The sequence below is a fragment of the Sarcophilus harrisii genome, chromosome 3, assembly GCF_902635505.1.
Source record: "Sarcophilus harrisii chromosome 3, mSarHar1.11, whole genome shotgun sequence".
Taxonomy (NCBI): domain Eukaryota; kingdom Metazoa; phylum Chordata; class Mammalia; order Dasyuromorphia; family Dasyuridae; genus Sarcophilus; species Sarcophilus harrisii.
Genome location: NC_045428.1, coordinates 527715971 through 527788059, shown reverse-complemented (window position 1 = coordinate 527788059; position 72089 = coordinate 527715971). Strand labels below are relative to the sequence as shown.

Below are 72089 nucleotides of genomic sequence, written 5' to 3'. Positions count from 1 at the left end.
CTAGGTCCTGAATTTAGCTTTAAACAAACCTGGTTTTAAACAACAGGCCTGGATTTTCAGCCATGCAGGAGTAGGTCCAAACAATGCAATAATATTCTTTCTACAAAGGCATAATTAGAAATGGGTGATTGGAGCTTGACCAAAGGACTTTAAAGGCTACAAAAATTTTGAATGGCAATTTTTAGAGACTGTGAAATTTCTAAATTTCCATTTCCATTTTGATATTTCTTTACTTCTTTAACAGTCCAGAATCTAGCCAGGAAAAAATGACTAGTTAAAAATAGAAAACTACCAGATGATAAAATTTCCACACTCCTCCCTGCATACCAGGTGAGTTTTTTATTGGGTGACTTTCCTAGTAGTACTTTTATGATATTTATTGGTCTTTCCTAGAGATACTATTGTTCTGAAACTCCTGTCTCCTTGACCCATAGAGTACTATCTCTGTACTTCTACATCACCATGATCTAGCTAATTTGACATATATTTATTATAGTTTTTCTTAGATTGAAAAATTAACTTTGACCCTGGAAAGCTATTATCACAACTCAAACAAAAGCTGGTGAGGGTCTAAACCAAAATGGTACACATGTGAGAAGAGAATCAGTAAGAGATGTGATTTGGGGAAATCCAGGAATACAGAGTTACAGTAGTACCCTCAAAAACAAGAAATGGAAAAATATGAGTAATGTATTTTCTGAGATAACTATAGAGCAATCAGAACAAATACACATGATGTTACCCTTTGTTACCCTTTCTAAGGATCTAACTACATCTTGTACGTATAGCAGGAGTTGTTTTGTTTTGTTTTTTTTCCTTCAACAGACTGGGGTGTTTTTGCACAAGAAGCATGCCTCTGACAAAAGAAATCCTTTAATACTCCAAGTCTGTCATAATTCTCTCCCAATTTTAGCATGACAGATATGAAAAAGGAGCCAAAACTGTACCTTCTGTGTATGAAAAATAATGTTTTCTGCTCATTGCCAGAACGAGAGTAGAGGATACCTAATTTACTTTTCTTCAATCCAAAGTGTGATAATTTCAACGAAAAAAGTATAGGTTTGGAGGTTAATTCTCCTGGTCTAGAAAGGGTGTATTTGACAATTAACCCCTTTGCTTTAGCAAGAACATGGATTTTGTTAGTACAGTGGCTATGTTTACTGATGGCACATGGTTCCTTATGCCCTTCTCTCTTTTAACCCTGAACTTTTTCTTTTTATGGTTAATAGATTAGCTTATAGTATAGTTCATTATACCTCTTCCTATAATTTACATAATACCCCAGACAATATAATTTAAACATATTAGATGTGGGGTGGGAAGGTCTATCATTCTCCAATTGATTATAATGTAATTGCTTTGTTTTTTATTAAAGCTTTTTATTTTCAAAACATATGCATAGATAATTTTCAACATTCACCCTTGCAAAACCTTGTTCCAATATTTTCCCTCCCTTTCCCCCACCCCCTCTCCTAGTAATCCATGTACAATTTTTCTATACATACTTCTACAATTATTAAACTGTACAAGAAAATTCAGATCAAAAAGGAAAAAAAATGAGAAAGAAAACAAAATTTAAGCAAAGAACAACAACAAAAAAAGAATGAAAATATTATGTTGTGATCCACACTCAGTCCCTACAGCCCTCTATATGGGTTCATATGACTTTCTTCATCACAAGAACTTTGGAACTGACCTGAATAATCTCATTGTTGAGAGGACCATGTCCATCAGAATTGATCATTGCAAAATCTTGCTGTTGCCATGTACAATGATCTCCTGGGTCTGGCCATTTACTTCAGTAAGTTTTTCCAGGCCTTTCTGAAATCATCCTGCTGATAGTTTTTTATAAAACAGTAATGTTCCATAACATTCATGTACCATAACTTATTTAGCCATTCTTCAATTGATGGGCATCCACTCAATTTCCAGGTCCTTTCCAATTAAAAAAGAGCTTCCCCAAACATTTTTGCATATGTGAGTCCTTTCCCCTCCTTTATGATCTCTTTGGGATACAGGCCCAGGAGAGACACTGCTGTTTCAAAGGGTATGAGCACTTTTATAATCCTTTGGGCATATTTCCAAATGGTTCTCCAGAATGGTTGAATCAGTTCACAACTCCACCAACAATGTATTAGTGTCTTAGTGTCTCAGTTTCCCCACATTACCGCCAACATTTCTCATGATCTTTTCCTGTCATCTTAGCCAAATCATTGTGATTTATTGTGCACCAAAGGTGGAAGTAGCCTTAGTACTCCCTCTCAGTAGAGTCCCATAGCTTAGCTTCAAAGGCTAAAGTTAAACCTACTCATTTTGGCTTCAAAGTCATTTAGATACTAAATACTGAAAAAGTGCCCACTGTGCATAAGACCGGTTGGCTGTTGTCCTTCATTCTCAAAGGGGACCAAAATGACATCACTATGTTAAAAGTCCAGTTACAATGAGTCCAACTGTGGCTACTCAGACCAATATGAGCTCAGAATGCTCTGCCACAGATTGTACATAAATAGTCCCTATGAACAATTGGGATAGCTTCTCTAACTTAGCATACCTCATATTTCCTTCAATTCTGCTTTGTTCATAGAGCATAGCAGCTTCTCTGATGAGGGTACACCATAGTGAGCGGTCCTAGGTCAGTGTCTCCCATGTCAAACAATTGATTCTAAAGTTCTTAAGAGATACTTTGAAAGAGTTGTATTACTTTTTCTGACTACCTTGTGAGTGCTTCCCCTGTGTGAGTTCTTCCTAAAACATATTTTTAGCAGGCATGCATTTGACATCTAAACAATGTGGCCAATCCAATGAAACTGTGCCCTTCACAGTAGGGTTGGAATTCTTGGCGTTTTAGTTTGAGAAAGGACTTCAGTGGCTGGTATTTTATCCTGCCAGGTGATCTTCAGAATCTTCCTAAGAAAATTCAAGTGTAAGAGATTCAGTTTCCTGGCATGATATTGCCTAGATTTCACAGGCAAGCAATAATGAGGTCAGCAGAACAGTTCTGAAGACTTTCAATATAGTAGTCAGTCTAATAATTCTCCTCTCCTACACTTTCCTTCAGAGCCTTCCAAACACTGAGCTAGAGCTCTGTCAATGTGTGTGTCAATCTCACTATCAATGAGATCATGTCTGGAAAGTATACCCTCAAGGTAAGTGATCTTATTCACAGTATTCAAAACTTTACCAATTACTGTAGCTGATAGTTCCATACATGGATGGGTGGTGGGGTTCTGGCTGATGGAGGATCTGTGTTTTCTTGGTGTTAATTGTTAGGTCAAAATTAGCACAAACAGCAAAACATCCAACCATACCTTGTTACATTTCTGCTTTGGAGGCTACATTGGGAAGAAAAAAAAAAAAAAAAGTAAAAATCATTCCCTACTTTCAAGGTGCTTATAATGCATAGGGAAGACAACATACAAAGAATCATGTACAAATCAGCTATATTGTTGTTCAATCATTTTAGTTGTGTCCAACTCTTCCTGAACCCATTTGGGTTTTTTGTTTTGTTTTGTTTTAGCAAAGATGCTAAGGAGGTTAGACATTTTTTTCTCCAGCTCATTTTACAGATAGGGAAACTGAAGCAAACAGGATTAGATTACTTTTCCAGAGTCGCAAATCTTTTCAAGTGCCTAAGGCTAGATGCATCTTCCTGACTCCATACTTGACATTCTATCCATTGTGCTACCTAATTGCCCATAAACCAGCTATAGGCAAGATTGGAAATAATTAAAATAAAATCACTTCTCTATTAATTATTCCATGACTGCCTCCAAACTGGAAAAAAATAATAATCTTCTTAAAGAGACATAGAAGAAAGGCACTCAAAAAAGAAAAATAATTTCAAAATTCAAAAAATTAACTCTCTAACTCTCTCAAGTCTAAGTCTACTTAGTTACTCCATATTCTACCAAACCTAGCTTCCTAGAAGCAACTTAACATTCAGAGTTTAAGCAGAGGTTACAAGGAATTTCTGAGCTCAAAACAGACTGAGATTTCTGTTAGACTTCTGTACTTGGAAACAGAAAAAAGGTCAAAAAAAGAAACTTAAATAAAAGCCACCTCTTGCTTAAAAAAAAAAAAAAAAGAGGAAAGGAAAATGATAGTAACACTAAAAATAAAAAAACAGAACATAAAAATTAATTAAATATTTTAAATTATGCACAAAAGAGAGTCAAATAAGATACAAACAAGAAGTGTAGTGTCAGTACTAGCAGCTTAAATTTGGTGAATACTTAAAAATAAATTATTTACAGCATATTTATGGTTTCATTTGAAAGAGAAGCAGAAGTGATATTATATATATACATAATCTATTTTATAATTAAAATCTTATATCCAATAATTTAATTATGCATATATTTCTTGGTTGTGTATGAGTGCACTGTTTTGTCCATATATGTTATGTGTAGCTGTATAAGTCTATCTAGATGTACCTCATAGGGAGGCAAGAATACATAGCTCTAATATTTCTTCCCCCTGCCTTCTCCAAAGGATATTATTTTTATCTCTATCAGGAAGAGTAATATGAGCTTTGGGCCAGAAGTTGGCCTTCTGTTTTCCTGAGAAAGAGGGAAGAACTGGGCAAAAAGCCTATCTGTTCCCTTAAATATTGTTGGTCTGTGAACAATAATTTTTAGATTCAAACATTACCCCTGATCACTACCCCTCAATAGGAAAGTAGTAACCCACGGTAAATTTATGCAAGACTTGACTCCCTTCCCATCAGATGCTGGTTCCACAAAGAGCAAAGACAGCAAATAGCAGATGAACCCACACATATCAGTTTTCTTTTTTGTCATATTAACTAATCTGATAGTAATAAGGTAGTATATTTTTATATTCTTTTAATGTCCATTTCTCTAATTAATAATGATTTAGAATATTTTTCAGATTGCTTTAGTCTCTTCATCTGAAAACTTCCTGTCATATCTTTTGACCATTTATCATTCAAGGAATAACCAGAAAAACAATTATAGCATCTCAATGAATATAAAATGATATTATTTTCACTTTTTATTGTTGTTTTTTTTCTTTTCTCGAGGCTTTTATTCTTTTTTTTTCACAATGTGATTTATGTGGAAACTTGTTTGACACTTCACATGTATAATCTATGTCAGTTGCTTGCTGTCTTGAGAGAGACAGAAAGAAAAATTTGAAAGTCAAAACCTAATAAAAATGAAAGTTGAAAACTCTCTTCACATGTAATCAAAAAAAAATGAAATACTTTAAAGTGAAAAAAAGAATTTTTTGAACATGATATAACTTTTCTCAGGAACATCTGAATATGACATAGAAGATGTCCCTTTGAAGATATTTCAAAAGAGTATTCTGAGACTCTGAAAATATGGTCAGGCACTTTACCATTGTCTCTCCACTCAGTCAAAAAGTAGAGGGTCTGATAAAGGGCACTTGGGAAAATTCTTACTTGGGCCATTACATAGTATTACTGACTCCTTTATGGCCATCCCTGTACAATATGAAGGAACTATGTAAACCTCCCAGAGTATGCATGATAAGGTGAGAAGGAAAAGCAGGAAGATATTAAGAGCACTTCCATCATGAGTATCATTGAATTTGGCCTAATGAGTAATCAAAATATGAAAATGCCACCCATCACTATTAGCTTGACCTCCAGACTTTCCAACAGGAGTCTTTAGTGATCCAACACACTGGAATGTTTGTACAATGGTTTTCATATATTTTTATTTAATATGCAATTAAAAGTTCATAGTTACAAAAATTATCTGCCAAATCTGATGTCTGTCACTATATAATGTTTGCTTCTCATTAGGGAGAGCAAAGATGTTGACAATATTCGAGTCAAAACAGAGCACGATGCTAAAAAGAAGGAAAACAAATCCAGTTGACATACTCCTAGATACATAAAAGTATTTTTAGATTGACATCAACTAAAATATCAGTAAGGCAATTTTTAACTTCATAAAAAGATCAGATAAGGAGTAATGGGAATTCCTGAAGAAGCATGCTAATAGCAAAAAATGAGAGAATGATATGATAGCATCTAGATTAATGAAGATGGCACTACTTCCCATATGCAATGGGAAATGATTTTAGTTCCCTATACATACATGCATGTCTATCTCAAAGATGTATGACAACTCAATATATGAAGAATTGAATAACAGGCCTAAGTGACTATTAGTATATTTATTGAATATATCATTCTTTTAAATTTGTAAATTAAACTTTGGAAGGTTGAGGAAAGGATGTGAACAGATAATGGCACATTTGGAGCATTTGGGGGCTTTTAAATTGGTATTGTTTCATTTTGTTGAATTCTTTTTTCTTGCATTTTCAAGTCATGAGGTCCATATTCTATATATAACTACATATAGTGGCCATCTATGTAAAGTAATATGAACTTAAATTGTGAGAATGTACAAATAGCATAAGTAGATCTCATAGACTGCAGCCCAAACTCCTATTTCTATATGGAGCATTATAAACTTAGGAATTCAGCTACAGAAGGAGTCTGAGAATCTTGCTTCCTCAGCCTCCCTTTATTTTCTTTTTCATTCTTTAAACCAACTGTAACTTTCAAAAATCATAACCAGTATTTTGGGAATGGTTGCAAGAGATGGTACTTTATCACCCCACAAAAATAAAAGTTGGAAAGTCCAAAGCAAAGTTTAAAAATGGGAAAAGATTATTATACACAACATAATCTATTTGAAGAGCAAAGAGTTCTCCCAAGGATAAAAAGGGAGTGCTAGGAGATACCATTCATGTGAATTGCTTTCTCTATGGACCTGTATCCTAGCTATCATAAAACCTAAACTACACTAAAGACTGTTACAGGCTTAGTAAATCATGTCCCCAACTGCAAATGCTTGAGAAGCTCTCTCATTAGCCATATTCTTATATATGGGAGGTTAAGATCCTGACTTTCTATAGTATAAAAGTCTGTGCTTTAAAAAAAGTTATGATGAAGTCAAGTTTTCCTCATTCGGCATGGGAATAAAAAAGCACATGAATTTTTGAACCTTAGCTGAAGTCAGGAACTGGTAGTAGCCACATAAGACAAAGAAAGATGAAGTCACTTGTCTAAGATCACAAAAGAAGCATGTGGCAGGGCCATTTTTCAGAGTCAGCTTTTTTTATTTAAATCTGGATCTTTCTATGTCTGTATAACAAAAAGAAGCTCCCCAAAACTCGATGGAATGGTTAGGCAGGAAAATAACATGATAAGAGTATGACTAGTGAATTTACAATGGGGGATGGAAGGCCAACAACAAGTTGCCTTTGCTTCTAATGCCACCAGTTGATCCTCTATTGATCTCATGAATCTCATATCAAGTGTACTCCTAGTTCATACAGCATGTTCAAGCCTTGGATGAAGAATATAGAGCAGTGAAACTTTATTGGAATGAAATTTTGAGTTCAATTGCTTGATGCATTTCAAAAGCTCAGGAGATAGAATCTATGTGTTACCTAGTTTACAAAAAAGAAAGAAAAGGATATATTATGCTTTATTAACATTCCCAACGAAGACAACCCTTCCTTGACCCACCCCACTGCTACACATATGTTCTAAGAATCTAGTAGAATCCGATATAGTGGTGAATGTATGTTATAAATATAATTGCTATATTTTTCAATTCAAAAGTTGTTGCAAGGTCTTAAAGTGTTTTTCTTTTTAAAGTGTGTCTCTCAAACTAAGAAAATTATATAGTCTTGGACTTTATGACTAGAAGCATTATGTCCTAATGTGATACATAATTCATCTATTATGTCTATTCTAGGTATGTAAATATAGATGTGCATAATACAGATAGATTTTCTCTAAACTGTGATTCTCTACCTTTTGTGTTTCTTGGTAATTTGGAGCTAAAAAAATGTTTTTCACAGCAACTGACATCTCATTCAGTTACTATTTGCCAAAATATTGGCACCTCTGTAATTTTGGTGGTTTACAATGAAAACAGAATGAAACACATAAAATCATATTGTCCCAGAAAATCCAGGATCACTCTAATGATGATATATAAAAGAGTGAGGTTTAAATGGGAGAAATAATTTTAATGCTCTGACTATATTGTTATCATGCCCTGCCTTTTTCTAAATCCATTTTCTTTGACCTAAGCTGTAGCTTTTTACCAATCAGTCAGATTCCAGTGAAATACTTGAAGTGATGTTTGTCTATCTAGGATAATTTTTAACTTTTGAGAGTATTGTAGATCCCTTTGACAGTCTGGAAAAGTCTATATAACCCTTCCCATAGTTCTAAGTGCATAGATTAAAATCAAAAGGATTACAAAGGAAATAATTAAATATTATATTGAAGTACAAGTGTCAAATTATTTTTTAAAAAATTAGAAATTCATAGATTCCAGATTTAGATCTACTACACTAGAACCAAGCATAGTCTATCTAGCACATACTGGACCCTCAAAAACTGTTGGATTAATGAATGAATCCTTCCTCCTTTCAAACTTCCCTATTATTATAGAAAGCACTATTATCTTTCTCATCTATCAGGCTCCCAGCTTAGGTTTATCTTCTACTCTATACCCAAACCCAATTTGTTACTAAGGCTTATGAAATTTACCTTACCACTTTTTCTACTCTGACACTGTTACCACCATCTGATACAGGCTCAAATATACCCATATCTGGATTATTACAGTAGCCTGCTCATTTGTCTTCCTGACACAAAATTCTCTTCACCCATATCCATGCTCCACTCAGATGTTAAAATGATAATCTTAAAATGAAATACCTATCATTCATTCCTACCTCCAACCTCCAATAAACCACAGGGGCTCTCTATTACCCCAAATATAAAATATCAAATATAAAATGTTGTTTGATATTGAAAGCCCTTCATAATCTCTCCCCTTTTCCCTCAGGTTTCCAGTCTTGTTATTTACTATGTTTCTTCCCCTAGAGTGTACTCCTCCATTCAGTGTCAGTAGCTTTTTTACTGTTCCTCTCACAAGACATTCCATTTTCTGACGGAACATTTTTACTCATTTCCCTCAGGTCCAGAATGTACGCCCTCCTCAAATCCATATCCTGACTTTCTTGGCTTCCCTGTAGATCAAGCTAAAATCACATTTTTTTTTCCCCAGAAGCGTTTTCTATTTTCTTGAATTCTGTTGCTTTTTATGAAATTATTATTTCCTATTTATCTTGTGTGTTGTTTATACATAGTTACATGCATGTGAGTTCCCCCAATCAAATTGTGAGTTCTTGGAGATCAGCCACTATCTTTTGACTTTCATTATATCCCAACTTTCAGAGAGTGCCTGGAACATAGTAGGCTTTTGATAAATGTTTACTGACTGACTGAATGACTATTGTACATTAAAATGTTACTAATTTGAATGTCACTTTTTCTAAGTAGAATAAAAGAAAATATTGCTGAAGAGAAATTTAAGTAGAGAATTTAAGAAATTTAAGAGAAATTTACTAATTCTAGCAAATACCAGGTAACTATAAAAAGAACTAATTCTCGAAACATCTTTAAAATTAAAAATAAGTTTTCTGTGAGTCTTACCTTAATGAAGTTCTTGTCTTAAATCACCATTTTCTGCCTTTCCAAAACAGATATCTTTTCTCTCACTTGGAGCACTAAGTTTTTCATTGTTTATCTGAAGAGGAGAGTTGTTTTAATTTTTCTCTCTTAACCCCACAAATTTTGCTCTTAGTATGAGCTTGAGCACTTTGAATTGTGCAGTAGTGGACTGCAACTAAAAGATAAATACCAAGAAGCCATGGGCTTTTGGGACTTCATCACTGAACTTCAAAACATTAACAAACAGTTTTCTGCACACTGGTTCTCCAAGGAAATCATGCTAAGCATCTCCTGTCCCTCTAAAGAATGTATATTTCAAATAAAATTTATGCTTAGTTTAATATGATAACTTGATGATTACAGAGGTTATAATGATAGATAGATAGATGATGCAAAGATAGACATAAAATAGGTAGATAGGATAGATACAAAGGTAGATAGATATCTATAAATAGATAGCCAGATAGATAGATAGAAGAATGATGGAAAGATAGAAAAAATAAGATAGGTATATGAATAGATGGATAGATGATAGATATTAGATAAATAGATGACAGACAGATATTCAGAGATGCAGAATATATTAAGACCTTACTTTGTGCCTAGTGCTATAGGAGCTGGAAATCCAAATGCAAAGAAGCAAGTGAGACCCTTTCTCTCTAGGAGCTTTCATTCCAATGAGGAAAAAAGGCAACACACAAAGGAAGGTTGGGATGAGGAAAGGTGAATTAAGAGAAAGAAAAAACTACTTTCACTGGTGCATAGTAGACAAGGCAGCAAGCAAAAAAGAGAAAAAGTCTGCACTTTGGAGTGAGGACTGGAGTATATCATTGATGGAGCATCTCCTGAAATAAGAACCTACATTTTCATTGAGGAAAGACAGCACAAAAAATGGGAAGCAACTAAGTATTGTGGACGTGGTCAATGGCCTTAAGTAATGTAACTTATGAAAATATGTTCTCCCCATAAACTAACATCTAATACTAAGAAAATGAAATTTTAAGTATTGTTCTTTACTTCCCTCTTAAGTGGCAACAAGGTGAATAAGAATGATTCTATGTTTAAGGGACCCTCTATCATTATGGGGCAACTAGGTGACATTATAGGTAGATTGTCAAGCCTAGAGTTAGGAAGACTTATTTTCTTGAGTTCAAATCTGATCTCAGACACTTACTAGATTTATGATCCTCTACAAATCATTTAACCCTGTTTTCCTCAATTTCTTTATCTATAAAAGGAACTGGAGACAAGAAAATGGGAAACCACTCTGGTATCTCTGCCAGGAAAAGTCCAAATGGGGTCACAGTCAGGCAGGAAATGACTAAAGGTAAAGGGCAACAACAATATATCTTACAGAGTTCTTGTCAATTCAAGAATTCTGATAACACTTCTCAGAGAAAAATATATTTACCAGAGGAACAAAGTAGCAGCACCTGAGACTTCATGGTTTGCATGTATAATCCACTTCCATTTTGCCAAAGAATATAACTGATCATCTCTGTACTCTACACAAATCCAAAGAGCTAAAACACACAATCTGCACCCTAAGAAACTGAAACTGCTACCAGTCTGAGTGTTCCTCTTGGTGCACTGGTAATTTTTTTTCTGTCTCATTAATTTTTAACTCCTAGTCTTAAAGACATCATGATGGATGATATTTCCTTGGTTGTCATGGAACTCAAGCTAGCAATTTCCCAAAATAATATGGCATGGTATAGAGTTATCCAGGAAGTTTTCTGGAGGTCTAACTATATGAAAGTGTATATATCAAAGACCAGGGTGCTTCCAAGACTGACTTTTAAAGATTCCTCTATACAAAGATGAGACTGATGTTCAAAATGAAGCAGTCTAGAAACAGATATGATCTGATTGTGGTGTTCTCTTCTTTAAAATATGATGGTTCTCTGGGAGCAGGTTTCTTGGGGAGATTTTCTGGAGGCAGCCTTAGTTTCAGGTCAGAGTAACAATCACTTTAAATACAGACAGCTGATAAAATCCAAACGTTTATTTTCTCCAAGAGCTCTTGCAGCTTGTCCTTTGCCTCTGCTTTCTTCAGCCTCCAGCCAGCACAAAGGTGGAAGATGGAATGAGTCTGACTTCACCTCCAAGAGTGGGTTTGTGGGCTTCCTCCCAGAGTGCTCCTTGGCCCTAAGAGCTTCTTGTTTATATGAGCTCTCTAAAGGTGTGAACACAAGCATTGTTTCTATAAATTCCACTTAGTACCTTGTTTCAAGTTCTGGCCCATAACATTTCCTTGTAAGATCAGATCAATCATACTGAACCATGCTAAATTAGATAATTATTGTCTCCATCAACTCTAAAGAGTTAACACTTTGTAAGGATTCCAACATCTGATTATGTGAAAGTTCACTTAAGAGTGGAGCAGAGACCTACTGGGAGACAGCCACCATAAAAAGGTCCCAACCATCAACTTGAGGACCAATCTTTTGATCAATTCAGTTGACTTATCTGATGCCCAAACCAATGAGCACCATGTACATTTAACTTTGACTAAATAGTATGAACCAAAACTTCTTATAAAAATAACATATTTGCATGCATGGCCTTTTAAGATTTGTAATTTGTTTTTAATAATTACTTCATCCAGGTCCTCACAAGAAACTTGTGGATAGCTGTTTTTACTCTCTCTCTCTCTCGCTCTCTCTCTCTCTCTCTCTTTTTTTTTTTTTTTTTTACAAAGAATAAAGTGAAGCTACCTGATGATAACAAAAAACCAGCAACAGAAAAACACTGAGAAAAAGAATGCACCTTGGAATATTTAAAAGACGTTAGTTCAGAGGTGGTAGAAATCACTGTAGCATATGATTAATAAGACCTTGTTTATAAAGAAGCTGAGAATTTGTAGCTGAACCTAGAAAGTTGGGGAAATTCAGGATATCTATAAATAAAGCTAAGGCCTTGCTACCTGGTCCTTCCAGTAATCCAACAAAATAATTTCAGAGAGAAGTTTAAGAGTGGCACTTCTAATGCATGTTTTTTTTTTCCCTCCTAGAATATACTTTCCTGAAGCAACATAGATTGCACTACAGAAAATAATAGCTCTAAAATCAACATTTTTGCAATTATAGCACCAAAAGCCATGACTTGTCCCAGGCAAAGGAACAAATGGAAATTAACAATGGATTGTTAAAATTTAGTAAACTGGGACTTCTGGGGGTGGAGCCAAGATGGCAGAGACAAAACACATTTTTCTCTAACCTTCTTTACAACCCTCACAATAATTATGAAATCCAGCCTCTGAATTAGTTCTGGATGGCCAGAACCCACAAATATCAGGAGTACAACAAATTATCAGCAGAAGATAATTTCAAAGATCACCAAAAAAGGTCTGTTTCAATTGGAAATGGGAGGGAGGCAGCCAGGACAACCAGTACAAATGCCAGTGCAGATAACTCAGTGTCTGGGGGCATAGAATTTGTTGGAGGAAACAGCCCAGAAAAGATTTCTTTCAATCAGAAATGGGAGAGAGGCAGGAAGCAAGCACAAACAGCTGGCCACAAATGCCAGTGCAGACAGAACAGGGCCCCAGGGCAGAACAGTCTCAGTGTGGCCAGTGCAGAGAGTTTGCCAGAGAAAGCAGACTAGGGAAGGTCTGCTTCAGTAGGATACAGCAGAGAGATAGTGAGGCCTGGGGAAGCTGCTCACAAATGACAGCTCAGACAGCTCAGAGTCTAAGAGCTGTGCAGCCTAAGGGTGCTTGAGCAGACTCTGGCAACAAACACCAGGGCAAGTAGAAAGCCCTGGGGCATTGCTAATGTCCATATGGCAGAGTCAGCAACAGGAGTGAATTGGCGCTGACTCAGCACAGCTGTGTTTGCTTGGAAAAACTCTCCCACCTTAAAGGCAGATCTTAACTTAACTTTTTAAAAAAATGAGTAAAAAAATAAAGAGGGCTCTAACAATTGACAGCTTTTATGGCAAAAGTGAAGAACAGATTTCAAACCCTGAGAAGACTAAAGATAGATTGTCTCCAGATGAAGCTCCAAGGGGCAAAATAAATTGGTCCCCATCACACAAGGCTCTCCTAGAAGAATTTATAAAGAATCTTAAAAGAGAGCTAGAGGAAAAATGGGGAAAGGAAATGGAAGCCTTGTAAGAGAGTCTGGAAAAGGCAACACAAAATAGACATGGTGACATGGAAAAAGCATATAACTCATTAAAAGATAGATTTGTACTGGGAAAAGAAAACAACTCCAAGAAAAACAGAATTTGTGAAATGAAAAAAGAAAAATAATTCTTTAAAAAACAGAATTTGTGAAATGGAAAAAAAAATTCATAGAACAAAACAACTCATTCAAAAATTCAATTGGACAAATACAAAAAGAAGTAAAATAAAAAAGTAAATGAAGAAAACACACTAAAATTCAGAATTGAATCAATGTAAATGAATGACTCTATAAGGCAACAAGAATCAGTCAAGCAAAACAATGAAAAAATAGGAAAAAATGTAAAATACTTAATGCGGAAAACAACCTACCTAGAAAATAGATACAGGAGAGACAATCTAAGGATTATTGGACTCCCTGAAATACATGATGAAAAGAAAAAAGAGCCTAGACACTATTTTTCAGGAAATTATCAAAGAGAACTGCCCAGATGTTATAGAAACAGAGGGTAAAATAGAAATTGAAAGAATTAATTGATCACTTACTGAAAGAGATCCCAAAAACTCAAAACTCAAAGAAATATTGTGACTAAATTCCAGAACTATCACACTAAGGAAAAAATACTACAAGCAGCTAGGGAAAAAAAATTCAAATACAGAAGAATCACAATAAGGATTACTGAGGATCTAGTAACTTCGATATTAAAGGATTGAAGGGCCTGGAATCTGATATTCCAAAAGGCAAAGTAACTTATAAGCAGCCAAGAAAAAACTACCCTGCATTTTCTTCCAGGGAAAAAGATGGACATTCAATAAAATAGGTAAATGCCCTATATTTCTGACAAAAAAAACCCCAAAAAACAAAACAAAAAAAAAAAAAAATAGAGCTAAACAAAAAGTATGATCTCCAAATATAGGACTCAAGAGAAGCATACAAAGATAAAAAAACTCTTGAGAACTTTATTTCTGTTATGGGTATACATAAAGAGTACATATATAATTTGATTTGCTGTTATAATATAAAAAAGAGGATCTAGAAGTAGAAAGGAAATTAGACAAGTAAAAGGGAAAAGCGGAGGTAAAAAGAGGGAAACTACATCTCACGAAGAGGCAAAGGAAACATTATATCTGAGGGAAAGAAGGGAGGGGGGTGATCATAGTGTGAATCTTACTCTCATCAGAATTGGCTCAAAGAGAAAATATTAAATATATTTGGTTCAGACTGGCTAGAATGACAGGGAAATATAATGCGGAATGTTGGAGGGGGTGTGGGAAAACAGGGACACTAATACATTGTTGGTGGAACTGTAAATACATCCAGCCATTCTGAAGAGCAATTTTGAACTATGCTCAAAAAGTTATCAAACTGTGCATACCCTTTGATCCAGCAGTGTTATTACTGGGCTTATATCCCAAAGAGATCATAAAGAAAGGAAAGGGACCTGTATGTGCACGAATGTTTGAGGCAGCCCTCAGAAGATTCTATTTCTAAATCTAATTCCTATTATCTAATTTCTAAATCTGGGTATAGCTATGTGACCCTTAGGAAGTAATTTAAGTTGTTAATTTAAGTTGTTAATTTGTCTTTTTTTCCATATAAGTGGTAGACTAGATATGTAGTAGTCAACTAGATCTCTAGGTTCTCTTCTAGTTCTATGATATTTTCTATAGGCAAATATTAGAAAAGGACTATTTTCTCAATGATTTAACATTATACATGCAAATAGTGAAAGAATTTGCCAGATCATTTTTAAGGAACAGCTTGGGGTATATAGAGATTACAGAATCACAGTTTATAATTAGAATTTTAACGCAGGATTTCTTAAATAAAAGCCCAGTTTTTTATCTATTAAGCAACATTACCTCTCAGACAATAGGAATAAAGGATTCACTGGTTTCTCTAGGTTGCATCTGCTGCTCTGTTTTTATTGTTGTTATGTCTCACTCTTCATAATCCCATTTGGCATTTTCTTGGTAAAAATATGGGAATAGTTTGACATTTTCTTCTCCACCTCATTTTACAGATGAGGAAATTGAGACAAAAGGGATTAAGTGACTTGTCCAGAAACATTCAATTAATATTTATGGCCAGATTTAAATTCACAAAAAATGTGTTTTCTAGGCCTGCACTCTATCCACTCCCCCATTTCCTCTTTTTGGGTTCAACTTTGCAAAACAAGATGTCACTCCCAAGATAAATTCATCACTTCTAATATCAATTCAATGTTGCTAATTTAAGTCTTTATTGTCAAGAGTCTAAGGACTCTTGTGCCCTCTGATTCCAGAACCGGAGTAGAAGGGTGAAGTACCAAACATCACCTAATATCTCTTTAAAGGTATAGTGTAGAAATATATATTTTCGCTCAGTTCACACTTCTCTGTCTGGCTTTATTACTCCAGAAACAAATTGCTCCCTCCACTCTTTACCTGTCAACTTTGGTGTATAGTCTCCTCCTCCTTCTCTTCTCCAATTAGACTTTTAGTTCCTTAAGGGCAGGTACTATCTTTATAATTTTATCCCCAGGACTTAGCATTGTAACTGGCATGTACTAGTGATGGGTCCCCAGTATTTCCTGCCCAAGAAAAAAAGGGAGATGATAGGTCAGAGCCCAGCATCTACTCAACCTGCATATCTAGGTAGGTAATGTGGAGCAATAAAATCTGTTGTTCCTTGTCTCCTGTAAAAACTCCATCCTGACTTATTTGTCTTTGTGTAAAGCTACACCTGGACTTCTTACCTTTCTCTTTCCCTAAATAACAATACTTTCTAAAAGACATCCTAGCTCTTTGATTATCAGTCTTTTACATTTTTCAAACTTATAGGCTGTTAATTTGCTAGCTGAAACCCCAAATATCAGCATATAAAACTCTCCCAAACTTGCTAGACTCTCTTAAACATATAAAACTCTCCCAAATTGCTAGACTCTCTTAAAGACTAGTGTGTTATCTAAGGCTTTAATAATCTTTTAACTATGTAAGAATCTCTCTTAATTCTTTTGAACTATGAATTATAACTCTTGCACACTTCAGTAACTACTTAGTTCATGTTTACTGGATTATATTGGTTTAAAAAACACCCAGATGAAGAATCATCTAATATCAATATACCAATATATGAACCTTCTTTGCAATTTTTAGCTCCCTTCAGCATTAAGTGGTTAGGATCACATAAGTGCGGCCTGAACTCAGACCTTCTTGACAAGAAGGCTTCTTCTACCACCCCAGATTGCCTTCACAATATACAATATTAAAAAATATAATTATAAATGAGACAAAAGCTTCGAGATAGTGTTATAAGGATGCACAATACAGAGTTGAACAATTTACAAGTATTTACTGTTGTAATGACAAAGGTCACTTTTAATGGGGTGACCAGTTCCTCCATTTGTCCTATTTCGTATTCTGCCTTAAGGTTATGACCGTCCCCTCTTAATGGTTGAGATAAAAGTGTTATAGACATTCTTTAATGTCATTAGAATACCAGTAACCTCCATCTATGAGGCTATCCCCACCTAGGTCTCTACATTATGTCATTGTTCTTGTTATACCATAAAAGGCTTGCTGTCCCAATACTTGGGGCTAGACTCTTTGAGATGATACTCTAGTCTAGCCCTGGGATCCATTGGTCCCAGTATTTCTCTCCATTTAATAAATTATTGAATTGGTCTCTAATCTCTGTCTTGCTCAGTTTCTTTTGACATTACATTTGGAGGCTCCCCAGCGAGATAATTAGAAAATGAGCAGGATAAGAGATGAGACTTTGGGGGTCTCTGCCTTGGGCCGGGGTGACTATGAATCTGAACTCTTGGCCTGGAGAGGTTGGGCCTCCTGGATTTCTTTCCAGAGCCTCTGGGAAAGAGAGCAGTTTCCAGCCACAATAGCCTGATGGTAGACAACCCCATTTCGGCCACAGGAGAGTTTGTCTGGGTACCTTTTGGGGTACCATGTAGTTTTGTTTGTTTGGTTTGGTTGATGAATAACCGGATTCACCGGGTTGCACGGTTGTAAGGTTGTCACTTTTGGGGTGCCCTTTTCTTGGGGTACCGGTTGGTTTGGTTGATTAGTGAATTACTGGACGTGGGTGTCACTTGGGGTGCCCTTTTTGGGGGTGCCATTTGCTTGGTTGATGAGTGGCCTACTGGACACAGGAGGTCGCTACTGAAGTGTGATGGAATTTTGGACAAGGTAAAAGACTTTTTCTTTCCTTATCTTGTAGTGGACACTGCAGTCATCAAGACTGCAGTCGTTGTTTGGAGCTCTTGGGAGCTCTGGCACAATTCTTTAGGAATTGCTGCGGCTCTATCTCTAAAAAGAGATACCAGGGAGGCTGCAAAGGTTGGAAAAACTAAGTTTTTACTTGTCTGCAATCTAGACACTCCACTGCCTCAAAACTCTTTTCCTGGAGCAGATGCTTTGCTTGAGGAAACTCTTTCTGTCCAACTCTTTTCCAGAGACAAAGGCCCATCCTTCGCATTTCTAAGAGAGGTCCTCCCACTTCTTTCATCGAGTGGGAAGTATATACTTTTGAAAATGGGACTCAGCTTCCCTGTTTGGGTCATCCTGTGTTAGTTAGAGTAATGCCGGCCCCTCCGGCTTTTGCATGCTCAGGGGGCTATCTACAAAGACTGGGGGTTTTAAAAGCGCCATTTGGTTTGGTTTTAATGTTAGTGTCCTACTGAATGTTATAATTGTGCAGTCTAAGTGTGATCAGCGTTCTGTATGTCTTGTATGTTATTAGACAGTCTAGTTGTGCTCTGTGTTCTATGGGATTTTTTTGTGAAATTGTTTGTAATTTTGTTTTGGTAACTTAAGAGCTCTGTTAAATTTAAGAACAATGATCAAATTTGGGAATTGGTTATTTCAATACTAAACTCCAGCTGGTGAAAACATTTAATTAGGAATTTAAAGGTGATTCTAAATTTGGGAAATGAATTGGTTATCCTTAAGTATAGGATCTTAAAGGAACAATAGCTTGTTAAAGAAGTTCTGTTAACTTGCCTGAAAGAGGTCATGTGCCTCTAATTTTACCTAAAGTATGTAACAAGGACTTTTCTGAAAGCCTCATCCCTGGCCAAGCTGGGTTTAGAAGTCCATTGGGAATAATGGCCACATGGGGCCAGAAGGAGAGAAAGAAACTATGTTGTTTTATTATTTGAAATGAGATAGAAATGGATTATATGCTTTAAATCCAGCTCTGCTGGACATGTAGGTTTTACGGGATTCCCCCACCCATCCACTGATTTCTGCTACTTTAAATGTTGGGTGGGGTAGGGATCTTTTGTAAAGATTTAAACTCCCCTCCCACTGCTACTACTTCAGCTATAGGAGCCATTTAGTTAGCCTGGAGTGATTTCCCTCCCCACCCTTGTGGAATTGGGGGAAGGGTAGTCACATGGAATTCTATTCTCCCCCCTTCCTCTAAACTCTTCCAGACATTTTAAAAGCAGCAAACTGATAAGGTTATGGTAAATATCTGTTACTAAAGGTAAAATATCTTGAGTTTGTAGTCAATATGCACTGAATTTTTTCCCTCCTGTAACTGATTTCTATAATGGTCAATAAGAAATTGTTAATTCAATTATGTCATACCTTGCTGTTTCCAATCTGGTTATGTACAATCACTATATCCTAAATACTTGAACAAATAAGTATTTAGTCTGGCCATCTATTGGTTACCAGATATTGTGTCTGGACATTCAAGTTTGTTTTTTTAAGGTTTTTAACTAATGAGAGGCCACATCTTGTAGCAGTACTTGTGGGCCAGTCTTTCTATCTCAGACTGTTCTAACTTTTCTTTGTTAGATTTGTTTTTATTTCTAGATTTGGTCAAATTGCAGATATATTGACTTGCTTCTGGGACCTAGATCAAACCTTTGTTTGTCAGCTCCCACACTACAGACCCATCCCCTTGTGGACTGAGCATCATCCCTGTTCAGCTTGAAGAAGCAAATGACAGCCATTGCCTGCGCCCACTTTTCCTGATGTAATTTGGACTGATGGGGGGAAGTGGGAAAGTGATTGACTTGTTAGAATTTTCACTGTATTACTGTGTGTTTAAGATTTGGAATGGAAATTGTTAAACTTGTGTAACTATTGCTATTATGTTTGAGGGACTTTTAGTCTGTTATGTATATGCATATGTGTATGATTTGTATGTGGGATGGTCATTTGATAATTCCTTTCCAAAAAAAAAAAAAAAAAAAGGGAGGAGAAGAAATAGGAACTTGGGAAAACTGGTACCTTTCTAGTTCAGATTTAATTGGAAGTTGGGAAAACTGGTATCTTGCTAATTCCGATTTAATTGGAAGTCCTTTACTCCTTGCTTAAATTTACTAGACTACGATTTGCTGGTTGTGCTTTAACTTGGAAATCCCTTATTCTGTTGAAATTGCCCTGGCAGACTCAGTTTTTGGGATTATTTTTTAGAAACAACCAGAAATTGGATACCTGTCTTGGAACTGGCAGTCTCTCTGAGCTGTTTCCCCACTCCTGTTACCCCAGATCCTTAATTAGTAGTTCAGCGTACTTAAAAGGACCTTGTTGATACCGACGCCTCTAAAAGTTTGGGGTTGCCTGTCTTGGTCTAACTGCATAATCTGCTCAGAAATCTGTATTCTAGTAGCAGCCCAGTTTATTCCTCTGGGTGGGACAGGTGGGGCTACTCCAAGCCTCACCCTTCTCTCCTGGAGCCAGCTGCCCCTCTGAATGGGCAACACAACTGCCTTGAGCCTGCAGCTCTCTGTAAGCAGAGGCCGAGTCATGCACAAATGACCACAGCTGTCCATATGCTCCCCAACTGCAGAGGATCTGACAATTGATTGTCAGAAATACTTGAAATAAGGAACTTTGTGTATAGCTGATTAATTCTGGGGTTGTCAGGGAGAGATTTGCCCTTGCATTGGTCTAGCTTTATTTTGATTTACTTCACATAGGGTTGCTCAAATTATAGTGCTAAGGCCTTCTAGAGGAAGGTAATTCAAAGATTTGAATAGTTCCAAGAGAAAAAGGAGGGAATGTAATGACAAAGGTCACTTTTAATGGGGTGACCAGTTCCTCCATTTGTCCTATTTCGTATTCTGCCTTAAGGTTATGACCGTCCCCTCTTAATGGTTGAGATAAAGGTGTTATAGACATTCTTTAATGTCATTAGAATATCAGTAACCTCCATCTATGAGGCTATCCCCACTTAGGTCTCTGCATTATGTCATTGTTCTTGCTATACCATAAAAGGCTTGCTGTCCCAATACTTGGGGCTAGACTCTTTGAGATGATACTCTAGTCTAGCCCTGGGATCCATTGGTCCCAGTATTTCTCTCCATTTAATAAATTATTGAATTGGTCTCTAATCTCTGTCTTGCTCAGTTTCTTTTGACATTACACTGTGCAGCAGTGAAGATAACGCTTGAAGTTAGTCAGAGAACTTGAGTACGAAATCTATCTACTCTGATGTATTTGAAAATGTGAAGTTATATGCCCATCAATTAGAGAATGGTTGGGTAAATTGTATGAATGTTATGGAATATTATTGTTCTGTAAGAAATGACCAGCAGGATGAATACAGAGAGGCTTGGAGACACTTACATGAACTGATGTTTAGCGAAATGAGCAGAACCAGGAGACCATTATATACCTCAACAACGATACTGTATGAGGATGTATTCTGATGGAAGTGGATATTTTGAACAAAGAGAAGATCTAACTCAGTTTCAATTGATGAAGGATGGACAGAAGCAGCTACACCCAAAGAAAAAACACTGGGAAATGAATGTAAACTGTTTGCATTTTTGTTTTTCTTCCCAGGTTATTTTTACCTTCTGAATCCAATTTTCTCTGTGCAACAAGAAAACTGTTTGGTTATGCACACATACATTGTATCTAGGGTATACTGTGACATATTTAACATATATAGGACTGCTTGCCATCTAGGGGAGGGGTGGAGGGAAAAGTCGGAACAGAAGTGAGTGCAAGGGATAATGTTGTAAAAAAAATTCTGTCAATAAAAAGTTATTATAATAAAAAATTAATTAAAAAAAAAAAAGAAAATGTGAAGTTATGAGAGAGGGGGTCTGACTCCTAAAGTGCTGTCTAGTTCTATATGATCTTCTCTAAACTCAGTCCATTTCTTGGTGGTGGATATCTCCACGGTGGAAACAACCGAAAAGGTCTTTGCTCTTCTTTTTATCCCAAGTTTGGGGGCTGAAGAAGAAACGACCAGAACACACTGTACAAGGGTCGGTGACAGCCGCGGCAGCGATCAGGGGGCCCTGGCAAAGTCCCGGGACAGGAAAACAACCAGGTCAGCCTGGAGGTGACACAATTAGTTTGGGGTTGATGAAAAGATTCGGCAGATTCTCCACAAGCCTATAACTCTGCCTAAGCTTTCAAGTCCGATGACTCCAAGAAGCGCGCGACTTCCTGCTCCTCCTAGCGAACCTTCCCTTCCAGCACATGGTTCTTCCTTCCTGGGAGGAGCCAAATTCGGGCCCAGAGGATTCCCGCAGCCCGCAAGCGAAATGCCTAACCTAAAACAGCCGCAGCGTATTTGACTTTCGGCTTATTTCGACCGGTGCAGACACAAACCAGGGCCCACAAGGAAGAGGGCTGATATTTCCCGACTGGTGTCTGGCTCGGGGAGACAAAGCAGCTGGATATTTTGGATTCGCTTATCAGGCAGCTTTGAAGTCAGCTTCCAAGAGGAAAGCCCCGGGTCTTCAGGTGACAGCGGAGGGAGACGTGTACCCTGTAGTAGTGAGCAAAAGAGCGCCGGCTTTGGGTGCGGGGGCTGTGGAAAACTGAACAATCTAAGCGGGAGGAGTGATCCGAGCATCGCCGTGAGCTTCCCCGAGTCCAACCACGGCCTCACTATGTGAGTAACGTGAGGAGATAACCTGCCCCGCCCCCCTCTAAGAGCCCTGGAACCTTCGCGGTACCCCCCCTTCCGAACTCCCCTCCCCCACCGCTCTCCTCTAACTAGCTGTCTGATCTCTTTGCTCTGCAGGTCCAAAGTTTCCTTTAAGATCACGCTGACCTCGGACCCGAGGCTGCCGTACAAAGTGTGAGTGACGTAGCCGCTGAGTTGGGGGCGGGGCGACCCTTCTCTTTATATACCCATCCCCCTCTCCCCTGCAGTTTATGGTGGGGCAGAGTAGGGGTGGGACAAGCTGTGTGACCCTCTTCCTCCCTCAAAGTATATCCTGATGCCGACGGGGATCTTAGCTCCCAGAGAGGAAGGGTCAGTATGTAAATAGTCCAGCTCTCCTCATTATAACGGAAAGAAAATTAAGCCCTAGGGAGGTTAAGTCTGGTTTACCAACAAGCATTTATGAAGCACCTACTGTGTTCCAGACACTGGGAGTGCATTGACAACCCGAAGGGGAGTATTTCATGAGCCGGCACCGTTTCCATTGATGCCAAGAAATCTCCTCAGCACCTCCAAGTAACTTCCTCAAAGGTTTCAGACTGAGCTTTAAAGCGTGGTTTTTGCCACGGCTGATGGATTGTTTCTTTGCATTGATAGAAAGAAACTTTCCACTTAGGATGCCTAACCCCAAGGAGACCCCAGCTCTAAGCCATGTGCTAGGCTCTGGGTATACAAAGGTTGTTGTTTGACCTTCTTTCTTGAAAAGGACCACGAGAGTGATGTCCGGACTTGCAAGTGAATTAGGCAGGGTTTTCTTACTCTCTCCTCCAGTCATTCCAGTGCCCCTGTCCAGTGACTAAACTTTCAGTGGCTGGCCCTGGAGATACAAAGACAAAAGAATTAAAAACCATTGTTTGTCCTTAAGGTGTTTACATTTTCCCCGTATCACACCATCCCTGTCACTTGGGGACTAATCTTTAGCCTTAGCTTTTTTTGTCCTTTACCTCATAAAGCTAATCTGGTGTCAAGCTCTGTTTCATCTATCTCAGGAATATAGATCAAATCATGATACTCCTCTCTGTCCTAGGGTAGTACCTCATTTCTTGTCTGGAGAGTTGCAAATGTTAATATCAGATTTTGGACTACTTTTTATTTTTTTTAAATATATCCTAAGCATCTATCACTGTGCCTTGCACATAGTAAAGTACTTAATAATGCTTTTTGAATTGATTTGGTTTCATCTTCCCGAGTAATCTTCATGATGAACTATGGTCTTGTCATTCTAGTTCCCATTTGCCTAATGAAATAAAGCAACTCCTTTTACCCTCAATCAAAGCTTTCAGGTGCCACCATAGTCTAATTCGTTTCTAGTCTATTTTATGCTTCTGCCTTTCATTTAATCCACACTGCAGACAAATTAAACCAACTATTTTTCTTGACCTATGTAGTCTAAATCTAATTCGTTTCTAGGCTATTTTATGCTTCTGCCTTTCATTTAATCCACCCTGCAGACAAATTAAGCCACCTATTTTTCTTGACCTATGTAGTCTAAATCTAATTCATTTCTAGTCTATTTTATGCTTCCGCCTTTTATTTAATCCGCTTTGGAGACAAATTAAGCCACCTATTTTTCTTGACCTATGTTATCCTATATCCCATCTTTGCCAGTCTTCATATATTGAAGTTTCTCCAAGGCCAAAATTATATTCTCCATGTAACATTTTCTGAGGCTGCAAATGAAAGAAATCTTTTCCTCTTTAAGTTTCTTATGGCACTATACCACGCTCTCTTTTGTTCCTATCAAATTCTTCTTTTCTTTATACATAATTTGTACTGCTTAGAATATTTACCTCCATTTGACTGCAGCCTCTTTGAAATGAGGGATTGTGCTCTTTTTCATCTTTGCATTCCCATCACCTGGTATGATTCCTACAATATAGAAAATACTTAATAAATATTTGTTGAATTTAAAGGTCCTCCTCCTTAAATGGAACCAAAGGATAACATTTTAAGCAATGTTATGTTCACCTAAAATATTTTGTTTTGTTGGGCCACTTAGTATGGTTTCATGGGGGGAAAACACCACTTAGTTTTTAATCAAAAAATCCAGTTTGTGTGGACATTGACTAGTTCTGAAACCTTGAACAAATCACAAGCTTTTGTTTTCTAATTATATATATTTCATTGAAACCAAGATAGATATTTAACAAATGTCAGGTTGAACAGTATATTGTAGGGTTCTAAAATGTGAGTTTCTGAAATCAACCATTTTTTATATTGTATTTTATTTAGAATACTTTATTATTGATTGCATAAAACATATGCTACATGTCAGATTTGGAAATAATGCTGTCAACCATCAATAAAGAAGAAATTCTAGGGCAGCCATATGGCACAGTGGATAGAGCACCAACCCTGAATTCAGGAGGGCCTGAGTTCAAATCTGCTCTCAGACACTTAACACTTCCTAGCTGTGTAATCCTGGACAAGTCACTTAACCCCATTTGCCTCAGCAAAAAAAGAAGAAGGAATCCTGTCAGTCTATCTGTATATTCTCATCTGGTCCACTTGAATTTTTGAGCTGCCTGGCAGAAGTTTTTCATTATCAAACAAAACAAAGAAATTGTTTTTAGTATATTATTTGTTCTACTTTCAATAAGTTGAGGAGCTTCAATGCTTTTGTATGATGTTTGAGTACTATGCTTTCTATATAAATTAAGTTGAAACTTTGTATACCTTGTATATACTTTGTATATGTTTGTATACAAATAGGAAGCATAACTTCAGATTTTTCACAATGAGATGCCTTAATTTAAGACCAAAGGTAATATTGATTTAGACTGTAAACTATATTAGACTGTAAAATTATTTTTATCTGTTATTATTGGCTCGCTCTTATCTCTCCTATCACTCATATGCTTTCTGCCATTACCTCCTTCTTCACTATCTCAAATATTAAGATAACTTTATTCCTTGCTAAGATTAATCCCTTTATTTGTTTATGTGATTCTATTTCTCCCTGTCTCCTCCAATTGCTCCTTTTGTTTCTACTTGATATCATTTAAAATTTTTTTTTAAACACGTATCATAAAACATTTCCATATTATCAATGTTGGAGGGGGAAAAAAGCAAGAAAAATTAAAATAGTGAAAAAATATGCTTCTGTCTGCATTTATAGTTTATTAGTTCTCTCTCATTGGAGGTGGATACTATTTTCCTTCATGAATCCATAATTGTCTTGGATCATTTTATTAATCAGAGTATCTAAATCTTTCTCAGTTGATTGTCATTATCTTACTGCTGTTACTGTGTACAAAGATTTCCTACTTCTGCTCACTTCACTCTGCATCAATTTATATAATATTTACCATGTTTTTCAAATCATACCCCTCTTCATTTCTTACTGCATAGTAGTATTCCATCATAATCATATACTATAACTTGTTCAGCCATTGTCCAATTAATGGGCATTCTCTCAATTTCCAGTTCTTTGCCATAACAAAAAATAGCTACAGTAATGTTTTCTACATCTAAGTCCTTTTCCTTTTTCTTTGATCTCTCCGGTATAGACCTAATAGTGATATTGCTGAGTCAATAGATATGCAGTGTCATAGTCCTTTGGACATGATTCCAAATTTTTCTCCATGGTGGTACAAACATTTCAACAACCATAGTGAAAACAGTCCATTAATCATATATCAGTCCTTGTTTTTCCAAATCTCACATAACATTTGTCATTTTTTTTCCCCTTTCATGTTAGCCCATCTGATTGGTATGAGGTGGTACCTTAAGAGTTTTTCAATTTGAATTTCTCTAATTATTAGTGATTTAGAGCATTTTTTCAAAAGACTTGAGAATTTTGATTTCTTCTTCTGAAAACATCCTTTGACCATAAAGTCATTTGGGGAATGGGTCTCATTTTTATAAATTTGAATAAGATCCCTAACTATTTGAAGAATGAGACATTGATCAGAGAAATACCGTTATAAAATGTATTTTCCCTAGTTTCCTACTTTCCATCCACTTGACAACATTGATTTTGTTTGTGCAATAATTTTTAATTTTTTGTAATCAAAATTATCTATTTTAGCACCCATGATTTCCCTGATTTCTTTGATCATAAACTCTTATCCATAGATCTGCAGATAAAATTATGTCTACTCTTCTAATTTGCCTATGATAACCCTCCTTGCATTTAAATCATGTACTCATTGTTACCTTATCTTGGTAAACATTGTGAGATGTTGGTCTGTGCCTTATTTCTGCTACTGTGCTCTCCAGTTTTCTAGTAGTTTTTACTGAATTGTGAATTCTTGACCCAAAAGTTTGGACTTTCAGGTTTATCAAAAACTACATTACTTTAGTAATTTAGTTTTGTATATTATGTGCCTATTCTATTAATCAATCACATTGTTTTGATAATTACTGCTTTGTAATATAGTTTGAAGTCTAATACTGCTAGACTGGCTTTCTTCACTTTTTTTCCCCATTGATTCTTTTGATATTTTTGAATTTTTTTTCATTTCAGATGATTTTTTTCCCCTAGCTTTATAAAATAATTCTTTGGCAGTTTGATTGGTATTGCAAATTAATTTGAGTAGAATTGTCATTTCTATTTATCCGTGAGCAATTAATATTTCTCTAATTGCTTAGATCTGTCCATGCAAAAAGTGTTATGTTTTTATGTTTATGCAATTCATGTAGTCTATTTTTGCAGATAGACTGAAAACTATTTTATATTGTCTACAGTTATTTAAAATGTGATTTCTTTGTCTTTCTACTACGTTTTGTTGATAATATGTTGATAATAAAATGCTGATGATTTATGTAAGTTTATTTCATACCCTAAAACTTTGCTAAAGTTAATTGTTTCATTGAGTTTTCAGTGTATTCTCTAGGATTCTCTACACCATCAATATCTTTTTTTTTTTTCTTAATGGTACAACTAGCATTTTTAGTATAGTATTGAATGATGATAATGGACATCCTTGCTTCACCCTTGACCTTATTGGGAAGACTTCTACTTTATCTCCATTAACAGATGAAGTTAGCTGTTGGGTTTTGATAGATACTACTTATCAATTTAAGAAAAGCTCCATTTATTCCCATGCTTTCTGGTATTTTAAGTAGGAATAGATTTTGGCTTAGTTTCCTATGTAATTGAGAAATAAGATCTTTAGAAGAGAAAAATGCAAAAAAAAATTCAAAAAATTGTCAAAAGCTTTTTCTGCATCTCTTAATATAATAATGCATGATTTTTATTGTTTTTCTAGCTAGTTTATTTTTACTTTCTCCTCATTTACTGGCTTATTCTTTACTTCCTACAAATATGCCCATTTCTTTCCCATCATGGAAAAACCCTTATTTGATCCTTCCATCTCTGGTAATAGTTATCCTGTGTCTCTTCTGCCTGTTGTGGCAAAACTTCTTGAAAAGGCCATCTACAATAGGTGCCTCCACTTTTTCTTATCTCCTTCTTAACCATTTACAGTGTGACTTCCAATCTTATTTACTTTTACTGAAACTACTTATACTAAACTTATATACTAAAGTTATAAACATATTGTAACTTGTATTTGTACTAAAACTGCTTTCCTACAAATTACCACAGATCTCTTAATTGCCAAATCTAATAGTCTTTTTCTTTATCTTTATTGTCCTTGAACTCTGCAGCCATTGACACTGTTGATCACCCTCTCTTCCTTGATACTCTTTTCTCTGTAGCTTTTCAGGACACCACTGTCCGATTCTTCTTTGACCTATCTGACCATTCTTTCTCAATTTCCTTTGTTGGATCCTTCCCCAGATCGCACTCACTAACAGAACCTCAGGGTTCTGTCCTATGTTCTCTTTTCTTCTGTACTACTTCACTTGGAGACCTTCTATAAACTTAATTTCTATCTCTATTCTGATGAGTCTCGAATCTGTCCATCAAGCTCCAATCCCTGCTGATGTCCAATTTTACATCTCTAACCATCTTTAAGACATTTTAAACTCAATATCCAGTAGATATATTAAATAAGTTCAAACAAACTCATTATCTTTCTCCTAAGTCCTTTCTACTCATCCTACTTTTTTATTACTCTAGTGGGCAGCATCTTGCTCCCAGTAATTCAGATTTGAAAGTCATTAATTCCTTTCTATCTCTTACCTGTACTATCAATTTTGCCTCAGTATCTCTCAAATAAATCACCTTTCCTCTTTTGATAGTCATTAGTTTGGGATAGGCTCTCATCACTTCTTTCATATACTACTGCAATAACCTGCTGGTTGGCTTATCTGCCTCAAATCTCTTTCCCATTCTAGTGAATATTCCATTCAGCCACTACAGTGATTTTGCTAAAGTACAGTTATAATCTGGTAACTTCCCACTCTAAGCTCCTTTGATTCTATTTTGCTTCTAGGATCAAATACAAATTGTTCTGCTTGATATTCAAAGCCCTTCATAATAATTTAACTACTTTCTATTTTCCCAGTCTTTTTATACTTCATATTTTCCTCTATCTACTTACTTCAGAGATGAATATTTCATCTGAAATCGGTGGCATTTTATAATAAAACATATCATTTTTAGAAAATATCATTATAATAAGTATTAATTCATTTTAAATTTGTTTATACCTTTTGTTACTATCAGTGTCCCAAATACTCTCTCATACTTTGATTTCCATGATACAGATAGTTCAGAGATTGGTAAACTATTGCTTAAAGGTCAAATTTGACTTGTTGCTTGCTTATGTATGACTTTGCAAGTGAAGATTTTTTTTTTAATACAGTTTTATTGGAATGCAGCTGTGTTCATTCTCTTACATATTTTCTATGGCTATTTTCATGCTAAAAAGACAGAGTTGAATAGCTTGGTATATAATTGGTAATAACTGATAAAAACATCTTTTTATTCCCCCAAATGTCTATAAACAATCAGAGGAATAAAGAAATAATAACGGATTAATTAGTAAGGACCAGTTTTAAAATAAGACTTGTAAATTTATTAGAAAACTACTTGTATCAATCTTTGTGGATCTACCTAGACTACTGCTCAGTATAACCTAGATTTTTAGTTAAGGGTCACCAAGCAATAGATACAGGTGATAGAGTTTCCTAGCCATGCAGGACTAGGTTCAACAATGAGATAAAGTTTTCTCATTATTTCCATAACTGAACAAAGTTTTTGCACAAGACAGAAATTGGATTAGACCCTTAATTGAACAGAAAGGGAACTGAACTAGCTCTAGAATTGAGGTGGAGTTGTGAACGAATCCAACCATTCTGGAGAGCAGTCTGGAATTATGCCCAAAAAGTTATTAAACTGTGCATACCCTTTGATCCAGCAGTGTTTCTACTAGGCTTATACCCCAAAGAGATACTAAAGAAGGGAAAGGGACCTGTATGTGCCAAAATGTTTATGGCAGCCCTGTTTGTAGTAGCTAGATATTGGAAAATGAATGGATGCCCGTAAATTGGAAAATGGCTGAATAAATTGTGGTATATGAATGTTATGGAATATTATTGTTCTGTAAGAAATAACCAGTAGGATGAATACAAAGAGGCTTGGAGAGACTTACATGAACTGATGCTAAGTGAAATGAGCAGAACCAGGAGATCATTATATACCTCAACAACTATACTGTATGAGGATGTATTCTGATGGAAGTAGATTTCTTTGACAAAGAGAAGATCTAACTCAGTTTCAACTGATCAAGGATGGAAGCAGCTACACCCAAAGAAAGAACACTAAGAAATGAATGTAAACTGCTTGCATTTTTGTTTTTCTTCCCAGGTTATTTTTACCTTCTAAATCCAATTCTTCCTGTGCAACAAGAGAACTGTTCGGTTCTGCACACATATATTGTATCTAGGGTATACTGTGACATATTTAACATATATAGGATCTCTTGCCATCTGGGGGAGGGGGTGGAGGGAGGGAAGGGAAAAATCGGAACAGAATTGAGTGCAAGGGATAATGTTGTAAAAAATTACCCTGGCATGGGTTCTGTCAATAAAAAGTTATAATTGTTTAAAAAAAAAAAAAAAGACAGAAACAACAACAAAAAATGGAGTCACAAGATTGAGTCACTGTAGTAACTCCATAATTATCATAGCAATTGCAACAGAGCCTAGATGTGGGTTTCTCAACTGTCACTATTGCTTGGGGACTGCTACCTCTTTATGTTTTTCCCCCGAGTCCTGTATTTGAAAATCATATTTTCCATTCAACTCTGGTCTTTATCACTAATGTTTGAAAATCCTCTATTTCATTGAATATTCACCTTTTCCTCTGAAGGATTATACTCAGTTTTATTGGATAAGTAATTCTTGGTTGTAATCCTAGCTCTATGGCTCTCTAAAATATAACATTTCAAGCCCTCCAGTTTTTTTTTTTTTTTAATAGCTTTTTATTTACAAGTTATATGCATGGGTAATTTGATAGCATTGACAATTGCCAAACCTTTTGTTCCAATTTTTCCCCTCCTTCCCCCCACACCCTGTTAAATATATTAAAGTATAAATTAAATGCAAAATAAGTATACATGACCAAACTGTTATTTTGCTGTACAAAAAGAATCAGACTCTGTGTAGGAAATCCAAAATGCTGGCAGGCAAAAATATAGGTATTGGGAATTCAATGTAATGGTTCTTAATCATCCCCCAGAGTTCTTTCGCTGGTGTGGTTGGTTCACTTCATTACTGTTCCATTGGAACTGATTTGGTTCATCTCATTGCTGAAGATGGCCAGGTCCATCAGAATTGATCATCATATAGTATTGTTGTTGAAGTATATATAATGATCTCCTGGTCCTGCTTGTTTCATTCAGCATCAGTTTGTATAAGTCTCTCCAGCCTTTCTGAAATCATCCTGTTGGTCATTTCTTACTGAACAATAATATTACATAATATTCATATACCACAATTTATTCAGCCATTCTCCAATTGATGGGTATCTACTCAATTTCCAGTTTCTGGCCACTACGAAGAGGGCTGCCCCAAACATTCTTGCACATACAGGCCCCTTTCCCTTCTTTAAGCTCTCTTTGAGATGTAAGCCCAGTAGAGACACTGCTGGATCAAAGCGTATACACAGTTTGATAACTTTTTGAGCATAGTTCCAAATTGCTCTCCAGAATGGCTAGATGCATCCATTCATTTTCCAGCTTCTAGCCACTACAAACAGGGCTGCCACAAACATTTGTACACATACAGGTCCCTTTCCCTTCTTTACGATCTCTTTGGGGTATAAGCATAGTAGAAACACTGCTGGATCAAAGGGTATGCACAGTTTGATAACTTTTTGAGCATAGTTCCAAATTGCTCTCCAGAATGGTTGGATGTATTCACAATTCCACCAGCAATGTATTAGTGTCCCTGTTTTCCCACATCCCCTCCAACATTCCGCATTATCTTTCCCTGTCATTCTAGCCAATCTGACAGGTGTGTAGTAGTATCTCAGAATTGTCTTAATTTGCATTTCTCTGATTAATAATGACTTGGATCATCTTTTCATATGGCTAGAAATAGTTTCAATTTCTTCATCTGAGAATTGTCTGTTCATATCCTTTGATCATTTATCAATGGAGAATGCAAGCCCTCCAGTTCTGTAACATAGAAGCTACTGAATCTTGTGTTATTCTGATTTTGCCTGCACCATACTTGAATTCTTCCAAGTATCCAGAAAAAAAAAACCAATTCAAGTACAACTTTTTATTTACAGGACATATGTGTGGGTAATTTTTCAGTATTGACCCTTGCAAAACCTTCTGTTCCAGCTTTTCCCCCTCTTTCCCCCAGCCCCTTCCCTAGATGGCAGGTAGTCCAATACATGTTAAATATGTTAAAGTATATGTTAAATTACAATATATATATATATATATATATTGCATACTGCATATGTATGCATATTGCATATTGCATACATATATATGCATATATATGCATAAATATGTATGTGTATATATATATATATATACACATACATATTTATGCAGTTATCTTACTGCACAAGAAAAATTGGATTTAGAAAGAAGGAGTGGAAATGCTGTGTTGTGGGTCACACTTATTTCCCATAGTTCTTAAATTGAGTGTAGCTGGTTCTCTTCATTACTGAACAACTGGAACTGATTTGGATCATCTCATTCTTGAAGAGAGCCACGTCCATCAGGATTGATCATCTCATAGTATTGTTGTTGAGTGTACAATGATCTCCTGTTTCTGCTCATTTCGCTTATCATCAGTTCATATAAGTCTCTCCAAGCCTCTCTGAAATCATCCTGCTGGTCATGCTTACAGAACAATAATATTCCATAATATTCATATACCAAAATTTTTTCACCCATTTTCCAATTGATGGGGATCCATTAAATATCCAGTTTCTAGCCACTACAAAAAGGGCTGCCACAAACATTTCTGCACATATGAGTCCCTTTCCCTTCTTTAAGATCTCTTTGGGATATAAGCCCAGTAGTAACAGTACTAGATAAAAGGGTATGCACAATTTGATAAGTTTTTGAGAATAGTTCCAAATTGCTCTCCAGAATGGTTGGATGCATTCACAATTTCACCAACAATGTATCAATGTCCCAGTTTTCCCACATCCTCTCCAGCATTTAGCATTATCTTTTCCTGTCATCCTAGTCACTCTGAGAGGTGTGGTGTGTAGTAGTATCTCAGAGTTGTCTTAGTTTGCATTTTTTCTGATCAATAATGATTTGGAGTACCTTTTCATGTGACTAGAAATAGTTTCATTTTCTTCATCTGAAACTTAACTGTTCATATCCTTTGACCATTTATCAATTGGAGAATAGTTTGATTTCTTATAAATTTGAGTCAATTCTCTATATATTTTGGAAAAGAGCCCTTTATCGGAACCTTTCTAAAATGTTTTCCCATTTTATTATTTCCCTAATAATCTTGTCTGCATTAGTTTTGTTTGTACAAAAGCTTTTTAACTTGATTTATAATCAAAATTTTTTATTTTGTAATCAGTAATGATCTCTAGTAACAAATTTGGTCACAAATTTTTTCCTCCTCCATGGGTTTGAGAGGTAAACTATCCTGTGTTCTTTTAATTTATTTATAATCTCATTTTTTATGCCTACATCATGAAACCATTTTGACCTTATATTGGTGTACAGTGTTAAGTGTGAGTCAATGCCTAGTTTCTGCCATACTAATTTCCAATTTTCTCAGCAGTTTTTGTCAAACAGTGAATTCTTACCCCAAAAGCTGGGGTCTTTGGGTTTGTCAAATACTAGCTTGTTATAGTTATTCAGTATTCTGTCCTGTGAATCTAACCTATTCCATTGATCAACTGATCTATTTCTTAGCCAGTAACAAATGGTTTTGGTGACTGCTGCGTAATAATATAGTTTTAGATCTGGTACAGCTAGGCTACCTTCATTTGATTTTTTTTTTTTTTTTGGCATTAGTTCCCTTGAAAGTCTTGACCTTTTGTTCTTCCAGATGCATTTTATTGTTATTTTTTCTAGGTCATTAAAGTAGTTTTTTGGCAGTTTGATTGGTATAGCACTAAATAAATAGATTAGTTTAGGTAGTATTGTCATCTGTATTATATTAGCTCAACCTATCCAGGAGCACGTAATATTTTTCCAATTGTTTAGATCTGACTTTATTTGTGTGAAAAGTGTTTTGTAGTTTTGCTCCTGTAGTTCCTGATTTTCCTTTGACAGATAGATTCTCAAATATTTTATAGTATTGGTAGTTATTTTAAATGGAATTTCTTTTTGTATCTCTTGCTATTGGATTTTGTTAGTGATGTATAAAAATGCTGATGGATTTATGTGGATTTATTTTTTATCCTGCAACTTTGTTAAAAGTGTGGATTATTTCTGATAGCTTTTTATTAGAATCTCTGGGGTTCTCTAAGTATACCATCATATCATCTGCAAAGAGTGCTAATTCTGATTCCTTTAATCTCTTTTTCATCAATTATTGTTAAGCTAGCATTTCTAATACAATATTGAATGGTAATGGTAATAGAGGACAACCTTGTTTCATTCCTGATCTTATTGGGATGGTTGCAGTTTATCCCCATTACATATGATGCTTACTGATGGTTTTAAATAGATGCTACTGTCATTTCTAACTTTTAAGGAATTATTTTCTTCAGTGAGCTTTTGTTCCTTCTTTCTCATTTGTCCAGTTTTGGTTTTTAAGGTATTCTCCTCCCTAGCTTTATATTTCCTTTTGCTCCAACCTCAGTTCTTTCCCTAATTTTGCCTCTATTTGTTTTTCAAAATCTCTTTTGAGCTCTTCCATGACCTGAGCCCAATTCTTATTTTTTCTTAGAAGCTTTGAATGTAGGATCTTTGACTTTGTTATCATCTTCTGAATATGCTCAACCATTTGATCCTCCTTGTCACCGTTATAACTTTCTATGGTCACAAACAATTTTTTTTTTTGTTTTTCTACTCATTTTCTTATCCTATTACTTAGCTTTTAACTCTTTCTTAAAGTAGGGTTTTATTTCCAAGGTGGAGAGTGCAGTGTCCCAAGTTTCAGGGGTTTTCTGCAACTGTTTTCAGAGCTCCTTCTAGGGACCTGACTACAAGCCATCTTTTCTGCCCCAGCACTGTTAGAAGTGTCCCTGCTCTACTCTAGTTGTAAGATCTAGTATACTAAAGCAATAGAATCCTGCTTTGCTGACTGTGGCTAGAGCTGCACTGCCTGCACTCTCAACTCCCACCCTGTAGCCACAGGCTTTCTCCACTAATCTTCCAAATCTTCCCTCCTGACCCCAGGTGGAGGGGTCCAGAAGCCTCCAGGACTGCTTCATTCCAGGTCAGCTTCATTGACACTGGGGCCTGGCAGGAATGGAGCCAGGACTGTGCTATCACAGCCTACTCTGGGATTGTCTGTTGGGCTACCCCCCAGATTCTACAGATCTTTTCTGCTGACCTTCCAAGGCTTCCTTTGTGTCTCTGGGATGATAGATCTGGAAGCCACCAATATTGCTGATGGTTTGGAGGTCAGGACTGGGGCAGGGGCTGTGCTGGTATGCCCTGGCCTGCCCCAGGACTGCTGGACTCCCAACCTGTTGTCACAGAGCTTTTTTGCTGACCCTCCAAATTGTTGTCAGTTGGAAAATTTTCCACTCCGTCTACTTGGGTGTTGTGACACTCTGAAATTGGGTTAGAGTCAGTATTTAAAGGAATTTGGAGGAGAGGTTGGACTAGTTCCTGTCTTTACTCCACCATCTTGGCTCTGCATCCAGTTATACTTAATTACAAATGTTGTTGGTTTTGTTGTTTATCAAGAAAAGATTGTGGGAATTTGTTTTCTCTCTGGTTAAGTATGAACATATCCTTGATTTTGCCCCTTGGTTTATAATACCAAAAATATTTACTATCTGGCCTTTTGCAAAAAAGTCTGCTGACCCTTGACCTGGATTATTGTATGATAATAATATATTGTATAATATATTGCATATTTTGTAAACTTCCTAATTGATTTCCTTGTTGAATAGTCTGCCCTATCTATTCTCTTCTTCACCTAGCTGTCAAAATAATCTTCCTAAGACACAGGTCTTCCAATTCCAATAGGAATTGGACATGTGACATAGATTAAAAACCATCAGTGACTGTTGGTAGAACTGTGAACTGGTCCTATCATTCTAGAGACTATTTTGGAGATTACTTTTGGAATATGCTAAAAATGTGACTAAAATATTTCTCCACCCAGAGACTCCATAGATAGTCATATACACTAAGAAACTCAGTGACAGAGAAAAATGTTCATTTTCACCAACATATTTACCACTTTACTTTTTGCAAAACTAGAGAAAAAATAGATAGATGTATATTCACTAGGACATGGTTAAATATGTTGTGGTATATGAATGGAATGGAATAGTGCATGGTATAAGAAATTCTCTGAATACAAAGAAGCATGGTAAGGCATATGCTAAGGTGAAGTAAGCAGAACCAGGAAAACTCTGTATTCAGTGACTGCAATATTGTAAATGGAAAGAATAAAAACAAGGCTGAAAATGAATACAATAAAGCTATAATGTCCAAGTCTGATCATTATCAATATGAGAAAACATTCCAATCTTTTTCTAATAGACCGTTTTTAACATTCATTTTTACATGATTGAGTTCCAAATTTTTCTCCCAATTTTCCTTCCCTCCTTTCTTCCTAAAATGGTATGCAATTAGATATGCTATACATGTGCTGTCATAGGACATATTTGCATATTAGTCACAGTTCTGAAAGCAGAAACAGATCAAAGGGGAAAAAAAAAAACATGAAACAGAATATGAAGTAAGTGAAAAAAGTATGCTTCTATCTACATTTCTTTATTTGGATATGCATAGCATTTTTATTCATGAAGCCATTGTACTTGACTTGGATCATTGTGTTGCTGAGATTATAATTGATCATCTCACAAGGTTTCTAATACTTTCTACAATGTATTTTTGTTTGGCTCATTTCAATTTGCATCAATGCAAGTTTTTCTAGGTTTTTCTGAAATCTGCCAGTTCATCATTTTTAAATCGCACAGTAGTATTCCACAGCTTTTTAAGCATTCCCTAACTGATGAGCATCCCTTTGTTTTCCAATAGTTTGCCACCAAGAAAAGGGTTGTTATAAATAATTTTTGCACATATAGGTCTTTTTCCCTTTTTTATTATTTCTTAGCATATAGACACAGTAGTAGCATTGCTAGATCAAAGGGTATGCACAGTTCCGTTTCCCTTTGGGCATTATTCCAAAATGTTCTCTAGATTGGTTGGATCGGTTCACAACTTCACCAATAGTGCATGTGTCCCAGTTTCTCCATATCCTCTCCAACTTCCATTATTTTTGTTTTTTGAAGCCAAAGTCTTAATTTGTATTTCTCTAATCAAAAAATTATTTAGAACATTTTTTCATGTGATTATAGATGGCATTAATTCTTTTATTTGACAACTGTCTGTTTATATCCTTTGATCACTTAACAATTTATATCTAAAACATATACCCACTTTGACCTTATCTTAGTATACAGTGGAAAATGTTAGTCAATGCCCAATTGTTGCCATACCACTTTCCAGTTTTCCCAGCATTTTTTGGCAAACAGTGAATTCTTATCCCAACTGGAGTGTTTGGGTTTACCAAACACTAGATTACTAAAGTAATGCTATTGTCTGGTGTATCTAACTTATTTCAATGATTCACTACTCTATTCTTTAGGCAGTACTAATTAGTTTTGATGATTAGATCTGGTACAGCTAAGCCTACATTCTTTTGCACTTTTTTTTTCATTACTCCTCTTAATATTCTTGATCTTTGTCTTTCAGGTGAATTTTGTTATTATTTTTCCTAGCTTTATAAAATAATTTTTTTTTTGGCAATTTGATTTGTATGGTACTGAATAAGTAAATTAATTTAAGTAGAATTGTCGTTTTTATAATATAATAAAATACTAATAATAAATACTACTAATAAAATATACTAAAATAAGCTCAGCCTACCCATGAGCAATTGATATTTTCCCAATTATTTAGATTTCACTTTATTTGTGTGAAGAGTGTTTTGGAATTATTTTCTTGGCAGGTAGACTCCCAAATATTTTATATTGTCTAGAGTTAATTTAAATGGAATTTATCTTTCTATCTCTTGATGCTGGGTTTTGTTAGTAGCATATAAATATGCTGGTGATTTATGTAGGTTTATTTTATATCTTGCAACTTTCCTCAAATTGTTAATTATTTCAAGTATTTTTTTAGTTAATTCTTTAAGTATACCATTATATCATCTGCAAAGTGATAGTTTTATTTTTTTATTGCCTATTCTAATTCTTTATATTTCTTTTTCTTATTTTATTGTTAAAGCTAACTTTTCTAGTACTATATTGAATAATAGTGATAATAAGTGGCATCCTTATTTCGCCCCTGATCTTATTGGGAAGGTTTTAAGCTTTTCCCTATTACATATGATGTTTGCTGATAGTTTTAGAAAGACACTGCTTGACCTTTACAAGTGCTTTGCTTCTGTGTAGCACCTTCTGCTCTTCCTTCTGTCAGCCTCCCTGCTCCTTAATGTCTTCCCCTCCTACTTCCCTATTGGGTAAGATAGATTTCTATATTCAACTGATTATGTATGTTATTCCCTCTTTGCCCACCTTCCCATCTTCCCCTCTATTGTAACAGATGTTTTGCACCTCTTCATGTGACTTAATTTACCCATCCTACATTCCTTTTGTACCTAGTTTACTCCTCTTTCTTTTCCCTTAATTTTTTTTTGTTAGTTGGTTGATTGGTTAGTTGGTTAGTTGGTTTTTTATGTTATTCCCTCAAATTCACTTAATATCCATACCTTCTATGTATATTTCTTCTGGCTGAATTATTAGTGCTACAGTTTTAAAAAATTATAAGATCATCTTCCCATGTAAGGATATAAATAGTTCATCTCCATTAAATCTATGTTTTCTTTACCCTTTTACCCTTTTCTTAGATTTTTCTTGGATGTTGATATTAAGATTATTTTTTTTTATTGTTGTTCTTTTGTTAATTCTAGCTTTCTCTTTATGAAACCCTGAAATCCTCCTGTTTTCACTGAATGACCTTTTTCTTTTTTTTTTTTTATTTTGCTTAATTTTATTAGCTAGTTGACTCCTTATTATAGTTCCAGCTCCTTTTCTTTCCAAAATATCATGTTCCTTGACCTCCAGGCCTTTAATGTTACAGCTGCTAAGTCCTGTGTAATCCTGATTGTGGCTTCCCAACTTTTGAATTGTTTCTTTCTGTTCACCTGAAGTATTTTTTTCCTTGATCTCATAACTCTGTAATTTGGATATAATGTTCCTTGGAGTTTTTATTTGGGATCTCTTTCCTGAGGTGATCAGTGGGTTCTCTCATTGCTTATTTTGCCCCCTGATTCTAGGATATTGGATGAGTTTTCCTTGATAATTTTTTGAAAGATTATCATGGTTTTCGGGTACTTCAGCAATTCTTGATATAGTCTCTCCTGGAACAATTTTCTAAGTCAGTTGTTCTTCCAGTGAGATAGTTTGTATTTTCTTCTATTTTTTTTTTCATTCTTTTTTAATTTACTTGATTGATTCTTGTTGTATCACATAATCATTAGCTTCCATTTACTGGATTCTAACTTTTAAGGAGCTGTTTTTCAGTTAGCTGAGACTAGCTCAAGAGCCTCACCGAGGATAAAGTATGACTCGGGACAAGCAGATACTTTGGCAATGAAGTTCATTTATTGATCTGAGACCAAGGTTTATATGCTCTTTAGGCCATAACACCAGATATTTTTAATTTACTTAGTGCCCTTTCCATTGTTACATTCTAGCTAGACATTATCATTAAACAGTAACTAGCAATAACAATCTGTTTAGCGCAACAGTCATAAATTATTAGTTTGTGATGCCTTCCTCTTGTTAAACATGCATTTATCACCAAGTTTATCTTAAATTTATATCAAACTTTTTCCTGATACCTATATGTTCACACAGGTGACTTCCAGATTTACTACATCTTTGTGCTAGCAGCATTTCTTTGATCTAATAGTTCAACATGTCCTATCCTCAGCCTTGGGTATGGAAGAGTGGTGAGCCTGCTGCAAACAATCCACAGCTGCACAGAGAGTATATTAACCCCCGCATAGCCTTTTAGAAAATCTGCTTGTTGCTAGCACTCCACAGTTTAGCTTTTGTACTCCTTTTCCATTTGCCTAGTTGCATTTTTTAAGGAGTTATTTTCTTCAGTGGATTTTTGCATCTCCTTTTCCATTTGTCCAGTTATATTTTTTCAGCAGCTGTTTTCTTTTTCAGGCTGTTGATTTATTTTTCATTATTCTCATGCATCATTCTCATTTCTTTCCCCATAAAATTTCTTCCATAAAATCTCCATAAAAAAATAAAATCTTAAGACCAATTCCTTTTTTACTTTAGGATTTTCCCTGTAGGTGTTTTGACATTGTTGTCGCCTTTTGAATCTGTGTCTTGATCTTCTCTGTCACTCTAATAACTTTCTGTGGTCAGGTTCCTTTTGGGGGATGTTTTTACTCATTCTTTTTTACCTTTTTTCTTTTCTATTAAATTTGTGCTCTGCTCCTGGGCTGGAAGGAGCACTCTCTCAAACTATTTATCTTATGTGTCCTTGATATTATCTTGAGGTCCATAGGGCCTCATGTCCAGTGTTGTGCCAAAGGGATGGGATGGGATGAGATGTTCCTGACACTGGTATTAATTTTCAAATTGTTGAATGCCCTTCCCTCCCCCTTCCCCCGGGGGTGGGGGGGTGGGGAGAGGGAAGGCATTGAACTAATCAAGCAATCATGTATTTTAGCATTCTGGCCATAGCTTAGAATGTAGGAGTCTATCTCTCAATTATTCTTTTGAAGAAAATTTCTGGCACCTGAGTTCCATGTTGCTTTGCAGAAGAGAATCTAGAGATAGCTTTGCTCTCTCTCTCTTTCTTGCTCTTTTTTTTTTTTTTTTTTTTTTTCCTGATGCAGTTGGGGTTAAGTGACTTGCCCAGGATCAGAGCCAGGAAGTGTTAAGTGCCTGAAATCAGATTTGAACTCAAGTCTTCCTGATTTCAGGGTTAACGCTCTCCACTATACTATCTAGCTGCCCCATAATCTCTCTTTTTAACAGTAATATTAATCTAATTCATATAGAATCCTAGTTAAAAGATACTTGATGCTTAATTCAGTAAGTAAAGCTATTTGTAGATATAGATATTTTTCTTATTTTATTTTACTTTTTTTAATATAGCTTTTTATTTACAAAATATATGCATAGGTAATTTTTCAGCATTGACATTTGCAAAACCTCTTGTTCCAATTTTTCCCCTCCTTCCTCCCACCCCTTCCCCTACATGACAGGTTGACCAATACATGTTAAATATGTTAAATTATAAGTTGAATACAGTATATGTATACATGTTCAAACAGTTATTTTGCTATACAAAAAGAATCGGACTTTGAAATAGTGTACAATTAGCCTGTGAAGGAAATAAAAAATGCAGGCGAACAAAAATAGAGGGATTGGGAATTCTATGTAATGGTTCTTAGTCATCTCCCAGAGTTCTTTCACTGGGTGTAGCTGGTTCAGTTCATTACTGCTCTATTGGAACTGATTTGGTTCATCTTATTGTTGAAGAGGGTCATGTCCATCAGAATTGATCATCATATAGTATTGTTGAAGTATAAAATGATCTCCTGGTCCTGCTCATTTCACTCAACATCTGTTCATGTAAGTCTCTCCAGGGCTTTCTTAAATCATCCTGCTGTAGATATTTTTTCCTAAGTAGTTCCCAACTACTTAAAGAATTCTTAAAAAAGTATGTAGTTATCAAATACTTATTAACCACCTCAGATATGCAGGGGCTAGATGCTATGGATGCAGTAAAAAAAGAAAAAAATTATCTCTGCCCTTAAAAAAGTAAGGAGAGAAAAAGAACAAAGGGAAGGTTTCCTGTCAGTATTCTATATGCATAGTACCCTACTTAAGATAAGAAACTGAAATAGGTAACGGGAGACTTCTGGAAGTCAGAATGGGAGAGTAAACAATAAATTTCTGTAACTCAGAGTCAGCTCCAAGCAACCATAAAATAGTGCCACAGAACAAATCTTGAACAGCAGAACCAGCAAAAAGATGGAGTGAACAATTTTTTAGCACAAGAAACTTGGAAGATTGCCAAGAAGAATCTATATCAGGCAAGAGCAAAATGGAGTTAAGGACAGAAAATATCCAGGTAATGTCAGCAGCAAGCTTCATCTCAGCAAATAAGTGGGAGATCCTGAGTTCTAGTGTGGTAGAGCAGGTAAATCCCAACACCAGGACCCACCACATGCATCAGCATAGCTATGGGAATGGGCTTCAATTGCCAACATTTGGGGTTTATTGAGCATATCTGTAAGCTCAATCATTGATAAATCTTCCCCATACTGTTTTTGGAGTAGACTTATTTGTAGCAACAAGAGAGAAGTAAGAATCATTAGTGGCCAAGGATCATTGTCCTAACTTACTTTTTCATAAGGCAGGTTGATTTTGAGTTATTTAAAGTGAATGAATGTTGGGGTCAGGTTGGAGTATTGGTGGACATCATTCAGCAGAACTCCTTGACAATTCCATTTGAATACACTATTAACAGCTGAAATAAATTCTACATTTTTTTTTTCCTGATCTGTTGCCATTTTTTTTCTACAGACTCAGTGTTCCCGAAAATACTCCTTTCACGGCAGTTTTAAAATTTGCTGCAGAAGAAGTAAGTAAATAACATTATTAGTAAGTCCAGGTTATTGCTTTCTTCTTAGAAATTAGGTAATAAAATAGTAACCTGCTAGATTAGAAATTAGGACCTCTCCATTCTGGCCCCTGCTTTCCTTAACCAATAGTTTATCTATGGACAGTTAATTTAACCTTATTTAACTCTGTTTCCTCATTTGTGAGATATCATATTTAAGATTCCTTTCAGCTCCAAAATTCTGTAATAAAGAATGTGATTATTAGTGAAAAATTACCTTGAAATTGGAAAAGAGGTCATTTAAATACTTTATTTTTTAAAAATTCATGCATGTGTTTGGACATTCCATTATTCTAATCAAATGTGACATTCCATTATTCTAATCAAAGAATTAAAACTTGTTAGTATAAAAACAGAGAAGTACGGGTAATATATTCATGAATTACTTTTAGTAAGGTGGTCTGGCTCAATTATTTATTTATTAAATATGTTTTTCGACTTTAAAATATGATTCAACCATTAGTTTGTTTTCTTACCTGATGAAAGAATAAAGTCTTACTGTGTTTTTTGACAATAGAATCCTAAGAACTATAATTTATTTTAAATTATTAAATGTTTATTTAAGATAATAGCTAATGCTAACATGTTTCCATATAGTAAACATTTGCATAATGACAAATTCTCTTTTGAATAAATTATACTGCCATTTAATTCCTTGAAGAGGGAGACCTTTTAAGTTTCTGTTTATATCTTCAGCACCTACTATAGTTCCTTGTATATTTTTGGTGCTTAATAAATGCCTATTGAGTTAAATTGCATTATTAATGTGACTTTGCATTTTCTTTAGTTTTGAGGTAATTATGTAATACTACCATGTTTTAAATATTTACATTTTGAGCATATCAGGTCTTTTGACCTAAAGATATCACAACTAGGTGGCATAGGAGATAGATTAATGGATTTAGAGTCAAGAAGATTGGAATTTTATCCTACTTCAGAAACAATGAATATATAATCCTAGAACAGTCACTTAAACTCAGCCTCAGTTTCCTCATCTGTTAAAGAGGAATAATAATAGCACCTTCCTCACCAAGATGCTGTAAAGATTATAGATATAATATTTTGAAACTCTTAAAGTGCTGTAAAAGTATAATCCTTAAAGTGCTTATAAGTATTGACTTATAGCTAGCTCATCTACCTCTGATAGAAGATATTATTATATAAGTGTAATTCTTTCACTAATTGAAAAACAATACCAGTAAAGGCCAATAAAACTAATTTCCTCAGCAAATTAAACAATAGAGCTGTGTTAAACATTGGAAAATTCAAAACACTGTAACATATCGAACCAAATACTGAAGATTTCTCATGAAGGTAAATGGCATTAGAATGAAAGAGAAGTCTTTGGAGAATGGAATGTATCATGACTGGAGCTTATGATATGTGCCAAAATAGATATAATGAGAGTGAGATTATTGGTGGGCGAGAGAGAGGGGGGGAGCTGTGAGGATAGAAGTTTGTAGTCCAGCTGGAACTTCAAGTTTCCAGATGTTGGAGGGAATGCACTTAATTCCATGAAATAGTGAAATCGTATGTATAATAGTGTCAGTATGTCTGGCTTCAGTGGAATGGAAGAAATGTTTTCAATTAGTGACCTGAATAAGTGACACCAACAAAGTTGAAAAAATGGAGGCAAACACAGATTGCATGACTTGAAAGGATGAAGGTCACTAGAAAATGTAGTTAGAGAAATGATGTCATAGTAGCTGTGGAGAGCAAAGCACATGCACAGCCTTTCCTCTTGTAGGTGTAAGTCGGAGATTTTGGGATAATTGGTTTCCAGTGGAGCAAATTGTAAGGAATGCAGCATCTTTAGCATAATAAATGGTTTTTTGAACAAATGGGTCCGTGGGGTGGGCTACAACATAGGCAAATTATATAGGAATGGACCTCGGAGGGAGTAGGGCTCATTAAAATAGAGGTGATAATTCAGGAAGAAGTAGTTCGGAGATACCATAGACACCTAGTATTATAGAGACTATTATCAATGGGAATTGACACAAAAGGCAGATTGCTCCTACATGTTCTATAGGTGGAACATAATTGTGAAAGTTCTTTCAGAGTCATTTGGAGAGTTTCATCCTCATGTGTGCTTCTACTGATTTCATTTATTGTAGAAAGTGTGTCTTTGGGCTATGACAAGAACTGGGACAGTGAGACAGGTAGCTGATCATTTTAAGGTCCTTGTGATATGAAATTTCATCCACATATATGTTGTGGCTAGTATGTCCAGTCTTATGCAATTTAAATTTTTGTAAGTACTGAAATTCAGAGAAGTTTTCTTTGGGGAGCCAGAGAAGAGTTTATAGTATCATTAAGTCAAACTTGAAGGAGAAAGGAAAATTAAATTCTGGGAAGTAGAGGAGAGGAATTAGGAGAAGATATCATAAAAATGTCCGTTTTTTGGGATAAAGTTATAACTTCAAAAGTATTTATCGTGTTTTTCTTATTTTTAATTTGACTGTTACCACCTCATCTAGAAGGAAGATTATTCTTTTCTGTTAATAATCATGGAACATATTTCCAAAAATTAGTATCAACTTCCTACAGAGGTTTGACTTAGAAAATTGTATGGGCATTGCTTAAAATGTATATGATTTTAAAAAATGAGACTCAGTAAGGTTACTGAGTTTCTTTTATAATCCTAATTTTGTAAACCTGAAGTGGTTACTAAAATTCATCTGAGTAAATTTCAGTGTGACTTCACTTAAAACTTTGAAAAGGTGTTTTGCAAAAAAAATTAAAAATACTTTAATTATATACTGGATCTAGAAGTATTTTGACTTTTCCTTTTATGTAGTTTTTATTGTTTGAAATTTGAGACTTTAAGATAAATTATGTTGTAATTAAGAAAAATATCCAATAATAGAAAATAATTTATAGACTATATTATTCTCTGACAAATAAATAATAAACAAAATTTGCTTTTATATAAAACTTTTATTTCCAAAGCAGTACATAACTTCCAAAGCAGTCTACATTGTAGTTGTTTTTACATGTGTATACACTAGTTACTCTTACAAGTAAGCAGATAATTAAAACTAATACTTTCAAATGTCAGCTATCCAATAAGATTAACATTTGGAGAATGTGAAAAGCTCTTGTTTATACAAATTAAAATATTTTCTCTCTTAAGTTTTGTAATTCTAGTTTGTCATCAGGATTTTTATTTGTATGCAACAGTTATTATTATTACAGATTGTAAGATGATTTAAAGTTATTAAAAAAAAAAACTTTTGCCATTTCTCTCCTTTAGTTTAAAGTTCCTGCAGCAACAAGTGCTATAATTACAAATGGTAAGAGCTCTTTTTAAAATTGCATATTATAATAGCTTCAGTGAATGAGTAGAAAGAGAAAAAATTTATTTAAATTGACTTAAAACGTACAGATTCCTAAAGGATAAGTACACAAATCACAGAAGTTTAGAAAAATATTTAATCAGTTCTCAATCTTTTGTTGGTTTTGGCACCATCCATTTAATTTTTAAATGTTTTGTGATCCCATTTGAAAATAATAGATTGCTGTGGAAAACCTAATTTGGGGTGATTTATTTTTTCATTTAGCATGTTTCTTTCATAATTGAAACTGTATTATAAATGATAAATGTTGGAGGAGGGGATGTGGGAAAACTGGCACCCTAATATATTGTCAGTGGACACCCATTCTAGAGAGCAATTTGGACTATGCCCAAAGGGCTATCAAACTGTGCATATCCTTTGATCCAGCAGTGTTTCTACTGGGCTTATACCCCAAAGAAATCTTAAAGGAGATAAAGAGACCTACATGTGCAAAAATGTTTGTGGCAGCCCTTTTTATAGTGGCAAGAAACTGGAAACTGAGTGGATACCCATCAGTTGGAGAATGGCTGAATAAGTTATGGTATATAAATGCTATAGAATATTATTGTTCTATATGAAATGATCAGCAGGATGATTTCAGAGAGGCACTTACATGAACTGATACTAAGTGAAGTGAGCAGAACTAGGAGAGCATTGTACTTTGCAAAAGCAAGATTATATGTTGATCAGTTGTGATGGATGTGTCACTTCTCAAAAATGAGATGATTCAGGCCAGTTCCAGTGGTCTTGTGATGAAGAGAGACATCTTCACCCAGAGAGAGGACCATGTTGTGACATAGCATTTTCACTCTTTTTTTGTTGTTGTTTGCTTGAATTTTGTTTTCTTTCTCATTTTTTTTCCTTTTTGATCTGACTTTTCTTGTGTAACACGATAATTGTGGAAATATGTATAGAAGAATCGCACATGCTCAACATATTGGATTACTTGCCATCTAGGGGAGTCGGTGGGGAGAAGGGAGGGAAAAAATTTTGTACACCAAGTTTTGCAAGGGAGAATATTGAGAATTATCCCTGCATATGTATAATTTAATAAAAAATTCAACATTAAAAAAAGAAAGAAATTGTATTATGACATATTAGAAAATTGCTTTTCTTCTGCCACTTTATACTTTATGCCCCTATGAGGAAGACCCAACCAGCAACAGCTATAAATATATAATATTAATTTTATTTTAATTAATTTTAACAGATGATTCTTTGAAATATATACATTTATGTTTCTGTATTTAATTTTTTCACCTTTGTTTATATACCCAGGGAAGATTTAGCAGTAAATCTATTATAATTACTTGAAAATTTGGTCTAACTAGATGTTTCATCTGATTTTAAAAACTTTTACAGATGGAATAGGAATAAATCCTGCACAGACTGCTGGTAAGTGTGAAAATTCTACTTGAAAATATTTAATAAGTTTACTTTTTATTGATGTCAGATATGCTTTTTGACAACTATTTTGTAACCATTAATTCTTTTTATAGAAGTTTTATTCTTTTTCCATATTAACATATTTCATTATGACCATATTACACATATATTACACATACACATATGACCACATATTACACATATACAGATATTTTTTAGCCTTTTTATCAAATTCCCCTATATATTTTAAAAGATACAAAGGAAGCATACGTAAAGCAGGAGATTCTAAACTAAACAAAGTTAGTGTCATATTGTTTATCACCTAACGAGTCTAACAAATTTAATAAGTAACTTTGTTAGTTATGCACTTTTAAAAATGTAGCTATTGTGTTTGTTTAAATTTAGCATGCCTGATATTTTATAAGATGATTTAACAATACAATAATTAACATTACATGATGAAATGTTTAAGTGAGTTAAGTTTTTTACTCCTGAATTTTAATGACTCACTACTTATGTAAATAAAAGAAAGCCTTATTATTCAAGCAGAACAATTCAAATTTTAAATTTTCATTTTAAGTTTTAAATTCAATTTTTAAATTTTCAAATTCAAAATTTTAAATTATTGTTCCTTTAGCCATTGTTTCCAATTTTAAGTAAATGATAACATTAAAATGGATCATTTTTATAAAATTGAAAATCTAAAACCTAATTTATTTTATTTTCTAAGTTGTTGGTAGAAATCAATTCAAAATTTAAAATTAAAAAGTTTACTTATTAATGTTATAGCCGCTATATTGTATGCTGCCTAACATAATATTTAAAAATTCAAGGATGCATAAACATGAGATAGATGCATAACAGATATTTCCATATATAATCTTTTCATAATTGAGGAAGATTCTAAACATTTCTAAACAATTAGAGTTTAGGTTTGTTTTGTTACTCTTCACTTTGGTTTTTGTTGTCATGCATAAAAGATTCATGATTTAATTCACATCTTTAATATTTTTAGTTTATTCTATAATTTTCTCACTTGTGATATTTCTGCTTTAAATTGCTAAATATTTGTAGACTATGAGAGTATGGAAAGAACTGAAAAAAATCTCTGGGTAAGATCAGATTTTTAATGTCTTAAAATAATAACAAGGTGTTTGTTTTGTATAATTATTTTGACTTACAATGTACTGCTTCATTAATGATTATGAAATCCTTAATTTTTATTTTAACTTGTCTTGAGCTCTTATCCAACATGGTACATAAAACTTTACCTTACATACATAACTAATTTTGTTTTTCCTTTTATTTAGGGAATGTTTTCCTAAAGCATGGCTCAGAACTACGAATAATTCCTAGAGATCGTGTTGGGAACTGTTAATTTCTGCTGAATGAAAATCTGCCATTATCTTTCCAAATAAACATCGGTATTTATTTTGTAACGTTGCATTTGAACTATCTACAATTTTATGTACCTATTCCTCTAAGGACACTGATCCTTTATGTTAAAGAAAGAATACATCCCATGAATAAAAGAGCTGCCTTAAGAAAGAAGCCAACCTCTCTACTGCTACCTCACTACATTTATGAAAGGAGTTTCATTTTACTTTTAAAATAGAAAGATGATATTACTGAGAACTAATTCTTTCCCAGTAAAATAAGAAAATTAAAATTTCTTGAATTTCAATCCGTGTGTTAATCATAGATGAAACTATTTGTTTGATTTACAAATAAGAATTGCCAGAGAACATAGAAAGAGTGAATAAATATGTATATTTTACATACAATTTAAGATAAAAATAACTAATAAATTGATTAACACATAAATATTCGTGTTTATTATCATTTGGGTTTTCTAGGTCTCAGTTGATTCCTGTTTTTCATTTGGATTTCCAGTTAACTCAGAAGTATTCTCAACTGAACAATATGAACTTATTTTAATTATGGAAAATGACATCTTACACCAACTAGTCTACCTATATTCCTGCAGAATTGAATGTAGTTAGTAGTGGGAATTTTAAAGTAAATTTAACATAACTGTTGCTAAATTACATACCTTCATGTATATATTCTAAGAGCTCTCATATAATCTTGATCTCATGTGGATAATTCTGCCTTGAAATCTGAAAGGGAATGAATACCATTGAGAAGATCTGAAATGCAAAGCTCAAGAAAGTGCCATAATCTACTTTTTGATGTGTGCTGAACCCAAATTTCAAGAGGCCTGGCAGGGCAGAAGAAGACAATTTAAGTACCATGATCACTAAAAAGAGAAAAGTCAGTTAAACTAACTAGGTTTAACTAAAGGGGTAGGAAAGAATTGGTCAAGTCACATAAGCAACAGACTAAAGAAGAAAAATACAAATAATTAGATTGTCTAAATAAGCAACAGAAGAGAGCCAAGTATATACTCTTAACTATAAAGGATAAAACTGTAAAGGATAAAACATCTTTGCCTTTCCAAAAATTATTTTCTCCTTTCTTACACGAAAAAGAAGAGATAGACCTTACAGAAAGGAAATGAATAATTATAGTTGGAAAGTGTTAATGCACAGGTATAATACTTAGTATGCTGACTTCTGTACATTGTATGAAATCAAGGCTCAGAAAAAAAAATGTAGCTTAAGTTCTCTGTTACTTTGTAATAAAACACAAGTGGTATATACAGCAGTGTTTGAAAAATGGCACCTCCAAACCAAGTTTTCTATCATTTGTTTTCAATGATATCATCTATGGCATTCCTGTTTCTGACCTAAAAGTCATTGAAAAGGCAAAAGAGTCTTACTAAAAAATGAAACTGAATTATCTGTGTGTATTTTCTGAAGGATGTTCTTGGTATTATACAGTTATAAATGACATTAGAAAGCAAGATTTGATTGATTTTAATTATAACTTAAGGCATAGGAAGATTGTTAGCCATCAAAATGCAGCTAGTTTGGTAAAGGCAGAAAAATTAAGACAATAAAAGTGAACTATTATATTTTTTAAAGATTTTTACCTGGAAGAATAAAACATTAGCCATTAGTTATGCAGACCCATAAGCATTCCAGTTAATCAAGGCTATATTTTAATATTGTTTTATAAGTCAAAGTATGCTTGCATTTATGTGCTGCAGAAAAAAGAAAATGGTGCAATGAAATAATTTACGTTATTATGTTTTAATTTGTTAATATTTGTGTATTAAATTCTCATTAAAGGAAAATTACATCAAAACTTGTTTGTTTTTTTTTTTATTAAACACATTTACATTTGTCCTCATTAATAAGATGTGATTTTGAATGTTTTTAAGTAGAATTCTTGTGATGTACCTCAAAACAAATTCAAGATGCACAAATTTAGAGAATCTACCCCAAATGTTCACATAAATTATTTGTCCCCAATACGTGGTGGAGCATTCCAAGTTTATATTGGTCTGATCAGCTACAGTCGCACACACAGTAATGACTTTTAACTCTGATATTGCTTTGGTCCTTTTCAAGGAAGAAGGACAATAATCAAATAGAATTCTGTTGATTACTGTTTTCAATTTTAAAATAAGCATATATAATGCTTTCTGAACTCTAACTTGTGTTTTAACAAAGACAACCCTTTTATCTGGCATATTTATCAAATTATTTAGACCTACTGTTGAAAAAAGTTATTTCTATCTAATATACTAAAAAGAAAACATGAGGGTTTTTTCCCCATGAACATAGACCTTAGACCCATTTAGAGAATTGTAAAATATTTGCTCTCAAAAGGAATTTTGGAGATTGTTCTAGGTTAAGGACTTATTTTACAAATAAGGAAAGGGGGACCTATACCAGTTGATTTGACTCCATGTGTTACAGCTAGTGAATAGCATAGCCAAATCTAGAATCTCTATGCTTCCTGATTTCCAGTTCAGTGACCTGAACTGTCATATTATTGTCACCAAAAAAATGCACACATATCCCTAAAATTTCTGGTAATCATTTACCTTGCAGGCAGAAAGATTTAGTTTAAAATTTTTAATACTAATATTTGCTTAGATCTTTTTGTGAGACTAATGGTATAAGGGTTTAAAGAAAAATTTGAAATGCATTTATAGTAATACATTCTAATTAAATTCCAAGAGATTATAGATTGTTGGCAAAAATATGTTTTAAATGATTTACATAGTGCTTTAGGGTTACAAAGCACTTTGTTTAAAGTAGACAAATGATTTGTCCAAAAATCACTAATATTAATAGGGAATTCAAATTGGAACCCTCTCATGTTCCACCTCATAATACTGGTTTCAATCCAAGGATAGAAGCACTTAAGCATATCAAGAATGACATGGGCCTTTAATCTGTCTCAACCTATCATCCAGTCTTCAACAAAACACGCAAAATATTCTCCAAAAAAAATAATTATGAAGCATCTTCTTTGCACAAAATGCAACACTAGGAATTGAGCATATTAAGATTTTTGTTTAATGTTAATGTACATAAATGAAGGGAAAGAACAAATATTTTCTTAGGCCTGAATATTTCAATTTAAGAGATTTATCATCAGTACTTAAAATTTTAAGAGATGGTCTGGAATTTAGATTTTCAATTCAGAACAGAACTAATAACCTTTAAGTAAGTGTGACTAATGAATATCTAGGACGTCAGAGCACTTTCTTATGCATAATTTGTTCTGTTACTAGAATAAAAAACATGAAAAATTTATTTCATTTTCTTAAACTATTCCTATAAGACATTGAAATCATGTTGATTTTAGTTTTCAGGGAATAGAACCTTTGAATAACAATCAAAATCATTTATTCTGTGTTTTCATAAGTAGAAACTTTTTTTTTTCATAAGTAGTTTGTTTGATTGTTTGTTTGTTTTTCCCCTTAGTTGAAATTGAGGTCTACATTAAAGCCTTATACTGAAGTTTCATCCTGCTAAAAAAAGGTGAACCTTAGTTTTTTTAAGGCCAAATCAGCATAATAACATCAGGCAAGTCCTACCAAGTAGAAAGTACAGGTCTATTAAGCCAACAGACTGCCTAGCTTATTTGAGAAAGTCTGGATAATTATCACTATTTTGCAGGTAAAACTAAGTCATCGACCATAAAGTGTGAGTGTGTGTATGAAACTAAGTTAAAGTCCAGGTCTTCAAGAGTGGTCCTCTAAAGCTGACTTCTTTGCTGCTTTGCTGAGGTTTGTCAATAACAGCATATGATGGATACGCAATTAGAGTTGGCAATTGATTAGGACATAGGAGCAAAATGTATATAGAAGTATATGTATATATATGTATGTGTATATACATATATATGAGACTATATGTATATGTAGTTCCAAGGTTATAAAATTAAATGATTGAAGAAGATAAAAATGAAATCTTGTTACAGTGAAAAATGCTGACATTTTAATATTTAACATGCAATTGTTATTTCTCATACTGAAATTCTACATGGGAAAACTAGTCACCAAGACTATGCATTCTAGGGAGTCTCAACCAGACCAGAAATGGTCTGTAACTTGTGGGGGACTGGAGCTGAACAGAGCAGGCTAGAGACAGGAGAGTCAAGGATCAAATGTTTAATTTCAAAGTGAAGGAAATCCTTTGCAAGCAAAGACACATGCCAGAGCCCCATCTGTAATAATCCCTATGTGAGAGGGATTTCAAAACAGTGTGAGGAGATTAAACAATCTATGTATCTGTGCAGTGAGCTATAGCTCTGACTTTGAGGAATAACGGTAATAATGTGACTAATTTGATTCATAGTATGCTTGTCCAAATTGAGAGCCCACCTGATGGTGATGGAAAACAGTTCTGGGATGTTTCTATGACTGAGGTTATCCAGAGGGAAAAATCATCCAGAGTGCAAAGGATTGTTGTTATGTCAAGCTCAGGACAGAGCTTTCTTGCCTTAGCTCTTGTATTTCCAAATATCTTGACAGGACCAATGTTCAACATAGATTATGAATCATTATGAGTAAAGTATTAAAAGTAAGGAAATATTTATCATGTTTTCAGAATTTTTAAGGATGGGCCACCAAAGTCAAAGAAATAATCTGCCTTGTTTCCTTTTCTTTTCTTCTTCTACTTCTCCCTTACAATTAAATAAAAATACTCCTTCTTGAAAATACTAGTTTGGAAATAATGTTAATCATTTGGACCATTTTATAATTGATCTTTAAGATTAATGTCTGAAATTTCAGATTGAAATTATGAAAGTATTCAGTGTATGGTTCCATGAATTTTCCAAGCACATATGCAACACATACAATTTTTATACATATATAAAACCTAATGTCAATGTATCCATTGTTTGCTATTTTTAGTTCTTTCTCAAGATATGTGTGCTTCAAGTGTTATTTATCTTGCTGAGCAACTCATCCCATCCTCTTCTTTCTTCTCTTATTAAAAACCACTCCTATATTAATTTTTAAATTAATAAATGTATTGCAAGTCTGCTTGCTTTATGTAAAGTAGATAAGATATGGGAGTTTACAATGTAGTAGAAAAGATGAAATAAAAAACGAAGTAGTCCTCAGAAAAGTTTCAAGGTTTTCTATAAAAGAAATATTAAGGCATCTGAGATTACTTCCAAAATACATTACAATGTAACATTGAAATATGTTTCTGAGAATATTGTTTCAATGTTTCCTGTAACATAAGTGTAAAAGTCAGTTCTTTGAGAATAGAATTTGTTTCATTTTTGTCTTTGTATATCCAATACCTAGCACAATCTCTAACAAATAGTAAATTCTTAATAAATGATGATTAATTGCTCACAATCATGAAATTCAACAATAAAATCACTTGTAGAAAGTTAAAAAAAAAAAAAAAAGACACCTCTTCCCATTGATAATAATGTTCAGCGTGGGAATGGGAGTTTTGAACAGATCCAAGAAAGGAGTTATGTGCCATTAGGATTCCCTTTTCTTGAACCCACATGTGCAAAAATGTTTGTGGCAGCCCTGTTGTTAGTGGCAAAAAACTGGAACCACAATGGATGCCCATCAGTTGGAGAATGGCTGAGTAAGTTATGGTATATGAATATTATGAAATATTATTGTTCTATAAGAAATGATCAAGAGGATGATTTTAGAGAGGCATGGAGAGACTTACATGGACTGATGCTTAGTGAGAGCAGAACCAGGAGATCGTTGTAAATGGCAACATCAATATTATAGGACGATCAATTCTGATGAATGTGACTCTTGCCAACAATGAGATAATTGATGCCAGTTCCAATGATCTTCTGATGGACAGAATCATCTACATCCAGAGAGAGGACTGTGGGAACTGATGTGGATCACAACATAATATTCTCACTCTTTTTGTTGTTGTTCACTTGTGTTTTGTTTTCTTACTCATTTTCTTTCCTTTTTGATATGATTTTTCTTGTCAGAAAGAGAATTATATAAATATGTTTTTACATATTGGATTTAACATATGTTATCTTAATATATATAGCATATACTGGATTGTTTGCCATTAAGGGGAGAGAGTGAGAGAAAGAAAGGGATAATCTGAAACACAAACACAAGGCTATGCAAGAGTCAATGTTGAAAAATTATTTGTGCCTATGTTTTGAAAATAAAAAGTTTTAAAAATTAAAAAAGTTTTCCCCTCTATCCAGAAAAGTTTTGCATTATTTTTTTTATTTAGACAAAAGTATAACAATGTCAATCAGCCATCTACTATTTACTAAACAAATACTCTGTGCCAAGCAGAACATAAATTACTACTTAACTAATTTCAATTTGAATGTCTAAGTTTGAAGTTTGGATAATATTTAGAGCAGACATCAGTATAACACCTTCCATAGATAATATCAAAGCAAGCCTTTAAAACAAATTTTACATTTATCATTAGCCTCATTTCATAGAACTCTCACTGCATCCAAGGTCATCTCAAATCATTCTGATCTCTATTGGATCCAGAAGAGAAAGTGAGACTGACAATCTTGCCCAGTCTACCCTTAAGTAAATCCAATCCATTTGCATGTCATGGCATCACTTACCTGATGCCACGGTCCTCTTTGAGAATGAAGGGCAAACAATAGCGTTTCATATATATTTTAAAAAACAGGCACAGAGAAGTTTGGTGACTTTGCACAATAACACCATGATTACCAGTGACAGGTTTCAAATCCAGGATTCTTTCAATACTAACAGTGATTAAGTTGATAATAATAATTTCTTATGTTAAGGGACAGCTAAATGACATGATGAATAGAACACTAGGCTTGAGATCAGGGAGATTGATTTTCCTGAGTTCAAATCCGGCCTCAAAATACTCACTAGCTGTGTGATACTGGACAAGTTTGCCTCAGGTCCTCCTCTGAGGACCAGCACGACTACATTATGACACCACACTGGGCATGCGCACCTGTAGAACATCACATCACCACATTACCTACCCTAAGTATACACCAACTAGATTGACCATATCATAACATTATATCAAATATGTACTTAGAGAACCACCATCTTCCACCCAGTATATACTTAACTACAAGGACCCTGCTGTCTTAGAATCAAGTACAACTTTTTCAGAGTTTGGCTACTACAGCAAACCACTCCAGAGTTTTTGCCAGGAAAACATCAAATGGAGTCATGAAAAATTAGACATGACTAAAAAATTACTGAACAACTTCACATTGATATCCTATTTCCTATTTTGCAAGCTTTCCTTATAATTCTACATATTAATGATAGATAGTACTAGAACTGGGAAGGAAAGAGAAAAGAATAATCATGTGCCAAGCCCTTAAGTGACAGGCACTGTGCTAAATGTTTTACAATTACTGTTTAATTTAATTCTCACAATAAGTCTGGGAGACAGATGCTATTATTATCCTCCTTTTAAGTCAGAAAATTGACACCCAAAAGATTAAATGCCTTTCCCATGATTACATAGTGAATTTCTGAGATTGGATTTATCATGTCTTCCCGACTCCAGGCCTAACCCTCTACTACCTAGCTCCCTAATAGTTTGTTTGTTTGTTTTTTAAATTCCTGGGATCTTCACTCTGACAAAAACAAATTTCTGCTCTGGAGACAGTTCCAATATTTTTCAAAGTAAAACAAATACACAAATACTCCAATGGAATTCACTGAAGTGGGTATTCCCTCTAGCAGTGCAGTTCACAACTCATTCATTCCCTGGGCTTTCTGTGCAACTCTTATGCAAGTCCTTCCATAAATGTGTGAAAGAAGGTCCATCCAACAAGCTGTTAACTTTTCTCTTTTTAACCTGATATCCTTACAGTGTCAATGGGTGTACAAGCTGTCCATTTTCTACCCCTACTCTTATCATATGCCATTAAATTATAAATTCCTTGTGGTTAGGGCATATTTCATTTTAGTATCCACAACTTTAGTGTAGTGCCTACCGTGGTACTAAGTAAGCACTGAAAAATACTTGCTGACCAAATAATGTGATCAGCTCAAATTCTTTTTCAATCACAGATTTTTTTGATAACCAGATAACAGATCTACAATGAGAAGGAGATTCAGAAATCATCTGGTTCAACACCCTCATTTTATAGATGAGAAAACTGAAACCTTAGGAGAATAATTGACTTTTTTAAAGCCACACAACCTATAAATATAAAAACAGGCTATAAACATAAAAAAAAAACAACAACCAGACTTTGAATCTAGGGCATCAGAGTCAGTGCTTTTTCCATCTACTTAATTACCTGATTTCTCGTCTGACCCTGGTTCTTATTCATTATACCACATATTTTATATGCGTATATACATATGTGTGTATAGATATGTGTGTATGTCTGTCTTCAATATGCCTCTCCATTGCTCTCTAAATGATATTCATTTTTACTTCCTCAGAAAAGGATATTCCATGACTCACACATTCACAACAAAAGTAAAAATTGGTATTAATAAAGCAGGTCTCTATGTCTGGGAGAAGTTTGAAATCATTAATCAAACTTTACCATTCACAAAGTAATTTGATCTGTTTGTGCCCTCTTGTTTAATTTTTAGCCTGAGTCACTGTTCATTTTATTTGTCATTTGTGAAAGAAGCAAAATTTACCAATATTCTTCCCCTTTTCACCACCATTCCCTATCCCCCAGACCATGAGTTAAGGCAGATTTTCCCAAAAAGATGAAAAATCCTATACTTGATTGGCTTATAAATGCAGGAAAACCTCCTTTAGTGCAAATACCTTGTGGCCTCTGTCTGTGTTGATTTGGCTTCCTGGTCACCTAAGAGCATAAATAGTTCCATACAGGCCAATGGGTATTGCCCTTGAGTCTTGGTAGATGTTTGAAATAATGGAAATCATCATACCTTTCCCTTCTGACAAGACAAATTTCCACATAGAGATGAGAAGGCACGAGCTATAGAAAAAAAATTCCACCTTATATACTTCCTATGTCATAGATGATTAAATTTTCTTCTGTTGAATGTTTGATGATCTATGAATGCATCATTTTCTTCCTTGAACCTGAACTAACAGGGTGCCAGCATTAGGTCCACTCCCAATATCATGAAAGTTTAAGAAATAGATACTAACACTAATGGATGAACTCTATATGTTTCCAATTAATGGCATGTTATACTCTAGACAAGCCATATTCTTCATCTAATATATTTTTCTCCTCTTAGACCAAAATCTTAAATAATTATAAATATATTTCAGGAAGCTCTTAAATATTCTGGAGCTCGATGAAACTGAATCATACTTAGATAACAATATAGGTAACTTTATCATAGTTATAAGAAATTTTTTAAGTTGGATTCTATACTAAACTTTTTCTGTAAAAGGTGTGAATACCTTTGGTGACCATAAATATCACTGTTTTATGATTTAGGTTGATAATTAAAGCATCTCTGAATAAGGTTTCTCTACTATCATATCTTTCAGGGAATCCTTTTTGATTTTGTTATGTGCATTGGAAATACCTTGTTGGAAAAAAGCATTTTAAGCAGCATTTTGATCTACTGAATTACATTTATACTTATTTTAATTAACAATCTATGTATAGTAGTATTTTGCATTCTTTGGATCTTTTAGTAAATTGCATATTGTCTAATCTGTGATTAATAATATAATTTTTAAAAGAATACCTGCTATCTCAAAATACCCTCATCAAGAAAGTCCTCAATATATTTGTAGATTATTTTCATACACATTTTAAATAGGAAAAGTAAGCATTTAGTTAGTAGTTTATATTTTATAAATGTAAATATATTATCCTCCATTTTAAAAAAATCTGATACTTTTTTATTTTCTCTATCTTTGATATATTCCTCCTCATCTAATACCTTGTGGATTTCAAAGGCAAATAATTTCATAGCATCATTTAAGAAGTTTATAGTTTTGCCCAACTCAGAAGTCATGTGAAGTTATCACTACTGTACGTATTCTTTCAAAGTATGCTAGATGAGAATACTGTAAGCATTGTCATATGTAGTCACTGTATTGAGTGGTTTTGATTAATTGTTTTTCTTTGTTAATAAGAAGTGTGAAAATGGAAGGGAAGAGGAGAGAGTTTATTTCTTGAATTGACTGTAAAATAAAAATAAAAGTCATCAGAAGACTATTAAAAACAAAAACAAACTTTTCTATAATTGAATAAGTTACAGATTATAATAGTAGCAAAATAATGTAGTAGGGAGATCATGAAGTTAGATTTGGAAGACCTGGATTTGAGCTACAACACTGCTGCTTTGTGACATTCAGTGAATTAGCTTTGTGACATTCAGTGAATTACTTTCTCTTTCTGATCCTTTGGATTTTTTTTGGCCTGCAAAATGCAGGTAGTAACAGTTATATTACCTGCCTCACAAACTTGTCAGCATTAAATTCAGTAATGCATGTGAAGTGCTTTGTGAAGTGCAAACCTCTATGTATTGAAAACTAGTATTATCATCATTAAGTTACTTGTGATATTATCACTATGTATTACCGTTACTAAAAGAAAATATATTATACTAATTCAGAAGTCTATATTTCAAAAAAGGAAGCAAAGATCAAAATGTTCCAACTACAGATATTTATATTTATGGAGTATATGTCCATTAGCAAAAAGATATGCCATATATAATAACTTTGCATAGAAATTTAGAGTTTTAAAAGGATTTCTACATATACTACATTTTCTGATCCTCACAATAACCTTGCAAAATAAACATAAATTTATTATCAGCACTTTACCTTCGAGAAAACAGAGACTCGGAGAACTTAAACATTTTCCTTAGCAAAACTAGTAAAACATTGTACATAACAAGAACAAAATTGTGTGATGATAGACTTAGCTCTTCTAAGCAATGTAATTATTCAAGTTAATTAAAGACATTATGGAAATTGTCCTCCACATCCAGAGAAAGAACTATGGAAATTGAATGAAGATCTAAACATACTATTTTCACTTTTTTTGTTTTTTTTTTTCTTTCTTGTGTTTTTTCCCTTTTGTTCTGATTTTTCTTTCACAACATAACTAATTTGGAATTTTTTTGTACATATATAACCTAAAAACATTGGAACTCAAAACCTTACAAAAATGAATGTTGAATACTATATTTACATATAATTGGGAAAAATACTATTGAGTAAAAAAAGAATGTTTTGCCCAAAATCGCATAAATGGTAAGTCCAAGAGATAGGACTAGAATTCAAGTTTTCTGTCTCCTTATCAAATACAATGTATGTAAGCAGCCTTAACTAAAAACCTTCTGTCTTCTGTCCTCAGTTTCTCATAGCTCCTTTTTATTCTTCTGCGTCTTCTATTTATATCCTCTTTTAGCTTCTTCTCAAAGTTTTGTCTCTGATATATTATTCAGTGCTTTAAATCAGAACCTCCTAGTGATCAAAAATTCATCTTATTAATAAAAACTCAAGAAATTCACCTCTAAAATTGTAAAAAATAGGCACATGAATTGATGGATCATGGAGTCTTTGTTACCTCCATTATTTCTTTAACTTCAAAAAGCACCCATTCATCTAAGAGTTTTCTATATGATCCACAGTCTTTCTCTTTCCTCAACATTTTATCTGAAAGAGTATTTCTTTACAAGTCAATTTTCACCATTTCCTTTGTAGAAATGTTCTTTTTCTTTCCCTTTTCATAAAAAAGAGGTAATCATTTGTATGACTAAAATGTACTGCCTCACCTACCTACACTATTTATTTTAAACAAAAATAATAATCAAATACATTTTCTTTAGGAATTGTAGTTGTATATCGTTACTAAGTTTTAATAGGCTTGGCAAAAAGATGGCAATAGTTAACATTGGAGGAGCTGCAGAAAAACAGTCATGTTAATTCAGTGTTGATGTAGTTATGAACTAATCTAGGCATTTTAGAAAGCAATTTGAATTATGCTAAGATGGTGACTAAAATGTCCATACCTTTTGAACCAAATATCCTGTGTGTAAGCATATATCTCAAAGAGGTCTAAAAGAAGAAAGGGGGAAAGTCTCATATATACACCAAAATATTTGTAATATCTACCTCCTTCACCCCCTTTAAATATTAAAAACATGAAAACAAAGTAGATACATATCAACTTAGTAATGTCTAAACACAGTATTTGAATATAGTCCAGTGTTACTGTACCATTAAAAATATCAATATGAATAACAAAGAAGCATGGAAAATTAAAGGTAATAATCAAATAGAAGAAAATAGAAACATATATATGATAACTCATTTCCTCCCTCTCCATGCCTATGTCTAAAATCAATCTTTATTTTCATCATGACCTTCAGTCCCTATAGTTTCTCAGATTCACTCCTTCTCTTTATTGACCCCAAACTATTATCCTCTATGCTTTAATCCTTTGTTCTCTCTCCTATCACTTCTATCATTATGCTAAGCCCCAATTCTAGCTTATTACCATCCTTCTTCTTATGCTTGTGTAGATGTTACTTAGTGAAGTTAAACAAAGTCAGAAAACATCTGACTAGAAGTTCTTCAAATTTTTATTATATAATCTTAACTGGGCTCTCAGTGCAGCAAAGCAATACTTCTCATAAACTGTTTCTCTATCTTACTTACCATAATGACTCTTCTAAACTTTTTTTTTCACTTTACAACTCAAGCTTTTTACAGAATCTACTATTCCCAAACTTTCCCAAACTTTCTCTCAGACGCCATTTGAAATATTTGAAACCATTTACCTTGAGCTCCTCCTTGTTACCTTCTCCTCTTTCACATTCCCTTTATAGTAGCAAGGTCTCCCATTGTATCCAGGTCATTGTATCTCCAGTCATCCCGATCTGTATCTGACCAATAGATCCAGATGGCTCTGGAGGGGAGTGAGTCAGGTGACCTTGCACAGCCATACTTCACTTAAATCCAATTCACTTGCATGTCATTGCATGCAATGACCTCTTTGAGAACTAAAGACAATAAACAATCCTTTACTATTTCTCCCTTTACTCCAACCCTTAAAGAAGAAAATTGACCCTTCTCCTTGCCTAAGTCAGTCTTTTCAAATGTTCCCTTGGTCCTATCTACTTTCATATTCATAATCAGACCATTTATCTATCCCATCTCTATATCTAAATTTAATCTCAACCTCATACTGATGCCTTCTCTGATGTCTAAACACACCTGAATTTGCTCCATTAAAAAAAAAAAAGCTTGATAAGTTCCTGCCATCTTTGCCATCTCTGTTAGTTATCATCCTATAGATCTTTCATTCTTCTCAGCAAAGTCCATGAAAAAATCATTTACTCATTTACTATACTTCTCTCATTTTTGTCAACTCTATGCAATCTATCTTCTGTCATCAAATCATTCAGCTAAAACTGCTCTTCCAAAGTGACCAATGATTTGTTAATTTCCAAATTAATTATATTTGGCAATATTTTTTTTTCTCCTAGTCTTTGTGCCCTCCCTTCTATTTGGTCCTTCCATTTTCTTTCCCCTTTCTTGTCTTACTTTCTTATAGGGTAAGATAAATTTCTATGCCAAATTAAGTGATTATGTTATTTCCTCCTTGAGCCAAAACTGATGACATTAAGCTTCAGACAGTGTTCATCCCCTTCTCTTCTTTCCCTTTATTATAATGTCTTTTGTGCCTCTTCATGTGATCTAATTTGTCCCATCTTACCTTCTCTTCTCCCAGTGCAATTTTTCTACCCCTAAATAGCTTTTTCTTTCATATCATCATATCAGAGTCCATTCATATCCACAATCTCCATCCATATATGCTCCCTTTAACTGCCTCAATAACAAATACAGCTCTCAGAAATTATAGCTATCATTTTCCCACTTAGGGATGTAAACAGTTTAACCTTCCAATTATATATATATAAATATATATACACATACACACACACACATATACGTGTGTGTGTGTGTGCATTTCCCTTTCTTTGCTATTCTTGAGTTCTGTGTTTGAAGAGCAATTTTTTTTCTTTAGTTTTGGGGGTTTTTTTCAATAGAAAGGATTGAAAGTCTCTTATTTCATTAAAGATCCATCTCCTCCCCTGAAAGATGATGCTCAGTCTCATTGGGTTATAATTCCAGGTCCTTTCCTTTCTGGAATATAATATTCCATTCCCTTTGATCTTTTATTTTAGAATCTGCTAGGTCTTGCATAATCCTTACTGTTTCTCCTTGATACTTGAGTTGTTTTTGTCTAGCAGTTTACAATATTTTTTTCCTTGAGATTATGATTCTGGAATGTTACAACAATGTTCCTAGTGCTATCTCTTTCTGGAGATGATAGATTCTTTCAATGGCATTTCTCCACTCTGGTTCTAATATATCAGAGACGTTTTCCTTGATGATCTTTTGAACAATACTATCCACAATCTTTTTTCGGTCACAGACTTCAAGTAGACCAATAAATTTAAAACTGTCTCTCCTGAATCTATTTTCCAGGTTAGCTATTTTCCAAAGACATATTTTATGTTTTCTCCCATTTTTCATTCTTTTTTGTTTGCTTGACTGACTCTTTGTGTCTCATTGAGTCATTAGCTTCCATTTGCTTGGTTCTAGTTTTTAATGTCTGATTATTTTCAATTACTTTTCATATCTCTTTTTCCATTTGATTAATTCTACTTTTCAAAGTGTTGTTTTCTTCAGTGATTTTTTTTTTCATTATACCTATTGTGTTTTTTTATTGAATTGATGTCATCAGTGGATTTTTTTTTTATGTGACCAAATGCACTTTTTAAGGAATTATTTTCTTCAGTGTTGACTTGCACACCTCTCTTTCTTTTCTGATTTTTTTTCCTTCTATTTCTCTTATTTGGCTTTTAAACTATTTTATTAACACTTCCAAGAAGTCTCTTTAGATTTGATACCAACTCATATCACTTTTTGATATTCCCTTGTGGACATTTTGTCCCTATTTGAGTGGGCGTTTTGGTCTTCCCTGTCACCATAGTTGCTTTCTATGGTTAATGTTCTTTACTATTTCTTGCTCTTTTTCTTTCCTTCTCTTTTTTCCCTCTTTTGTGCTTTTTATGGTTGACCTTTACTCCTGGGGTAAAGTTGCAATTCCCACGCAACTGTGAGCCTTGGCTTTGAGCACAGGGGCCCCTCGGGTTTGGTGTCTTGCTCCTAAAAGTGGATTGCCTATCTTATCTCTACAGGAAACAGCACAGTTTTTCTAGCAGGCAATTTGCCTTCTGAACTGGGACTGGAGGCTGCCCCATGGGCTTGCTCCACTACTGAACCAGGACAGAGGGTCTTAGTTATTGATCTGCTGTGATTAAGATCTTCTCACTGGCTTACCTAGACACTGTCTGAGCTGGGTTGAACACCCCTTTTACCCCAATGAGACTGATCTTTTTTGATTCCTTCTAATCTGTCTTGAGCTAGAGAGTAGTTTCATTCCATCAGCTTCTGTTTAGAGGTTTGGTTTCATGTGGGTTTCTTTGAAACTAGGAGAGCTTGAGCAGTTTCCTGACTTCATTCTGCTGTCTTGACTCCACCTCCAGAGCTTTCTATTTTTATCTTTTCATCTATTTGAAAAATAGATTTTTCATCTATTTGCATCTATTTTCATGCAGTATTTTATATGATTCACTATTTCTCTTGATTACTCCTTTCTTTATGGATTTTTGCAACTGCTCTTATGCTTTCCTACCTGTCTAAATGAACTTATTCATACTTTTTTTTTTTTGCTGAATCTTCATCTGTATCATACTCACTAATTGTAGATACATTCCAAGAATTTGCCTATGTCTTTTTTTTCCTCATGTTTTCTCATCTTACTTCCTGATCTTATTATCTCCTAAGTGTGATCATTATCTTTGTAGAGGTGAGTACTTGATCTGAATCTAGAGTTTTTCTTAAGTTCAAGTTCTACATCATGAGCTATCTCCTGGAAATTTTGGACTGGATAATCCATAGGTATCTCAAATTCAGCACATCAAAAACAGAATTCATTATACTTAACCCCAATTCCACTCCTCCTCTAAATTTCTCTATTCTAATAAAAGGTAGCATCCTTCCATTCATGAAGGATTTCATTGACAATATGTATAGTAATTCTTAAATATTATTTCTCATTTCCATCATATATCTACCAATCAGGAGCAAATCTTAATGGTTCTCTCTGTTTATCATTTCTTTTGTTTGTTGTTTCTTTCTCTTCATTCATAAAATCAACAATTTAGTACATGTCTTCATTACCTCTTACCTGGGCTATTATAATAAATAGCTCATTTATCTACTTGCCTCAACCATTTCTTATTCCAATCCATCCTCCATGAAGGTGACAAGATGATTTCCCTAAAGCACAAGCTTGATCATGTCATTTCCTTTCCCATCCTTACCCAATTTTAAACCCTGTGGTTTTTTATTAGTTCTAAAAATATATATAAACTCCTTTGTTTAAAATTTAAAGATGTTAACATCTGACCTTTTTCTGTCTATATTTCTAGGCTTTTATATATTATTCCATTTTATACATTCTACCATCACTGCTTTTTACAATAGTACACCAACTGTCTCTGTGCCTTTACACTAATTGTTACCCCTGACTGCAATGCTTTCCTTTCCACCTTTCCTCATATAATCACTGGTTTCCTCCAAAATTTATTTTAAGTACCACCCTCAATAACAGAACTTTCCCAATCTCCTAGCTACTAATACCTTCCCTTGTAAGGTTATTGTTGTTGTTGTTGTCCAGTCATTCCAATTTTTCTTGACCCCACTTGGGGTTTTCTTGGCAAAAATCTTGGAGTAATTTGCATTTCTTTATCTGGATGAAGAAGCTGAGAGAAAAGGGGTTGAATGACTTGCCTAAGGTTACACAGTAAATGTCTGAGGCCAGATTTGAACACAGGAAGATGAGTCTTCCTGATTCTAGGGTTGACACTCTTTCTACCATACCACCTAACTGACCTTTACCCTCTCAGGTTACCCTGTATCTACTTCATACATTTCTTGAAAATATTTGTATATGTCTATGTCTCTGCTATTAAACTCTTAAACTCGAGTTTTTTTTTTTTCACTTTTCCTTAATGTCCCTAGTGCCTAGCAAGGCAGATGATACAAAGGAAATAATAAACAACTGTTGTTTGATCAAGTAAATAAAAAGAACAACAAAGAAAATGAATATTGTATAATCAAGCTTACTAGAAAATAAGACAAGAGTATGCTTTTCTTTCTTCACAGAAATGGCGATTATGAATGGGAAACTGCACATACTATCACACATGTTGGGTATATGGTTACTTTTGTTGAACTACCTTTCCCTCCTCTCTTTTTTATTCTTTATTAAAAAGGTTAACTTGCTGGTTAAGGGAAGAAGGACAGCATATTAGTCAATAAAAATAATAAATAAAATATATCTATAACTTTTTTAATGAAAAAAATTAAATGTTAAAGGAAATAATCATCCTTGTTTTTGCTACCTAAAATAACAAGTAGATTCAGTGATGTCATTTTTTTGTTACTTGATACATCCTGCATACAAATACAGAAAATATTCATTTCTAGCATTTCCTTTCTCTTACATAATTTCCTTCTGCTGCAGCAGCAGGAGGCTTGTTTCTTAGATTGAAAACTCCTTTCAGCTATTTCATTTTGTGCTCATGAGCTCCACAGAGGCCAGATTGGAGGAATAATTCAGAGCAGCTTTTATTCAGTCTTCCAAATCTTGTGGGCAGTAAGAAATTGTGTTCAAGAGACAGCATCATACAATTTGCATAAAAAGCTGACAATCATGAGGAAGGTAGACATAGATCTTACATATTTCTATGACTAAAAACCAGAAAATGGCTTTTTTCTCACAGTGTCTCTTAGTTGCATACATCTAAATCAAATATCATATTTCTTTATATTCAACAATGATAATACAGATGGCAATTTCTCAGTATGCTCAAAACTCCTAGTAAGATCAAAAGTCTTTGAATCTACAAGCATAAAGTTATTTTTTTATTTTTTTTATTTTTTATAGTTGCAGACAACAATCATTTATTGCATTATGTCTATGGTTAAAAATCCCAGTCCCAGACTTTCATCGGAGGGAATCACCCCATACTTTTTATGGGTAGACTAGGCTGTTTCCTAGGTGTCCTCAGATCTGTAGTAAAATTTACTGACGCATATTAAAATATCCTTCAAGAATTTCTTCTTCCTGTCCTACTGGTGATTTCATAACTTCAAATTCAGGTAACAAGTTCTAGAGCATGGGTCTGTTATTTTAAAAATTAAAAACATGAAGAATTTAATATGTAAAGAAAAATTATTGTATATGAAATAATCAACTTGTGTTACATTTTTTAAAGCACACTTTAAAGGAAAGGTATCCAAAAATCATGAACTTTCACTACATAAGGGTTTTTCAAAATGCAAAATAGATTTTATATGATAGCAACCAAATTCCCCACATTGTTAGATGTACAATTTTCCCTAATGTCATCTCAGTCTATGAAGCAGGGGGAAATTAGACTAAAAATTTACCTGATTTTCTACATAGCATTTTCTATTTAAAATTTTCTACTTAAAACTCCCGCTACCAGCTTCTGATGGGCTTGAATTCTCTCAGAGTTGATGCTGGATTGCCTGAAATATCTAGTCAAGATTTTTGAACTCTCGAATGGCCATGTGTTTGATTCTTCTAGGAGAGATAGATGACTTCATTCCCTGTACCAAGGATGGAAAATAATACAATAAAAGAGTCAAAAACCCAAGCTCTTTTCTTGGGGCTGCATAACTTAAAATAGTGACAAAAGGCACCTTAGGCAGAGCTTTTGTGTTTACATATCTATAATGGGGATATTTTATCTGGAAACTTTGAGATCTTTAAATTAGGTTGTAGAGACTACAAATATTGACTCAAAGATCAACTATTTGAAGTAGTAAGAAGGAATCAATTGTGTTATTAATAAAAGAGAGAGATCCTGGTACCCTCTCCATTAATCATGTTCTCATCAGCTCTCAGTACCCTCAGACCCAAATGTAGCAAAAATCACATGAATATCTCATCCAATATTTGAAAAATGCCTTCCAATTGCTAGAAATGATTATGAATAAGTAATTATTTAGGAAGATTCAGAATGCCCACTTTTCTATTTCCAAGACTTAGTCTCTGAATTAATTGTCTCCTCTATCAGATCCCACCCAATCTTAAAAGGAATCTGCTGTCAAAGATTCCTTCAATCAAGCTTTGGTGGAGATAGACCCTTTTATCTAAATAGTCCAAGGCCTGGGTGGTCTGGGTATAGAGATAATCTTTTTGTTTAAAGTTGACATGATATCTTAATCAGTTCTTATTTGTAATATTCATTCTATTATTAATTGTTGACCAATCAGAATCGATTCTCATCCTGGGATACATCTACTCTTCAAAGGATATATAAACTGTAAGCCCACTACCATGATTGTCATTGGTCTTAAAGAAACTTCCAAATGACCATCTAAAACTATGTCTCTCAACCCTTTTTAATCACTACAACTTTTAAAATATGATCCAAGCTAGCACCAATCCCCTATTAGACAACTTCTCCTAGAAGCCAGAGTTCTTTGCCTAAAAATGACTTATTTGGCAGAGTTAACTGACAACTAATGTTTCATTACCTAACTGATTTTTATTCTGTCACTTACTCAAAATTTCCCATTGCTCATCTTTTTTTTTTTAATCTGCACAGTGTAAAAGTTCCTACCACCACTGCTCCAAAAGTATTTATCTTCTCCTGCCTTATGGTCGGGCAAAATTAGTTGAGATAATCCATGTTTTTCCATCTCTTATTTCCAAAATAACACATAAATCATTCTTTCTCATTGATATTCCTTCTTTATTTTTCTGTAGAAAGCTTAATTTATATATTCATTTCTTCAAATGCCATTAACTGAAAATTCACCTAATAATTCTAAACAAAATACATAATGAGCAAAAATATGTCTAATCATGTTTTGAGGCTGAGTATCTCTAAATGTGTCCCAAATCAAAAGATGCACTCATACTTGCCCATAAAAGAATAAGAAAGGCAATGTGAGTTAATTGTTTTTTTTAAGAAACAAAATATTTTCAATGAAATGTATATTTGCAAAACTGAGAAATCTATGAACTAAAACATTTGCAATATTTGAAAAAAATATCAAGTTCATAGAATCATTGAATTTTCAAGGAAAAAGGACCCTTAGGAATTATTTAAACATAGCCTCTCATTTTGTAGATGAGGAAATTGAAGAAAAATGTGAACAGTAATACCTGTAAAACCTCATTCTTGGGGTTATTATGAGACTAAAATTAAAAAAAAAACTATGTAGAGTACTTTGAAAATTTAAAAAGCTACCTATAATAAATATTATTATCATTATTCAACTATCAAATTAGTTAACTAGATGCTTCCTGAAATTCTTTCTAACTCTGAGATTCTGTGTAATATTTATATATGGTTTGCTTTAAATTGTGTCTTTTGTGAAAGCAATACAATTAACATTGTTTCCAATTATTTAACCAAGCAAGTTTCTCTGATGAAAACAAAAAATAGAATTTTGCTATGAAGTACCTAAAATTCCGTCAATATAACATCACCCCTCTCTTTCTCTTTTGTTCTCTTTTTCTTTTTTGTTTCCCTATGTATATTTCTTTCTCCTCTTTTTTCCCCAAAGACACACAACAACTATGTACTTGTTTTCATTTATTATCATTTTTAATGCTGAGATTTTAGAAAAAATTAACTTTATTTGAAACCATGTTTTCCCAGTTGCAAGGTTAGTTCTATTCCCACTATACCAAGTACATCTCCATTTAGATTTAGTTACCACCTATAAAAATGCTTTATGAAAATTTTCATGCCTCACATATAGAATTTTTCAGTTTACCTAGTGTTTTCTTCACAAAGACCTTTTGTGACAAATTATACAAGAACACTAATCTTATTTAGCAGATGATGTAACAGGTTTAGAAACTTACTTAAATAATACACCCAGGGTTATATGACTAATAAGTATAGGAAGCAGAATTCATACCTAGATCTTCTGAAGTACAGTGTTCTTTCCATATTACCCTTTTCAGAAGGTAAACTAATGCAATATAATTCATTTTTTGACACTACATATATAATAAAGAATTCAGTGGTTAGTTTTGCTTTTGAGTTTCTCTTACACATGATAATCCATCGTTGCTATGAAAAGATAGGCTATTAATTTCTTGTTGGACACTGATAAATTATAGTACTTAGGAAATAATTTTCTTACTTCAGATCCATAGAAGTTCATATAATTCTTTTATCCTAGAATGCAGAATGCCAGCAAAGGTGGGCAAACAAAGAAAGGGAGGCAGCTCTCAGCTCAGACCTCCAATTTTCTGGCAATCCTGTTTTGCAGTGTAAAAGTTGATATTGAAAGCATATTGTAATGATACAGCATTGTCTCATTGTTGCTCATTGTCTGAGCAACAGTAGGGATTTACTATATTAACTTTAAATGCACAGTTTGTAATTGGCAAGATTTTGTAAATTAAATGTGTGCCACTTTGTTGTCACTCAGGGCCACAAATGTTCTTGGCAACAGGTTGATGAGAGATTTGTCACTTTGTACTTTGAATTTTAAGGGAAAAAATCTGCTGTTTTAGGCCTATTTGAGTTATCTTCAATTTTGAAAAGCCACTAAGGACAACTTCCCCCAAGCAAATGAAATATCTATCACAATCCTGGGACAAAATGCTACATGATATTTGTCAATAGTTAAACTCACAGATTATATTCAAGTCTTTACTTGCCTTTTAATTCTGAGCAGGGAAAGCTAAGTGGCACAGTGGGTATAGCGTCCACTCTGGAATCAGGAGGTCCTTAATTCAAATTTTACCTCAAATTTTAACTAGGTATGTGACCCTGGACAAGTCCCTTAACTCTCTTTGCCTTCGGTTCCTCATCTATAAAATGTACTGGAGAAGGACATGGCAAACCATTCTCTTATGCTTGCCAAATGAGATCATGAAAATTCAGAGTGAAAAAATGACTGAACAACATTAGCAATGCTGAGAGAATCTAAAGTTTCTGAAGGTTGGATAGCAAAGCTGAGAAAAAAGCCCCAGCAAAACTGAAGATACTATGCCAATTACTCCTTAATTTATGTCTGTTGGATGATTGACTTGGTTCAATCCCTGAGATCAGAGGACCTGCTATTAAGAGGCTTTTATTTTTTTAAACAGATAGTCAATGGTGCATCACTTAATTGTGTGGAAGTTTCCAAATGTGGCAATGTGACTGCTAGAATTTGAGATGAAACATGTTGAGTGTTTTTTTTTCTTTCTTTTCTTTCTTTCTTTCTTTCTTTTTGTTTTTTTAACAAGCTAATAAGTTTGAACTAGACTTAATTTTCATAAAATCTTATATCTAGGAAAAGTCCTACAATATCAACTAACCCATTCACCCAGAATTCATCCCAAATGAACTGTATCTAAACTACATCATTTTTAAAGACTTTTAGAAAAGAGACTTCTGCAAAGACCATGGAAGACATTAGGTTTCTGTAAATTCTATTATCTTACTAAATGAGAAAATATTTCCCAATTCACATGTTATTTTCTTCCCATATCTTCCCTCCCTCCAAATTAACTCTATATTTATTTGGTGGTTATAGTGTTAGTTAAGATTCTATTTTGAAATATTTTTCCACATTAATCATGGGAAATTGGTCCCATTAATATTTGCAATGAAACTTCCTTTTTTTGTTACTAATATTTATGGCTTTAGCTACTAATCAACTTCATTTTTCTGGTCTGAAACATTGATTATTCCTATTTTACATTTGCTATTATATCTCCCTCCACATGTATGTCCTGACAATATCATTTTACAATGATATTATTAATATCATATAATGAGCTGATATACTTTTTTTTTTAAATGCCGAAGAGATAGAATATAGGACAGGGCTTCTTAAACAGGTGTGATAAATTCAATATTCATCAAGCTACCCTACATGAATAACAGGGTTTAGCTTTCCTAAAAGATAAAAAAGTTGTTCCTGGGATCTCATTGACCCTTACCTCCCTTAACAGGCTTCCTGGGGAATTAATACCCTTACAATTGGGGGAATGTCCACATTAAACAAAATAATCATACTTTGCTCTGGTTTTTTTTTTTTTTTTTGCAACAGTGTGCTGCTGTACAAAAGAGTGCTAAGCTCATGTGACAAAGATGGTGCCTTGTCTTAACTTTTACTCTGCTTAAAACATA

At 34.2% G+C, this 72089-nt stretch overlaps 1 protein-coding gene across 1 annotated transcript; it reads left to right on the top strand.

Moving 5' to 3' along the window:
- Positions 1-22384: 22384 nt before the first annotated feature.
- On the top strand, positions 22385-50722 carry UFM1 (ubiquitin fold modifier 1). The gene is made up of 7 exons (XM_003766877.4): positions 22385-22530; positions 22663-22719; positions 42692-42749; positions 46045-46084; positions 47489-47521; positions 48823-48936; positions 49369-50722. Coding segments are annotated over exons 1-6 (258 nt in total). The 5' UTR covers positions 22385-22528; the 3' UTR covers positions 48891-48936; positions 49369-50722.
- Positions 50723-72089: the final 21367 nt, after the last annotated feature.

Excerpts from the sequence above, each read along its gene's own strand:
- UFM1 (XM_003766877.4), top strand. Across the intron at positions 22,720-42,691 it reads CCGAGGCTGCCGTACAAAGT|ACTCAGTGTTCCCGAAAATA; the intron begins GTGAGTGACGTA and ends TTTTTTCTACAG. Across the intron at positions 46,085-47,488 it reads AAGTGCTATAATTACAAATG|ATGGAATAGGAATAAATCCT; the intron begins GTAAGAGCTCTT and ends AAACTTTTACAG.